The sequence below is a fragment of the Bos indicus genome, chromosome 20 (genome assembly GCF_029378745.1).
Source record: "Bos indicus isolate NIAB-ARS_2022 breed Sahiwal x Tharparkar chromosome 20, NIAB-ARS_B.indTharparkar_mat_pri_1.0, whole genome shotgun sequence".
Classification (NCBI taxonomy): domain Eukaryota; kingdom Metazoa; phylum Chordata; class Mammalia; order Artiodactyla; family Bovidae; genus Bos; species Bos indicus.
Window position 1 is genome coordinate 70,802,830 of NC_091779.1, and position 68,028 is coordinate 70,870,857.

Here is a 68,028-nt window from a genome sequence, read left to right on the forward strand (position 1 = left end):
ACCAGAGGCGTCCCGGGTCCCACGCGCCCCAGGCCCCAGGAGCGCTGGCACAACGCGCTGCGGGCGGGGGACTGGCGCCGCAGCCCCGACTCTGCAGGGGTTCCCGGGGGCGGGGTGCCGGGGCGCGGGGCGCGGCCCCGCTCACCCTCCGCCCACCCGGGGCGGCCCGGAGGCGGAGCCAGGGTGGGCGGGCGCCCCCGTCGGCCGGCGGGGCGGGTCCCGGCGACAAGATAAGAGCCCTGAGCGCCGCGGGCCCGGAGCTGGAGCTTTGGCGGACGCCGGGTGGCGGGTCTCCAGCGGCGCAGAGGCCGGGCGCGCAGGTGAGTCCGGGCCACCCCTGTGGCCCGCGCCGCGCACCGGCGTCCCCTGAAGTCTGAGGCCGAGGGCGCGGGGCCCGGGCAGGAACTGTCGGGGCGGGGTGCGGGGGAGGCCACAGGTAACAGTAGCCGACAGTTGGGATGCATAGCGCTCTGCAACAGGGCAGCTGCCCATCTGAAGGTGAGGTGGCCGAGAGGTGTGAGCCTGAGACGGGGCGCGGGGATTGTGTGTGCGTCCCGGTGTCCCCTGCCCCTGCCCTGCCCCAGGCTAGGAGAGGGCGCTGGGCAGGGGGCGGCTGGCCCTGGCTTCCCTGCCCAGCTGGCCCTGTGAGACTGGGGGCTGCTTGCTCCCTGTTGAACTAGACCTGTGCCTGGTGGGGACCACTTGGGCAAGCGGCCCCCAGATCCAACCCGGGTGATTTTCTGTGTGGCTTCTCGCAGGGCTTAGTCTTTGCTGTCTAAGATGGGGCAGGATGCCCGGGAAGGTGGGGGTGTGTGCAGGCTCTGGGCATCCAGGCTGGCTGTAGGGCAGACTGCAGCTCTGCTTCTGTCCTGGGCTCAGAACCACGCTGCCCAAGCAGCACGTTTTGCTTTCTGTACCCAAAGCTGGCCTGTGAGGCCGTGGCTTCAGGCATGAGGTGGGCTCACCCCACATGCTGAGCCGGGAGTCCCCAGCAGGTGGTCTCCGGCCCGCCCTCGAGGGCTGCCGTCAGAGCAGTCCGCTGGGGTCTGCGCGAGCCCTGCCCGCGCCCCTGGACGGTGCTGCAGGCCAGTTCCTCTGCTCCTCCCCCAAGTCCCTTCTGTGCTTTTCATTCGTCTCAGGAACGTGCTGTGATGAGTCGTGTTGTGAGTTTCTGTTCAAACTCGGATGCAGAGGAAAGTCACCCCGTTTCCGCTGCCTCCTGCTGCCTTCTGCTTCAGAGAGTGTGTGTGTGTGTGTGTGTGTGTGTGTGCGTGCGCGCGCACACCTGCGAGCGTGTGCAGTTGAAACACCCAGACGCCAGAAGTCATGTTTGAAGCTGCCCACAGCCTTGAGGGCCCACCTCGCCCTCCGGCGTGACTGTGTGATTTCTTCCGTCTTCCCTGATTGCACTGCCCAGAGTGTCGTGAAGGTGACTAGGAGGTGATTTCCCAGATGAAGCGCTCCATGCGGAAACTAGTCCTGTGAGCTCCCATCCCTGCCTGGGCCGTCCAGGGCCCGCAGTGGATGTGGACATGCAGCCGTTCCTTGAAGGAGGCTTTTGTAATCACTACTTTGAAACTCTGAATTCCTGTGGGTGACCCTGGTTTTAAAATTTTGCCTCTGACTTTGGTTGCTGAGTGTAAAGAACGCGTGTGCACTGTTGTGGGAAGCCATTTGAAGATCGTCACATTACGACGGCAGAGGGGAGAGCGTGGAGGTAGCCTCTTGCGTTATGACTGAAACCACATTAGAGGCGATGTCACCCTGCAGGTTACGGAATGGACTAGGGGAGGGGGAGCAGGGCTGGGGCCTGAGGTCCCCATGGCCTGTCTCCCAGCCCCACGAGGAGCGCAGGTCATCTGCTCATCCCAGCTCTGTCTCCTTAGGTGCTGGGACAGCTTGTGTTCTGCCCCCACAGAAACGTCTGGAAAGCCACCCCTCCCTGCCCACGCTGCCCGGTGCACCACACTTCTGGCTGCTAAACCTGTGCATCCCTGTGTGTGTTTATCTTTCATGCTGGCTGAAGACCCAGAGGGCGGAAGTACAGGTTCCTGAGTCCAGGAGGCCATGAGTGAGGGCAGGTGCTCTGTGGCCCACATGTCTTCCGTGGTGGCTCCGGCCAAGGAGGCCAATGCCATGGGCCCGAAGGCGGTGGAACTCGTCCTGGTCAAGGAGCAAAACGGGGTGCAGCTCACGAACTCCACCCTCCTCAACCCCCCGCAGAGCCCCACGGAGGCCCAGGATCGGGAGACCTGGAGCAAGAAGGCCGACTTCCTCCTCTCCGTGATCGGCTTCGCCGTGGACCTGGCCAACGTCTGGCGGTTCCCATACCTGTGCTACAAAAACGGCGGGGGTGAGTCTGTCCACCTGCCTTCTGCCCTCCTGCCTGGGGCCCCGAGGGCGCTGGAGGCCGGGCTCCGGGGGGACGCGGCGGAGCGGAGCGCATGGACGTCCCGGAACCTTGCGTGGTAGCACTCAGAATGGTCTCCTCCCCTGCTGGTTCTGTCCGGGAGGACGCCGAGGCCAGGAAAGCAGGGGCGTGGCTGGAGGCACCGTGACTCTGCCTTCTGCTTCCCAAAGTGGCCATCACTTTGGAAAAGAAAATTCTCCAAGGCCTGGAGAACGGCTTCTTTGACCAGCCTGCCCAGTGCTCACAAAGTGTGCGGCAGCCCCTGTGCTTGGAGCCCCAGGATGTCCAGGGAATGTGTCTCCGCCCCTCCCCGGCCCCGCCTCCCCTGCACAGCCAGCCCTAGAACTGCTCCATCTGCATTCAAGGCAGAAAACTAAGAAATGGGCCCAGGTCACCCCCCCAGAGTCCAAGTTGAGAAGCCAGTTAGATTGGTGCTCGTTTCCTGTGAGTCTCCTAGACGGTGCCACCCCATCGGGGTCACTCCATGCCCCGCATTCGGGGCTTCGGGAAACTTCCTTGGGGAGGGCCTGCCCATGAGCAGCTGGGCATTTCTGAGCAGGTACAGAAGTCGACCCAAGACAGGCAGCCCTGTGGGGTCTCCCTGCCTCCCCCGCCGGCAAAACACCGGAAGAGCCATGGCAGAACCAACCTCCCATGAGGCAGAGCGAATCGGCTGAAGACGGCTGAGCTGGTGGGGCCCCGATCTCTGTGCTCAGTGCCGTAGCCTGGAGAGACCCCAGCCGGGGGCGGCACCTGCCAGCAGAGAGCTCTGCTGCAGCCCCGACGGAGGCAGGCTGGCGTCCTGGGGGCCAGGCTGCGTTGGACCCCAAGGATGCACGGCTCACGAGGACAGACATCCCCATGGAGGAGAGAGAGGGGACCCAGGGCTGGGCAGGCGGAGAGCAGACAGCAGTGAGGAGCAGAGCCGCCCCGGGCTGGGCTGGTCCGCTCTGCTCTCGGGGCCTGCGGGTACCTGCGGACAGGGGGTGACCGCGGTCCCCAGAGGGGTGTGTCAGGGTGCGGTGACAGCGGGAGCCAGGCACAGACGCAGGAGGCCCAGCCCCCAGCCTGCGCGGAGCTTCGAAGAAGGGTTACAGCGGTCGTGCCGGGACGCGCGCGGACGGCGGCGCGCTTGCTGGGATGACGCCGGGCTGGCGCGTCCTCGGGTCCAGGCTGAGTGTGCTGTCGCGTCCCCAGGCGCCTTCCTGGTCCCCTACCTGTTCTTCATGGTCGTCGCCGGCGTGCCGCTGTTCTACATGGAGCTGGCCCTCGGGCAGTTCAACAGAGAGGGGGCTGCAGGCGTCTGGAAGATCTGCCCCATCCTGAGAGGTAACGGGCGGGGACGCCCCACGTGCCTGGCAGAGTGTGGGCCAGGGTCCGGGGTTGGCTGGCATGGGGAGGGGTGGGGCGTGGGCCGGGGCGGAGGGCAGGGGCGTGGGCTAGGGCGGGGCGGGGTGTGGGCCAGGGTGTGGACCGGGGCGGGGCGTGGGGCGGGGTGGGATGTGGACCAGGGCGGGGTGTGGGCCGGCGTGGGGCGTGGAGCAGGGGCGGGACATGGGGTAGGGACGGGGCTGGGGCGGGGCGGGGCGGGGCGGGGGCATGGTGTGGCCAGGGAGGGGGGCGAGGCGGGGGCGTGGCGGGGGCTGGGGGCCGGACATGGGGTAGGGGCGTGACGGGGGCGGGGCGTGGGGTAGGGGCGTGGACTAGGGCAGAGCGTGGACCAGGGCGGGGCGTAGGCCGCGGGGGCGGGGGCAGGATATGGGGTAGGGGCGTGACGGGGGCGGGGCGTGGGGTAGGGGTGTGGACTAGGGCAGAGTGTGGACCAGGGCGGGGCATGGGGTAGGGGCGTGGGCCGGGGCCGTGGCGGGGGCGGGCCACGGCTGGGGTGATTGCACAGCAGGTCAGCCCCAGCGGTGTGTATCCTGTGCTGCTTTGCTGGGTGTCTGGGCCCTTGAACACACCCTTTTAATGCCGGTCCTGCTCTAAAGACCTGTCATGACCGAGGGTTTGCGAGTGTGTGTCCTTGCTCGCAGCCTGCAGTTCCTGGGTGGTGGTGTTTCGTCAAAGTGCTAACACGGTAGAAAAGATAACAGCCTCCTGTCCCTAGTTCTGTGGTCTACTGTCTGTCATCTAGGTTAGTTTGCTGGGGCTGTCATACAGAGCGCCACAAACAGAGTGGCTTAAATAACAGATGTTTGTTGTGTCGAAGTTCCAAGGTCTGAACTCAAGGGTGCTGGTTGGTTCCTTCTGAGGCCGGGGGGAGGGGCGGGCCTGCTCCCAGCCTCGCTCCTGGGGTCGTGGGGGGCCGTCTTCTCCCTGCGTCTTCATGGGTATCTCTTCATCCAGGCTTCCCTTTTTATGGGGACATCAGTCGCAGTGAACTAGGGCCCACCCTGACTTGATTTTCCTCTGTAAAGACTCTGCCTTCAGTAAGATCACATTCTGAAATACTGGGGATTACTAAAACTTCGACAAATGGGTTTTGGAGGCCACAGTCCAACCCATAGCGCTGTCTGTCTCCCACCTGTGTGCCCATCCATCACTCTATCCACGGGTCTGCCTGTCATCTGTCTGTCACCTGTCTGGCTGTCACGTATCAGCCGTCTATCATCCGCCTGCCTACCTGACTTACCGCGTCTATCGATCTGCCTTCTGTTTCCCTATCTGCCGCCCTTCTGCCTCCGGGCAGCTGTGCTGCTGCTGGGGGCAAAGCCCACGTCTCCTGCGAGCCGCGTCAGCCCCAGGAGCCCTCGTCACTCTGCTGTGACCGTGAGCAACCTGGCCCGCCTGGGGGCTGGCTGTGCACGCAGCCCTGGGGTCAGAAGGACTAGAGGCTCAGGCCTCTCTCCCTGGGACACGGGGCTGGATCTGCTCTGGCGTTTGGTCAAAGGCGGCTCTGAGTTCCCCAAGCCACAAGCGGAGGATTTGGTGTACAGAGTTGTCACCTTCCAGAGATTTCCAGCAGCCACCCACAGCCAGTTCATGGCCAGGAAGCTTATGAGAGGCACTCGGAAGCCACGGCTGCCCGACTCTGCGGCTGCCGGACGAGTCCACCGTGAGCCAGCTTCTCCCGAGGAGCGCAGGGGACAGACGTGCAGTGAGGAGTTATTCCCCAAGGACGGGGTCCACCCCAGAGGAGGCCTTCCTGCTGCTGAGCATGTCTTCCAAGAAGGGCCGTGTTCCAGGACCTGTCTGTGCCATGTGCTGAGTCACTCCAGTCGTGTCTGACTCTGTGCCCCCAAGGACTGTATATAGCCCGCCAGGCTCCCCTGTCCGCGGGATTTTCCCGTCAAGAACACTGGAGTGGGCTTCCATTTCCTTCTCCAGGAGATCTTCCTGACCCAGGGACGAAACCCAAGTCTCCTGTGGCTCCTGCATTGCAGGCAGATTCTTTACCGCTGAGCCACCAGGGGAATCATTCCTGATACTAGAGCTGTTTAATGTCTGCGCGTAAGTAACCTGGAGTCACTCTCTATCTGCTTTCAGGGTAGGAAGAGAGTTTTAATGAAGTGTCCTGAGCAGGAAAATAGCTTCTCCTAAGGGTCAGAAAACCTATGACAAACCAAGACAGCTTATTGAAAAGCAACGAGATCACTTTGCCTAAAAAGTCCCTATAGTCAAAGCTATGGCTTTCCCAGTAGTCATGTACGGATGTAAGAGTTGGACCATAAGGAAGGCTGAGCACCAAAGAATTGATGCTTGAGAGACCCTTGGACAGGAAGGAGATCAAACCAGTCCATCCTAAAGGAAATCAGTCCTGAATATTCACTGGAAGGACTAATGCTAAAGCTGAAGCTCCGGTACTTTGGCCACCTGATGTGAAGGGCCAACTCATTGGAAAATACCCTGATGCTGGGAAAGATTGAGGACAGGAGGAGAAGGGGGAAGCAGAGATGGTTGGATGGCATCACCGACTCCATGGACATGAACCTGAGCAAACTCTGGGAGATGGTGAAGGACAGAGGAGCCGGGCGTGCTCAACCGTGGGGTCTGAGAGAGTCAGACATGACTTAATAATTGAACAACAACAAACAAGGAGGGCCAGACCCACAAAAAACAAGCCAACGCGCTCCCTGCAAAAGTCACCGTGAAGACAAGCTCCTCCTGGCCACAGGCGGGCAGGACCGGGCCGGTGCCCACGAGCTTCCAGCATATTGATGCCCAAGCCAGTCCCAGCAGCAAAGCCAGGAAAGGATGTGGAAATGAGGGAAGTCTGTGTGGAGCTGGGTAAACTTAACCACAGTAGCGGAACGCAGCAGTGCTTGTCCAGCACCGAACAGGACAGAGGCCTTACTGCACACCAGCCGTCCACCATGGTCAGGGTGGCATGGCGCCAAAGACTGCGTGGCTCTCCGTTCTGCCCCAGCGGTCAGGAGCCCCTCAGTGGCTCTCCCAAATTCCAGGTCCTGTGACCCTGCACAGGGCACTCTGACAGGCCCAGGGGGCTCTGCGTGGTCAAGCATGGTCCTGGGTGATGTTGGGTGGACCCAGATGCCTCTGTCTGCCCTGGCTGGGCTGGGGGAGGGATGGTTAGTGAGGTGGCCATGAGTGGCCTTAGGTGGCTGTAGGCAGCCCAGCTAGGTGGGGCTTGTCTTGGAGGCCTGGCTGGTCCTGGATGAGCCCGGGAGGCTGGGGGCGACCATGGAGATCCTGGCCATCCTTTCATGACTGTTAGTGGTCCTGTTTGGCTCTGGGAGACACGGAGTATTCCTGGGTGACCCTGGACAGCCTTCAGGGCCCTATTGGCAGGGTGGCCTGGGATGTCCTTGGGTGACCCTGAGTGGCTTTGGGTGGCCTTCGTTGACTTGGTGTTTTGTATCCTTGGGTCTTCCTAGATGGCCCTGGGTGGTGGTGAATTTTTCTGATGGTTTTATTTGGCTGGTGGCCCTGGATACCCCTGGGTCAAATTGCCCTGGTGACCCAGGGTGGTCCTAGGTGACTTTTTGCGAGCCTGGGCGACCCTGACTGGCTGTGAGTGGTGGTGGGCAGCCAAGGTGGCCCTCGGTTCCTCCACGTGTCTGCACGTGACCTGGTTGTATTGGGGTGTCCCTGACTGGCCGTGCAGGTCTGGTAGGCTTTGGATGGTGCTGGGAGGGGGTGGCCCCTCCTCAGTGACGGCGGGACCCACCCTCTCCCTCGTCTCCTGACGTGCTTAGAGGCGCTGCCTGGTTTCAGGAAGCCCCGGGGCAGCTGCATCCCGTGGGGGGCGGGGCGGGGCGACACTGACGGGCACGCTCTCCCCAGGCGTGGGCTACACGGCCATCCTCATCTCGCTGTACATCGGCTTCTTCTACAACGTCATCATCGCCTGGGCGCTGCACTACCTGCTGTCCTCCTTCACCACCGAACTGCCCTGGACGCACTGCAACCACTCCTGGAACAGCCCCCGCTGCTCGGACGCCCGCGCCCCCAACGCCAGCTCGGGCCCCAACGGCACCTCGAGGACCACGCCCGCCGCTGAGTACTTCGAGTGAGTGGGGTCTCCTCGGGGCCAACGTCCGTGTGAGGGGAGGGCGCCGGCCCGGGTCACCCGCCGGCCTGTGCTGCCCCTGGGCTGTGTCTCGTCCCGCTTCCCAGGGCTCTCGAGGGGCCTTTTTCTGACCCCACCTCCAGCAGCTCAGCTCTGCTCCTGGGGGGAGACCTCGCAGGAAGGGGAACTGGACAGGCCCCCCCAACCCCGGGTCAGCTGCCCTTCCCCACGTCCTGACAGAGGCCACTTCTCTTGAGAAGCGCATTCGCAGCGCCTGCCGCGGACTCCTGGAGTTCCCGGTGGCTGCGATCTTCCTTTGGGAAAATCCTGGTTGGGCACAGTCTGCTGTGTTTCTGGGTGGAAATGAGTCCACCGACAATGTAGAAGACTGAACCTCAGCCCAAAATATAATTCCGGTTTTAATCGCAGGTGGGCACAGTTTCAACACTTGCTTTGAGGTAGGAAACCATGAGCATAAACACGAAGGCCATCGCACTGTGAAAGTCACAAAGTCGGTCCCGGAGGAGGTGATCACACGTCCGGGGGTGTGAGCAGAGCCGCTGCCCGGCTGGCAGAGGGGCTTCCAGAGGACGCCTTTTATCAGCAGCCGGCGGCCCGGGGTGGTCCTTGAGGGGTGGGCCCTGTCCCACAGAGTCAGCGGAGCTGGGTGAGACCCCAGGTGTGCAGGGTGGGACCGAGCCCTCGGGAGCCGTGAGCATCTGTCGTGTGGGTGTCGCAACGACCCCGCCCAGGGGACAGCGAGTCCACAGAACCTGCGGGCGTCTAGGGTCTGAGGTTGTGTGTCCAGATAGTTGGGGTCTCGTGCTCAGCTCTGGGGGCCCCACGTAGGGAACGTGTCTCTAGGACCGGCCGCTGCAGAAGGCCACAGCGATGGGCAGGGACACAGTGCCAAGGGTTTAGGTGGGGGGCGATGTGGGGCTGCCAGAGGGGACCAGGGCCTTCCTCAGGAGTTTCCAGGAACAGCGTGGCTAGCACGCAGCTGGTGTGCGGTGGGACCTGTTTAGTTTTTCATAAGAGACTCCTTTTGGTAGTTTGGAATTAGCGGGTGAAGGCGTCTGGAAGGAGGGGAGGGGTGTCTGTGATGGGGAGGTCAAAGGGCTACTGAATGCCTGCCTGCTTGGAGGAGGGGGCTCCAAAACAGGGAGGTGAGGGCCTGGTCTCGGGAGCTCTCAGCAGCGGCCAGTGGGTTTCAGAGCAGGGCTGGAAACGGCAGTCCACTTGGGGTCGGCCCCATCAGATCCGCCTGAGAGACGCCAGGGCGGGCATCCCCGTGGGAAACGCAGACCCAGTACCCTGTCACCTGAGTGTGTGGTCAGGACTCAGAGCTACAAGCAAGCAAGAGGCGGTAGATTCATCCAGGAAAGGATGGCAGAGCTTTCGTCAGTCGCTCCGCCCCCTGAGCAGCTTGCCCTTGGCCGGCTCATTGCCGCGGGTCCCAAACTTAGGAGCTTCTCACCCACAGGGCAAGGCCTGGGCTCCACGCGTGCTCCCCCGCGGTCCCGCTGAGCCCTGACCCGGTCCAGCCTTGACCTCAGTGTTAGCCTGTGATGGGAGAGAAGGGACCAGAAGGAGAGAGGGAGGGGGCCCTGCACCAGGAAGGGGAGAGCAGACGTGGCGACAGGCAAGTCCCTGGGGCGCCCCCAGCCCCCCCCATCCCACCACTCACAGGTGTCTGGAGACGGCTCTCCCTAGACCTGGGTTTGTCATTTCACCAACAAAACCGCGGCTAAGTTTCCAAGCCGGGTTGTTTTCTACAGTTCTAAGGTGGATTTTGGTGCCATTTAGAACGTTCAGAAAGCTGTCAGAGATGTGGAATGTGCCAGGTGAGGCCATCTGGGGACACGGAGCAGAAGGGCATGGCTACCCACTCTAGTATTCTTGCTGGAGAACTCCACGGACAGAGGAGCCCAGAGGGCTATGTCCATGGTGTTGCAAAGAGTCGGACATGACTGAGTGACTAACACTTTCTTCACTTTCACATTTTGTTTGGGAGGTCTGGAAAAACTTGATTTATCTTAAGGATTTTCAGATAAGAAAAATAGAGGGGGAAAAACTGACCAGTCAGTGATTTATTATTAAGAATGCTAAAAGGAAAGAATATATGTGATAAATGGATTTTTAAAAAAAGAGCTGACCAGGGCAGTCTGCTTGGAACTCCCATCTGGAAGAGAAGGCTTGAGATGGAAGGCTGCCCGCCCCTCCCTGGGAAGGACTGTCAGCAGGAGCAGATGTCCAACCGTATCTGGAGGTGACCCCAGGACAGAGGCGCGGCCTTTGAAGGTTTACAACGCAGTCAAAGATCGTTAACGACACAATCAATTATTAAACTGTGCCAAGAACACCCCCAGGTGATTCCACTGGCAGTGAAGACTGAGTTTCCCTGAGACAAGCTCCAGTGACTGTCAGGTCTGAAAAGGTTTTCTGGAATGTAAACTCACTGTATAAAGCCAGATGGGCTCCCATTAAGGCCAAGATAGCTATTAATACAATCACGAAGTTGTAAAGCTGTAAGTCCTACGAAGTGCAAGCAGACTTCAGAAACCCCAAAATAAGCCCATGTAACTCCAACTCCATAAACGCTTAAATTTAAAACCAACTTCACCTACTTTCTAATATACATTTGTTGCTGTTCAGTAGCTCAGTCGTGTCCAACACTTTGCAACCCCATGGACTGCAGTGCGCCAGGCTTCCCTGTCCTTCATCTCCCAGAGCTTGCTCAAACTCACGTCAGTTGGGTCGGTGATGCCATCCAACCAGCTCATCCTCTGTCGCCCCCTTCGCCTCCCGCCTTCAGTCTTTCCCAGCATCAGGGTCTTTTCCAGCGAGTCAGCTCTTCACATCAGGTGGCCAAATTATTGGAGCTTCAGCTTCAGCATCAGTCCTTCCAGTGAATATTCAGGACTGATATCCTTTAGGATTGAATGGTTAGAAAGCTATATATTTAAAGCTACAAACTAGCCTCTAAGAGACCACTTTAACTGCCTCCCTCATGTTTGATACATTATGTTTTCATTTTCACTAAAGTATCCCCTTGTCTGCCTTGTGATTTCTTCTTTGACTCACAGGAGATGCTTAGAAGTTTGTTCTTTGGTTTTGAAATATTGGGAGATTTTCTAGATGTATTTCTGTTACTGACGTGTAACTTAAGTCTGACTTGCTGAACTAACATATTTTAAAACTTCGTTATTTCTAAATACACTGACGTTTGTCTTATCGCCCAGTGTACGGTTTATCCCTGTGTGTTCCACGTACACTTAAAAAGAATGTGTATCCTGCCGTTGATGGGTTGGAGAAAGAAATGGCAACCCACTCCAGTATTTTTGCCTAGAGAATCCCATGGACAGAGGAGCCTAGTGGGCTGCTGTCCATGGGGTCACACAGAGTTGGACACGACTGAAGCGACTTAGCATGCATGCATGCGTGCCGTTGATGGGTGGACGTGTCAGCTAGGTTGTGTCTGCTCCTGCATCCTTATCCTCACCTTGTTCTGTCCGCCGCTATGAAAGGCATGTTGAATTCTAAACTGTAGCTGTGGATTTCCCTGTTTCTCTTCACAGAGAGGGTAGGCCTGTGTCTCCACTAGGGCTGGGGGCCTGGCCTTCCTGGAGCGGGGGACAGGGGTCCCCAGGCCATCAGGCCAGGTGCTGCTGAGCCTAGCAGGGGAGGGCAGGTCTCTGGGCCAGCCAGCCGCCGGGTGGAGAGGCAGCCCCCGGGACCCACCCCCTCCCTCTGCAGGCGCGGCGTGCTGCACCTCCACGAGAGCCAGGGCATCGATGACCTGGGCCCTCCCCGCTGGCAGCTCACCTCCTGCCTGGTGCTGGTCATCGTCCTGCTCTACTTCAGCCTGTGGAAGGGGGTGAAGACGTCCGGGAAGGTGAGGGGCAGGGCTCGCCATCTGGGGAGTGGACGGGGCCGTGGTGGGTTGGGGAATGGTGTCAGGAGGGTGGCTTCAGCACAAGGGGAATCACAGCAAAATATGTGCTGATGAGGGTGTTTCGGTCACTGTCTGGGTGCCCGAAGCAACGATGGCCCAGACGCACCCCCGCTCGGGCCGGCACTCGCAGCCACGCCCCAGCGCCCGGAGGCCCCCAGCGGCTCTGCCCTTGCCTGTGACCCGGGGCCCGTCTGTCACACCTGACCCCCAGTGCACATCCGCACAGTCAGTGAGACGCAGATCGCTCGACTCTCACGCACCGGAAGTCCCGCCACTGGAGCCTACAGCCATGGCCCAAATGCAGACAGAGGGCCCCTGCCCTGCCAGACTGCCCTGCTTCAATCCCTGGGGAGACGTACAGGAAAGAGGGTGCTGGGCGGGCCCACTCCGGGGGGCATTTGCCGAGCTGACGTCGGGACACTGGGCTTACCAATCCAAGGCCCTCTGTCTGAGCACAAGCCATCAGGGGGCCCTGAGCCCAGCCCTGCCCACAGCGGCTGGTGCGGTCGGGCGACGCGTGCTCTCCCCAGGTCGTGTGGATCACGGCCACCATGCCGTACGTGGTCCTCTTTGCGCTGCTCCTGCGAGGCATCACTCTCCCGGGGGCCGTGGACGGCATCAGAGCGTACCTGAGCGTGGACTTCCATCGGCTCTGCGAGGCCTCGGTGAGTGCGCCCTCCGCTCTCGGCCCATCCTCCGGGGCTGGCAGGTCGGGCCGTTGTTCTCTCTGCATCTTGGGCAGGAAACGCTTCACGTGGGGTCACCTGCCCTGCCCAGCAGAGTTCACTGTCCAGGTGAGAAGGGACCATGTGGGCACAGCATGGGGCTGAAGGGACCAGGGTAAGAGGATTAGGAGAAGGAGTCGCCCTGGCCTCTGCAGGGAGAAGCCAGGGCAGCTGCCCCTCGACCTCCTCACCTGGGCCGTCCACTCCCTGGAGGAGTCCTCCTGGGTCCTCAGACAAGCACCTGAGGGTGGGGGTGGGGGCGCCAGAGTGTGCCCAAGGGTGTTGGCGCCCAGCTGGACCGAAGCCCAAGCTCTGGCCACAGCGTATCCTCAGAGCTGGGCTGAGGTGCTGGCTTGCATGAACCAGGCCTACCTCAGGGAGCCAGACTTTTTATTCAGACACCCCGGTGCCCACACAGGTGGTGATGTGACCATCTCGTGGACAGACGAAGTCCACTGCCCGGCTGCAGGTTCCTCAGCAAAGGGAGACGTCACCTGGGTTGAAAGAGCAGGACTTGGCAGGGCAATGGAAGAGGGGTGGGCGGGAGGAAGAGAGAGAGGAAAAGGAGGCAGAGCGGGGGTGAGGGTGGTCACTGGAGGGAGCAGGGGCCATTGGAAATCCAGGCGGACCACACTGGAGCAGCCTAGACATGGGGCCCCAACAGCCGCCCAGGGAGGCTGGGTCACTGGGCGGAGCAGTCCCGGCCGGGGTGTGGGGGCCCCGACGCTGCCAGCCTGTGAGTCGGGGGCAGCACTCATGGGGAAGGAGGAGGTTCCACAGTGGGGAGAGGGGTGGGCGATGGGAGCAAAGTGGAAGAAGGGGAGGTTGGCAAGGCTGTGAGCCCCCAGGAGCCCCAGGGGAGGGGGAGTTGCAGAGCAGAGGCCGGACACTGAGCAGCAGAGAGAGGAAGGCGCCATGGCCACGGGCCCACAGCGCACAGGGGAGGGCAGCCGTAGAGCCCGCCAGGCAGCTCACGGAGGACTCGTGAGACCATGAGAGCCACACACGTGTCTCTACGGAGCCAAGGGAGATGGACACGGATGGCTAGGGGAGCTGAGGTCAGTGGGGATCCCGGGGCCCCACCGCAGAGCCAGGCCCCGGGCGCCGGTGGGTCAGCGGAGTGTCGTCCTCAGGAAAGCCCGTGGCGGGCGAGGTGTGCTGGTGGGAGGAGGTGGCTGTGGCATCAAAGGCCAGGTGGGTCATGACCCGGAAATCAGAGAAGAGTCAGGTGTCAGGGGGAAGAATGTGCAGAACAGCTATCAACCGTGTGAACAGATGTGTCTGTGAAGCAGAAGGAAGTGGAGACCAGAGGTTGGCACAGGAGAGGTTGCTAGGCAGACGGATGAGACAGCAGAGTTCAGGTGGATGGATGGCAGGTAGCAGACAGGCAGACTGTGGACGGTGGATGACAAGCGTCGGTGGCAGGCAGTGAGGCGTGCCCTGGGTGTCCCCTCCTCTAACGTCCCATCGGCTTGGGCAGGAAGGGACAAAGTCAGGAACCGCTGGGTTCCTGGGAGCCTTTGGGCCCAGAGGCTGGGCCCCTGTGCCCCCAGCTCAGAGGGCAGAGCCGCTCCTGTCCCTCCCATCACCGGCAGGGTACTCCATCCTGAGGGCCATTTGGGCCGTTTGTAGGTCTTCGTGGGGACGAAGGGACCCTCTTTGAGGTCAGCATCCCTGCCCTCGGTGGGGTCCAGTCTCTTGGCCATTCATCTGCGGCTCTTGAGCCGCCTTGCCGGGCAAGTGGGGTCTGGGCTGTGACAGATACTGTGCTGTCCTGGGATGGGGGGCCGGTCTAGGTCGGCCCCAAGAGGCTGCCCAGCGGGTCTCAGGGTGGGCTGTGGGCAGGACCCGGGCTGGGGCCTGGGGCAGCGGTGAGCAGAGGCCTGGACAGATGGCGGGGAGGTGCCTCTGGGTGAGTGACCCACACATGCAAAGGCTCTGGGGTGACCACTGGCCACTGAGAGGACCTGGGACTGCAAGGAGGCAGGAGCGCCCTCCCCCCACGCCACCAGCCCCTGCCTTCAGAAGCCTGCTGGCCAACGACCAGCACCTGGACCCCCTGCCCACCCAGCCACTCCAGGCCTCGAGCTAACGCCTGCTCGTCCTGTCCTCAGTGCTGGGGTGACCCAGAGCCTCTGGAAGTGCTGCCCAAAGGACTGAGCCCCCCTGGTCCTGGTGTAAGGGCTCCGTGTCCAGCCCCCTCACTGGCTCATGGTCAGGTCAGCTGCCCTGTGCCCCCAGCTGGGGACTCTGGAGTCACGGCTGGGGAACCTGGCCCACAGGCCTCATCTCAGGCTGGGGGACTTTGGGAACAGCCCCCAGGACCCTCCCGTCCCCACTTTTCGCACAGCGGGCCTGGCTGCTCCCCCAGGGTGGGTGTCCGCTGTCCTCATCGCCGCCCTAGGCTGTGCAGGGCCCAGGGGCGCCCACGTCATCATCACCGGGTCGTAGGGCGGTCTCTGCACCACCTGACCTGAGCAGGTCGTGTCCGAAGTCTGAAATAGCGCCTTGGTCCAGTGTCGACCGCACGGCCCATTCGTCATGTGTCAGCCGCCCGGGATGCGCCTGTGCCACCTCCAGCGAGTGCAGAGCTTTGGAGCCACCGCTGGCTCCATGGGCCTTTCTGCGTGTGCCGCGGTGGGCTCCCCGTGCGCTCGCCGTACGCTGCCGCAGGAGGGGTGGGAGGTGGGTGTGGAACGGAGGCACCATGTCCTGTAGCACCGTCACGGTGCCTGCTCTCCCCGGGGCACGGGCCCATGAAGTAACCTCAGGTCCTGCACCAGGACGCAGCCCCCTTCTCCTCAGGCCCCTCAGGTTTACTCCCTGAGGTGACGTTCGCTCACTGACAGTGATGCCAAGTTTAAGTGTGACTCTGTTCCTCAGAGCCTGTGGCACTGAGGGCCCAATCCACGACCCTGCCTCTCCCCAGGCTGGCCATGCCCCCACAGGGACCTCTCCCCACGGGGACCACTCACCCCCTCTGTCTCCCCACGGGGGCCGCTTACCCTGCTCTGTCTCCCCTCGGGGGCCGCTTACCCCTCTGTCTCTCCCCTCGGGGGCCGCTCACCCCCTCTGTCTCCCCTCGGGGGCCACTCATCCCCTCTGTCTCTTCCCTCAGGGGCTGCTCACCCCGCTCTGTCTCCCCTCAGGGATGTCTCCCCTTGGGGGCCGCTCACCCCCTCTGTCTCCCCTCGGGAGCCGCTCACCCCGCTCTGTCTCCTCTCAGGGATGTCTCCCCTTGGGGGCCGCTCACCCCCCTCTGTCTCCCCTCGGGGGCCGCTCACCCCCTCTGTCTCCCCTCAGGTACCTCTCCTTGTGGGGAGCGCTCACTCTGTCTCTGCTCCTGCAGGTCTGGATAGATGCGGCCATCCAGATATGCTTCTCGCTGGGCGTGGGCCTTGGGGTGCTCATCGCCTTCTCCAGTTATAATAAGTTCACCAACAACTGCTACCGGTGAGTCCCGGCCGAGAGAGGCCTGTGGCGTCAGGCGGGCGGGTGTGCCCCTGGGTGAGGGGAGGGGACAGGAGCCGTGCTTACAGCCCCTTAACCGCACGTGAAAATGAGACAGGGAAGCGACAGGCCAACGCGCATTCCTGCTTAAGGGAGGCTTTGAGGCAGGAAGACGCTGCCCCCTCCCTGGGAGGAGGCCCCTCCTCTGCCTGGCTTGGCCACCCCATCCTCCCAGCATCCGGGGTCAGGCTCCTCACACCTGTCTCCCACGAGGAAGGACCTGTGCGTGTCCCCACCTGGCCTTCACTGAGGGAGCGGGGGCCCCAGGCGCGCCCTGGCCCCACGGAGCCCCCCGCAGACTCAGCGCCAGGACAGGTGGGAGCACGGCCGTGCCACGTGCCCAGAGCCCCAGCAGCCTGCCCGCCGGCGCTGCCCGGCCCAGGAGGACCTGAGTGACCTGCAGCCCCCTGCCGGCCCGAAATGTCGTTCTAAAGACAGAGAAAGGGGTTTCCTCCGGGACTGCTTCCTTGACCTTTGAGCCAGTGTTTGTTTTCTTTCATATCATGAGGATAAAAATGCGGTTAAAAATACAAAGGCGGTGTGCGCAGCAGAATGGCCCGACCGACCCTACCCAGGGGTCCACACAGAGCTGGCGTCTGGATGGCAGGCCAGACAGCGGCTCCCGAGCCCACCCTGTGCCCATCTGAGTCTGTGAGGGTCCTGCACTCAGGCACCCCAGAGGGCTGGCCCCGCAGCCCCTCCTCCCTGCTCTGAATTCTCGGCCCTCAGAGCGGGGTCCCCGGGCCAGCAGCCCTGGGCCCCCAGGCACGTAGGGGAAACACAGCATCTGGGCCCCACCAGACCCACCCCGTCAGCACCTGCATCTTAATAAGTTCCCCGGGAGGCATCTCCAAGCCCTGCCTGGCAGCCCTGTGGGTCAGGGTGGGGACCCCGTGGTCAGTGGGCTGCCCACCCGAGCCTAGCTTTGCCTGTGGGATCATCTCGCCATCAGTGCTGAGTCGAGAGTCCCAGGAGAGAGTCCCTTGGTCCCCAGGCAAGCGCAGATGGCTGGTCACCGGAGGCCTGACCTGGCCAGGGCGTGGCCAGTGCCCAGAGCTGCTCAGCGGGGGGTGCAGGTGGGACACTCACCACTGTCAGCGGGTGCCAGCCTCCCTCCCGCAGGGCAGCCTGGGACAGGCTCTGGGGTCACAGGAGGGGCCGGCCTGCCTGTCTGGGGAGCGCCCCCAGCCGCCCGCACCAGACACAGCCAATTACGAATAATGACGGGAAATTGCAGTGGCGCCCAGCCGGGCTGGGACAGCGTGTCTTGTTCCTGCAGAGACGCCATCATCACCACCTCCGTCAACTCGCTGACGAGCTTCTCCTCCGGCTTCGTGGTCTTCTCCTTCCTGGGGTACATGGCCCAGAAGCACAGTGTCCCCATCGGGGACGTGGCCAAGGATGGTGAGTGGTAAGGTCCCCACGCGCCCGCTCCCGGGCCGCCCAGTTCTAGAAGTGTTTCCCTGCAAGCTGAGAGGGAAGTGCACGGGCACCCAGGGCCCTTCCCAGGAGCAGCTGACACGGCAGAGAGCAGGGTACCTGGGCACAATGCACCCACCGCCTCCATGCACTCCCAGCTCCTGCCCCTCGGGCCCTCCTGCTGGACGCCAAGGCCAGGTTGAGGTTGGCCCTCGGCCCAGGGCTCCTCATGGAAGCCACTCGGGCTGCAGGACAAGGGTCCGGTCCCCCTCACCTGGTGGGGAACGTGCAGCTGAGGGCTCAGAGTCGTTCCAAGTGGCACAGATGGCCGGACCTCAATGTGGTCAGCCAGAAAGAGGCTGGGCTGGCTTGGACGCCAGCAGTTACTCTGTTCCGAAGCTTTTCCCCCAGCCCTCCAAGGGCCGTGGCGCATACACGTGGGAGTGGGGTAATAGCGGATAAACCCCCGGAGTCTCTGGCACACGGTGGCAACAGAGACCCATGCTCCCAACCTGCTCACCAAGCCAACGCAGACAGGAGTGTCTGCAGATGAGGACTCAGAGGCCGGGAGCAGGCAGCAGAAGAGTGGGCACTGGTGACGTAGAGGAGCAACCTGGGCCAGCAGGAGAGGACTAGGGGCCCTGGCCCAGAACAGGGTGCTGGGGAGCCCTGATTGCTGCACCCCTGGGCATTCCGTGCAGGGGGAGGGTCTGTTGGTGCTAGATCCCGGCTGGAAGGCGTGGCTGAGGCAGTCTGGAGCTGGGTCAGTCCAGGGCCTGGGCCCCAAATCGCTGCTGGCCCCACCGGCCTGAGGGTTGTCCTGCGCCTGCGCCTGGAGGAGCCCCTTCATCTGAGACCATCCCACTCAGGGGCGGCCCCTCCTTCCCCCTCACCCAAGTTCCTCTCTTCCTGGGTTTTCTTACTCTCGAGCGGGAGGATGACGTTAGCAGAGCAACTGAGGAGCACAGAGGGCTGACCCCACTGGCGCCCTGAGCTCTCAGCGGGTCAGCCCATCAGTCCACCCGTTGAGGGTTGGAAGCCCTGCTTGGAAAGCAGGGAGCTGAGTTTGGAGCCGGCAGGACAAGCCCCTCCAAGTCTGGCAGGAAAGCTGGGGACCCAGATGAATCTCCACGTGCTTTCAGATCCACTCTTTCCTCCAGGAAAAAAAAATCCAATAAAGGCAGGAAAGGGAACCTAATGCAAATAAGGACGGAGCAGTGGAATTTACTCACTGTTGCATTTATGCATTTTCACTGGGTTTTGCCCTTTATTATGATAAATAGCAATAGTTTGCAAGAATCCCCATTAACCCCAGAAAGTTACTGACCCTCTTCATTGCATTTCCCAGAAAAGCAAAGTAAATGTCATTTATGGCTCTAATTCTCAAGAAAACGGTGGGGGGAAATATTAACCCAGGAGCAAAAATGAAAAGTGAGGATACTGACTTTAGTTCAGCCAAACTGATGGGCATCTTCCAGGTCCTGGCGCTTAGATTTCAGGGCTTTTCAAACCATCTGCCCCTCCTGCCCGCATCAGAAACCGTGCTCCTTCTTGGAGTGTTGGGAGTCCCAGAGCCCAGGTCAACACTAGGGCCCCTGACAGATCCTGGAGGTGGAGGCTGGCTCCGGCCTTTAATTCTCTAGAAGCATCAGTAACTGCCCCGTTCCTGTCCCTACCGGCTGGTGCCTGACCCAGGCCCCGCTGAGGACGGGGAACCAGGAAAGTGCTAAGTTGTACATCCATGAGCAAGCTCTCAGAGGCCGTGCCAGCGAGCTGCCTGGCACTTCTTGTAAAAGTAACCCTGAAAGTGATCAGCTAGCAGCTTCCTGTGGGGATATTCTTTACTTTGGGGTCATTTGCAGTCAAAGTGCCTGACCACTCCCACCCCTCCCCACCTCCACCCAGATCCCACCTGCTGGGGTGAGGGAGCTGGCGTGGCCCCCTGTATCCCCACCCCCAGGAGTATGTCTGGGAGACAGTCAGAGGGGACAGAAACACGCGAGTTGCAGGGAGCACGTGGAGAACGCACGCTAAGTTGTGGCGTCTCTGTAACAGCACGTGGCTTTTAAAGCTCACACTTAAAGAGTCGTACGCTGGCACAGAAAAGCATCTACCATGTAGGCTGCCTGACCACAGCAGCGTGCGTGAGTGTGAGTGTGAGTGTGTGAGCGACAGGCACAGGAAACCAACCAGGAGGCCCCCAGGGTCTGGAGGCAGGAAGCACAGGGTGTCCCCCGGGAAGCCTGTCCTGCTCTCTCCCTGCTGGTGTGCCCCCTCCTCTCCTGGGCCCCCTCCTCTGGGGGCACGGGGTGTGGGAATGGCCGAGGGCTGGGGGACAGAGCAGAGCCCTCGCTCCAGGACCTGGCTTCCCTTCTCCCAAGTCCTGGGCCCTGAACTCAAGGATGGAGGGCTGTGCAAGGAGAGCAGTTTTTGCACCGCCTTAGGGCCAGGTTGTGGGGGTGGGGAGTACCTGGAAGGTCTGCCCGGGGTAACCGGAGGGTCTGCTCTCAGGGCCGGGGCTGATCTTCATCATCTACCCCGAGGCGCTGGCCACGCTCCCACTGTCGTCCGTCTGGGCTGTGGTCTTCTTCGTCATGCTGCTGACCCTGGGCATCGACAGTGCCGTGAGTGATCTTTGCATGCTCTGGGCCCCTGCCAGGGACAGCCAGCTCACCCACCGCCCTCGGAGGCTGGCTAGCCTGGAGACACCCGGGGCCCACACGTACATGTGCCTGCGCAGAGCCCCCGAGTGGGAGGGCGGCGGGGCCCCACAGTTCCTGGGGAGGGCTCTTCAGACCAGCTCTGCCCTGCCGCCCCTGAGGGGCATGGCGAGTCCCGGGCGAGGGAGGCGGGAGTAGGGTGCTGCAGGAAATGGGGTCCACACAGCACCCAGCGAGGCCGGGCCTGACTCCAGCTTTCCCTGCCCCACAGCTGCCGGCGGGAGTGGGTGCCCTTTCGAGGTAGCAGGGGGCAAAGCCTCCCGCCTGGCCCACTAGACATCCATTCTGTGGTGGCCCTGTGGGCCCCTGGGAGGCAGACTTCCTCACGCTCCTCCTCCACGCGGCCTGCTGGAGACCAGCACCTGAGATCTCAGGTCCCGTGTCTGCGCCCCCTGAGCCTCCTGGAAGAGGAAGGAGCCCCCAGTCCCTCCCCTGTGAAAGCTGGCCACTCCACCTGCTTCTCCCAGTCCGCCTTCCCACCCACCCCCTGGGTGGACCGCACCCGTGGTAGATGAGTCCCGCCAGCAGCACTTCCCAGAGGACGTGGTCCCAACTGAACAGGGCAGAGGCTCCTTGGAGGCCAGGCTTCCTGGAGACACCCTCTCTGGACAGTGCTGAGAGCCAGGAAGGCCACGTCAGTGGGGACACGGCCAGTGGCCAAGCCAGGCCTCCTGGGAACAGAGCTCAGCTGTGCGGTGGGGCAGACACTTGCTTAGAGAAGCCGGGCGGAGCTGAGCCTTTGTGGTGACACAGGAGACAGCGCGACTCTGGCCATGCAGCTCCCCACCAGAGGGCAGGACGCCCACCCAGGTCCTCCGTCTCCAGTGGCCATGCCGGGGGAGCAGCCCTTGCTGGGGGTGTCCTCTGCCCCCCGGGACCCCGTGCGGCTCCCGACTGAGCACGTGGGTGGAGACGCCACACGCGGGCCCCCGGGGGGGCAGAGGGCCGCCCCACAGCACCCCTTCTGTCCCGGCTGCAGATGGGCGGCATGGAGTCCGTGATCACCGGGCTCGCGGATGAGTTCCAGCTGCTGCACCGGCACCGGGAGCTCTTCACGCTGCTCGTCGTCCTGGCCACCTTCCTCCTGTCCCTCTTCTGCGTCACCAACGTGAGTGCCCACATTGCCCCGGACACTGTCTCGTTAGCACCTGCTGCCATCAGGGCAGACGGAGCAGGGGCGCCCCCCACCCCCACAAACAACCCGTGACCTGTAACGACACACAGGTGGTCACACACATGGTGGCCTTGAATCAGGCAGGATGGCACCAACGGTCACTCAAAGTCCCCGCGGTCACACGCAGCACCTGGGCACGTGAGGGCTCGGTCTCCAGTGTTTCAGCACCTGGATAGCTCCCTGCGAGGTGCCCTTGGGTTTGTGGGGCAAGAGGGTTGGGGGGCTTCCCTGGTGGCTCAGCTGGTAAAGAATCTGCCTGCAATGCAGGAGACCCTGGTTCAATTCCTGAGTCGGGAAGATCTGCTGGAGAAGGGATAGGCTACCCACTCCAGTATTCTTGGGCTTCCCGGGGGGCTCAGCTGGTAAAGAATCCGCCTTCAACGCAGGAAACCCCGGTTCGATTCCTAAGTCAGGAAGATCCCCTGGAGGAGGGCAAGGCTACCCACTCCAGTATTCTTGGGCTTCCCCGGGGGCTCAGACAGTAAAAAATCCACCTCCAATGTGGGAGACCTGGGTTTGATCCCTGGTTGGGAAGATCTCCTGGAGAAGGGAACAGCTACCTATTCCAGTATTCTGGCCTGGAGAATCCATGGACTGTATAGTCCATGGGGTGGCAAAGAGTCAGACACAACAGAGCGACTTTCACTTTCACTCAGGTTTCGGGGAGGTCTGTCCGGGGTTGGGGTGGGGGTACAGGGCTCAGGGCCCCCTCCTCACAGAGGTTCTGCCATGGTCGGCATTTCCTGGCTTTCATTCCTAACTGTATCAGGAGCCCTGGAAAGGCGGGGAGAGGTTGGTTTTTTTGTAATAGCCGGGTTCCCAAGTGGCTGCTCGTGGACTGAACTTTAGTTTCTTTCCTGAGTGACGCTCCATAGAGAGTAAAATAGAAGGTGTCTGTAAGCTGGTGCCTCAGGCCAGGCTGATATTTGGGAATAGCAGTTCTGTGGGCAGGCATGAGAGCCAGGCACCCCGAGCTCAGCGGGTGTGCCCTCCTTCCCCCCAGGGCGGCATCTATGTCTTCACGCTGCTGGATCACTTCGCGGCCGGCACGTCCATCCTCTTCGGGGTGCTCATGGAGGTCATCGGGGTGGCCTGGTTCTATGGTAAGAACGAGTCCTCCTTGGGATGGCGCGCTCCCACCGGCAGGACAGAGCTGCTGTGCTGGCATCGTGTCCGATCAGGCCAGCATCCTCGGGGTTGGTCACTGTGGCACCCAGTGGCCCTGCATTGTGAGCACTGTGGCACCACAGAGCGGGGCTTGGCCACCGCTGCTCGGTTGGATCTGTGAAGGCAGTTAGCCTGGACAGCACCCTGAAGTCACCCCTGTGGTCAGGGCACTCAGTGTGGCCACGTGACCCTGGGCTGGCCTTGGAGGAGGAGGGTGTGCTTCGCTCTGGGTGCCGCCAGCTGGTGGAGGCGGTCTCTGCGTCCCGCTGAACAGAGTCCCGGCACCAGGGAGGCAGGGGAACTGGCCGAGGGGGCATGTCTCTAGGGCCCTCAGCTGATGGGAGGGAAGAGACAGGAACGTTTGGTGAGCGCACCACGGCTCAGTCTCAGGCCAGAGCTCCCGACTCCGCACGACGGCCCCACCAGACTCCGGACCCCCCTCAACCAGGTCCAGCACTCGGGCGCTGGGACTGGGAGCCCCTCAGGGTGGGGGGCCAGCTGGTTGGCAGGTGGTCCCCAGAAGAGGCTGGGCCCAGCCTGCGGCTGTGTGCCCCTGCCCCTCCTGCGTGTCCACGTTTCCCGGCATGTCCTGATTCAGGTCTGACAGCAGCGGAAGGCCGCCCTGCAGAATTCTGCCGTCCTTCCCGCCACCATACCCCCCCCCCCCCCCCCCCCCCCCGCCGTGCTAGCTCTCCGTGTCTCTCCTGGGGCTTGGGTCCTGGTGTTGCTTGGCTCACCTGACCAGGCGTCCTTGACGACGCTCGCCGTGAGGGCCCGATATAACAGGCACACTTCTTGCACATGTGTGTGCTCCGGCCAAAGCCAGAGGTCTGTGCTGTTCGAGAACCGCAATCTGGAGACAGCCCTGGTGCCACATGAGGGGTCACGGCCTCTGCTTCAGCCCTGAAGTTATAACCTGAAAAGCACTCTAGCTTTGAGAGGCTTAACCGACAAATAGCTCGTATTCCAAAAACATTTTTCCAGTTACATTTCCTTTTCTACAGAAAAGGGAAGTATCAAAAAAAAAAGAAAAGGGAAGTATCAGCCTGTCTGTACTTTCATTGGCATCTGGAATCAATACCTAGTCTACGGTTTTAGATTGTAATCTCCCCAAATCAACCCTGAATATTCATTGGAAGGACTGATGCTGATGCTGAAGCTGAAGCTCCAATACTTTGGCCATCTGAAGCAAGGAGCTGACTCACTGGAAAAGACCCTGGAAAGATTGGAAAGATTGAGGGCAGGAGGAGAAGGGGGCAACAGAGGATGAGATGGTTGGATGGCATCACTGACTCAATGGACCTGAGTTTGAGCAAGCTCCGGGAGATGGTGAAGGACAGGGAGACCTGGTGTTCTACAGTCCATGGGGTCACAAAGAGTCGGACATGACTGAGCGACTGAACAACAACAATGTCGGAAAATAAAACCTCAGAGAAAGAGAGAAAGTGCCTCAAATGTATCCAGCAGCCATGAACATCGCAGAGCTGGTGGAGGCCCAGGGGAGCTGGCCTTGCGGCGACCACACGCTCCCCAAAGCCTCTGAATGCAGAGACCGCACTTCCTGCAGACAGCAGTTCACACCAGAGCACGCCTGGCCTCTCAGTGCCCTGAGGCCCCTGGTCTCCGGATGGGCCAGTGTGGGAGGGGCTGCCTGCCCCAGAGCTGCCCAAGGGGCCCCGGGGACACCCCGTCTCTGCGGGCTTTTAGGTTCAGCCTCCACCCCGCTTCCTCAGTCTCTCTCCGATCTGAGGTCTGGTGATGGGGCTGAGTGTGAAGAGGGAATCCTGCGTGGAGTTGTCTCTCTGATGTCCCCACATGTGACATGAGACTCAGGCGGCCAGCCATCACCCGGCCTCAGGGTGGGAGAAATGAGCGTGAGACCTGGAGAAACTGGCTCATCCAGCTTCTAGCAGGAGCTTTCCCTACAATATAATGACTGTATGCATGTGGGCATAGTTTAGCCCTAAAAAGTGGGACACTCGGACACCTGCTCCTGCCTGGATGAGCACAGAGGACGCTGTGCTTGGGGACATGAGCCAGGCACAGACAGACAGATCCCGCGGGAGTCCCTCAGGTCCCTGGACAGCCAGGGTCACAGAGGCTGGAAGCAGGATGGGGAGGGCCGGGGCCTCCGCTGGGGAAGGCGAGGAAGGCCTGGGGAGGGTGGCGGGCATGGCTGCACAGCAGTGCGACCCTGCTTCAAGCCGCTGGGCTGTGTGCTTGCAGCGGTCAAACGGAAAGCTTCACGTGATGTATGTTTCACCATGATTTTTGCAAAGAAGAATAATGTTCATTACAGAGGGGAGGCAGGGGTGGCCGTGGGCCTCGCGGAGGAGGGTGGGAGCCCCACAGGCCCTCCCTTACGGTCGTCAGTGATGCCAGGGTCACCCTGGGGACGTGCACGGGCTCCAGTCGGCATGACCCCCCGCTGTGGCCTGGGCAGCACCGTGCACCCTGGGCTCCAGGGGGAGCCGGGGGCGGGGGGCAGGGGGTGGGGTGGGGGCCGCATCTCCAGGCGGGCCGCACTGACGCCCTGCCTGGCCCTCTGCTGCAGGTGTGTGGCAGTTCAGCGACGACATCAAGCAGATGACCGGGCGGCGGCCCAGCCTCTACTGGCGGCTGTGCTGGAAGTTCGTCAGCCCCTGCTTCCTCCTGGTGAAGCCCCCCGCCCCCTCCGCCCCGCCCTCTACCCCGCCCCGCCCCAGCCGTTACCTGACCGGGTCCCTAGGGGCGGGAGTCAGCAGGTCACGGGCTCAGCCGGGAGGGCAGGCTGGCCCCCCAAATCCTCGGGTCTCCTGGAAGCATGGCTCCCACTCTGGGCCCACCGAGACACCCACGTGGGTGGCAGGGTGGTCCTCACCCGACAGTGCCTCTGCCTGGAGGCCGCGGAGGGAAGTCAGCCTCGGGGTCAGCGGGTGCTCGGCCGTGAGGCGGGACGGAAGTAGACAGGGTTCACCCACAGCACGGGCCCGGGGCTCCCCGGCACGTCCAGTGGCTGCTCGTGGTCTGGGCTGGGCAAGCTCTGGCCGGTGGGCAAGTCCACCTGCGGCCTGCTGTGTTGGAACCCGGCCGTAAGTCCACTCCACGGCTGCAGGGCCGCGTGGCCGTGGCCGAGTCCCAGTGGCTCAGGACCCCTGACTGTCCCCCCTATCCAACGGCCCCGGCTGGCTGTTTGGGGCCCTCAGCACCCGCCTCCACCCAGCCAGCCCAGCCCCCCGGGTGCGAGTAGGCGCGGGCAGCCCCGACCCCCAAGGGCCAGCAGAAGAGGAAGTGGAGCCGGGGTGAGGCTTCTGGTCCAATCCCGCTCAGGGGCTTCTGGTCACCCCTCCTGCCTCCAGTCAGTGAGGTGCCCTGCTTCTCCTCACGTGGTAACCTGGGGGTTTGGAGGACAGCGAGAGAGCCCCTCCCATCAGCCCTGAGACTCGGGGGCATGTGCCCCCACCGCGGGGCCCGCAGCCTCAGGCCATTGTGTGGGGGGCCCTCCCCCAGAGTCGCCGCTCGGGAGCCCCTGGCCCCAGCTGCCCCTGACCCTGCCGCTCGGTTTCAGTTTGTGGTCGTGGTCAGCATCGCGACCTTCAGGCCCCCGCACTACGGAGCCTACGTCTTCCCCGAGTGGGCCACCGCGCTGGGCTGGGCCATCGCTGCGTCCTCCATGTCTGTGGTCCCCGTCTACGCCGCCTACAAGCTGTGCAGGCTGCCCGGCTCCTCGCGGGAGGTGCGTGTCTGCACGGGCCCCCTCCTGCCCTTCTGCCCAATGCGAGGCCGCCGGCGAGGTGGGTGGGAGGCCCAGGCCTGCTCCCACCGGCTCGTCTCGGACCAGCAGGACAGTCTGGATGGGCGGTGACTGTGCCAGGCACGAGGGCTGCGTGTGTGTCTACACGTGTGTGTCTGGGCGTGTTGTGTGTGTGAGCCTGTGTGTTCTCACGTGGGCATGCACGTGTGTGCTTGCCAGCGGGTATCTGGGTGTGAGCTCGCCTGCTGTGCACCGTGTGGACGCCGTGGTCTGAGGGTGGGGGTGGACTCGGGGGACCAGGCCCACCCGGGGCTGAGCCGGGGCAGCGGGGCCGCCAGGCAGGACCCCCGTGAGGGCGGAGGTGGCTCCGGGCCTCCGAGTCAGGCCCACTGCTGAGTCCCCTGTGAAGCAGGCGGTGGGGGGGTGACCTGTGACCTGAGCACAGGGGCTCCCCCCTGCCCCCATTGCGGTGCTGGGATTCCCGGAAAAAGAGATGGAGGTCGTAGCCCCGCACGCTCTCCCGGAGCCCTCAGACATTGCTTGATGCCCGATTCCAGTCTCTCAGGGGAGCGAAGCCCCTGGCTGTACCCCAGCAGGTCCAAGCATCCCCCGAGGGCCACGTGGTGTCTCTCTGGCTTGGACGCAAAGGCGGGGTCCCCTCGCAGGCTGGCCCCCAGCCCGTCCCTCAGCATCAAGCAGGCCCAGCCCAGGCCAGGCCCTCGCGGCCCCCAGCAGAGCTGGACGGTGTCAGGCAGTGTAGGCGCCGCTCACAGCCCCCGTGCTCACAGCCTCCGGGGGACAGCCCTGCAGACAGCAGGCGACTGCTGGCCCTGGGAGAGACCCCTCTGTGTGGGCTGGGGAGGGGGCCTGCAGGGCCTGGACCTCCCGCCAGCCAGACTCACTCCCTAGAATCTCAGTGCTCAGATGGGGGTCAGTGACACCTGGGGGGGACGCCTGGCCCCAGACAGTCCATGGGCCAGCTGCTGAGAGGCCGGGGGGGAGCTGTCCGAGGGGTAGGGGGAGGTGGTGGGAGGGAACCAGCCTCCCCTCTGGCTGTGAGAGACAGCAGGACCTCCCGGACCCCCACCCCGAGGGACCCGCAGGCCCTGCTGGAGCGTGTGGGCTCCCCTGCCTGCAGGGCCCGCCACCGAGACTCCACACCCAATCCTGTTCCCTCCGGTCGGCCTGGACTTTGCTCCAGGGTCTAAGGAGACCTGGCCATCAGCCCCCACCTGTGTGGTGGTCACCCTGGGCCCGCCCACCACGCTGGGCCGGCACCCATGGCGGCCCCTTCTCTTCTAGAAACTGGCCTACGCCATCACGCCCGAGACGGAGCACGGACGGGTGGACAGCGGGGAGGTGCGCCAGTTCACGGTGAGTGCCGCGGGGGCTCCTCCCGCCCTAGGACGCTAGCCGTGGCCACAGGCGCTGCCTGGCGAGTCCCCCAGCAAGTGGGCACTGACTCAGACATCTTGTAAGGGGCATGGCTGGGCGGGGCTAACGGACAGAGAACTTCCGCTCTGGAGACTGAAGGGCCACTGACTTGGTGCAGAACACGCCGTTCGAGCTTTGCCTTCTGTCTCCTTCCTTCCAGCTCTGATGTCTTTATTTCTTCTACTTTCATTGGTCTACTCTGTCACACCTTAACTAACTTCTTAATTTAGACCCTGGATTGTTAATTTTCAACCTTTCTTCTTTTCTCACATGAGCATTCAAGGCTAAGAATTTCCCACAGAATACCCTGGTGGCTGCATTCCATAGCTTTTAACATAGCGTTTTGTTTATTATTTAGTTTTAAACGTGTTTTAATTTTCGTTGTGACTTCTTCCACCCACGAGTTGCTTGTAACTCTGAAATCCCTAAATACATGGGGATGTTCTATTTTTTGTTATTCGTTTCTAAATTAATGGTATTGTGTTCAGACACCTTTTTACCCTTCTTTGAAGTCTCTTGATGCTCCTTTGTGGCCAAGTACCTACCCAGCTTTTATAAGTGTCGCTTCTGTCCTTAGATGAGATGTCTTCCCTAATCGTTGACACACAGTTCTCCTTCTGTCCATTAGATCCGGCTGGTAACTATGCTGTTCAAATCTTCCACGACTTCGCCCGTTTCCACTCTATTCAGCCATCAGCAATCAGGAGACGTGTGCGGGATAGCCTACCGCGCAGGAGGCGTGTGCGGGATAGCCTACCGCGCAGGAGGCGTGTGCGGGATAGCCTACCGTGAAAGCATATTTGTCCGTTTTCCCTGTAGCTCGACTGGATTCCGCTTTATCTGACCTGCGCGTTTTCTGGGACTCGTACGAGCTCAGGATGGTCAGTCTTCCTCGTAACCCAGCCTGTCCTCTTGCCTTGAGATGCTTTTGCTCTTAAAGTCCTTTTCATCTAGAGGGCTACAGCTGCACAAGCTCTCTTCAGAGTTTACCTGAAACGTCTTTTGTCATCTTTTAACTTCCCACTTGGCAGCCATCCTAAAGTTTAGGCGCCCTTTGCAGTCCTCGAATACACTGAAGCGTTTTAGTCTGGCAATCGGGCAGACTAATCTGCTTTACGTTTGTTGGGATCACTGATACAGCTGGGCCTGACTCTGCGACCTTTTTAACTCTGCTCCACTTTGCGATGCTTACTCTTCCCCTCTGTTGCCTTTCATGACTCTGCTCCACTTTGCGATGCTTACTCTTCCCCTCTGTTGCCTTTCATGACAGATTTTGGAGGGTTTGTTTTCTTATTCTACTCTGTCTGTTTGGAACTTATGTGCTTTATTGGTTTTATTCTTGTTTTTAAAATTGTACTGTGTGTATTTCTTTTAAGGTTTTTTGATGCTGACCATTTTTAAAGTATTTTTAAGTTTTTAAATATGTATTTGGCTGTGTGTGGCCTTTAGTTGCTGACGCAGCTCTGTCACGTGGGGTCTTTGACTGCAGAGCATGGACTCTCTGGTTGTGGCAGGTGGGCTCCAGAGTGCACAGGCTCAGCAGCTGTGGCCCCCAGGTCAGTTGCTCCACAGCCTGTGGGATCTCAGTTCCCTGACCAGGGATTGAACCACGTCCCTTGCATTACAAGGCAGATTCTTAACCACTGGGTCGCCAGGGAAGTCCCTGTACCAAGCATATGGGGACTTCAAGTATAAAGTTAACTTCAACTATGAAGTTAAGCTTTATGTGAACCCCCATCCTGAATATCACAAGGACTTAATTTTCCTGCTATTGATTAATGATACTAATAATTAATAATTTTGTTCTTTAGTCGCTAAGTGGTGTCTGACTCTTTGTGACCCCATGGACTGCAGCTCACCAGGCTTCCCTGTCCTTCACCATCCCCTGGAGCTTGCTCAAACTCATGTCCGTTGAGTCGGTGATGCCATCCAACCATCTCGTCCTCTGCTGCCCTCTCCTGCTTTTACCTTCAACCTTTCCCAGCATCAGGGTCTTTTCCAGCGAGTCAGCTCTTAAATAATAATGAGCTATTATTAGCCAGTGTTGCATTTATGTCTTTTTTAACCCACGAATTAGGCTCCATTACTATTGTTGTTACGCTGTTTTCTCCAGAAACTCCCTGGACGAGCTCGCGTCCAGTGTTCACTTGTTCACTGCACTTTTTGGCATCTGCATCTTTCCTGGAAAGATCACTTTCTTGACTCTCAAAAAGTATCCTTCAGACATTGCTCTAAGGGAGTGTTTTTTTAATCTGTTTATTTTTAATTGAAGCATAATTGCTTTACAGTATTGTGCTGGTTTCTACCAACTTTGTGTATCTGTGAGTGTCTTTGCCCTCATTTATGACCGAGTTTCTGCAGGCACGAGGTTCTCTGTTGTCACCGTCTCTCAGCATTTTGACGACAGGGCTTCTCCACCTGCTGCCCCACAGTCCTGCTGGGACGGGAGGTCCTGTGGGGCAGGGTCTCCTGTGAGCAGGGTCTCCATGTCCTGTGGGGCGGGGTCTCTATGTTCCTGGGACCCGTCCAGCTTCCTTTACCTTTGGGGCTGGCTGCAGTCTCCCTGTGTCTGAGCACAGACTTCTGTTATTTGTATTATTAGAAAACTGTTATAAGTAGTTTTATTTACTTATCCCTCTCAGAATATTTTGTGTGTCCGGGGTCTGTAAATTCTTGTTTTTAGTGAGTTCTGGGAGTTGTGCAGCTGAGAGTTAAACCTCGCCCCTCGCCTCTGCGGCCGTCCTGGGCTCTGTGTGTGCTCGTCGCCCTCCAGGTCTCACCCTCTGTCAGGGGTCTTTTCAGGCTCTGCGTCCGGGTTCTCCGTTGTGCATTGGCCCACGCGTGGCTGTTTCTCACTTATTTAACCACGTGACAAAGTACACCCTTGTGAACGACCGTACAAGCTCCGCCTTGACAGCGGTCACATCCGCCTCCCCGTCCGCCTTCCTCCTGTCCCCAGAGTCAGCACCGTCTCGATCCAGCATCTATGCAGCCTTCTCTGCTGGGCAGTTTTGTGGCATCTATGCTGCTGCTGCTGCTAAGTCACGTCAATCGTATCTGACTCTTTGCAACCCCATGGACTGTAGCCTGCCAGGCTCCCCCGTCCCTGGGATTCTCCAGGCAAGAACACTGGGGTGGGTTGCCATTTCCTTCTCCAGTGCATGAAAGTGAAAAGTAAAGGGAAGTCACTCAGTCGTGTCCAACTCCCAGCGACCCCATGGACAGCAGCCCACCAGGTTCCTCTGTCCATGGGGTTTTCCAGGCAAGAGTACTGGAGTGGGGTGCCATTGCCTTCTCCTGTGGCATCTGTAGGTACCGCTAAATTCCTGAGAAGGACTGTTTGGTTTCCGTCGTTTTGAACTTTATGGAAAGGGCTTCACGCTGAGTCCTTGAGCTCGTCTCTCCACTGTGTGTGGTTACGCACCAGGATTCGTGCTTCTTATATCCACAGTCCCCCGAGCCTCTTGAAACTGAGTTTACAGTTCTCAGTGTATTTGGAAATACTTGCTGTTGTTCCTTCCATTTTTCCTGCCTCATCACCTTCAGGGGTTCCGGTCACACAGTTTAGGCTCTTTAATGCTCTTCTTCTGTGTTTTATTTTTGTGTGCTTTCTGCTGCTTTGTTTAGTTCATTAATTTTTCACCTCAGCAAAGCCTAATCTACAGATAAGCCCACCCAGCGGATCTGTCATTTCACACACTGCAGTTTTCACCTCTAGAAGTCCACGCGGGACATTCTGTCAGTCATGCCTCAGCTTACCTGTCTGGACGTGCAGTGCAGTAATGATCCCTGTGCAAGGCCCCCATCTGCCAGTGTCAACATCTCTCTCTCTTCTGGGTCAGCGTCAGTTGACTTTTCTCATAAGATGCTGACTTTTGCTGATGCCTTGCGTGTCTAGTCATTTTTAACTGAATTCTAGACATTGTGAGTTTTACCATGCTAAAGCCTAGATATATTTGTGTTACCTTAAATATTCTGGGGGCTTCCCTTGTGACTCGGTGGGTAAAGAATCTGCCTACAATGCAGGAGACTTGGGTTCAGTCCCCAGGTCGGGAAGATCCCCTGGAGAAAGAAATGGCAACTCACTCCATTATTCTTGCCTGGAGAATCCCATGGACAGAGGAGCCTGGAGGGCTACAGTCCCTGGGGTCACAAGAGTCAGACACAACTTAGTGACTAAACCACCACCAGATATTCTGGAGCTCTCTTCTGGGTCATCATTGAATTACTTGGAGACAGTTTGATTTCTGGGGGACTTGCTTGTGAAGACTTGTTAAGTTGGGACCACAGCAGCATTGGGTGTGGGGCTCACCGCGCTCCTGATGCTGGAGCAAGACCTTGGGGAACACTCTAGTCAGCTCCCCGAGACCCAAGAGATGCTCCTGCCTGGCTGTGGGGCAGCCTCAGCTCCCAGTCTCTAGGTTTGGAGAATGTTCCTTGAATCCTGCTGGGAGGGTCTCTCTGGACTCGAGTGCCTGACCGCTCAGCTGGACCCTGGGTCCCCATGTACATACTCAGAGCTCTGGGTGCTGCGCCCGCCCCTCTGGAGCTCCGTCCTGTGAATTGCCACACCCTGGGGCTCTCCCACGCTCACCCCATCTCGCCAGCCCCAGGCTTCACCACCTGACCTGGGCTCTGCGCCCCACGCTGCTGCTGGAAAGTGGGTGCGAGTGGGGCAGCTGGATGCCTCATCCTCCTGGTCTCTCTCAGGGTCTCTGTCCTTTGTCATCCAATCTCCTGCTGTCTGAAAATGCATTATCATATACTTATTGTTCATTTTAAGTGGTTTTGAATGGTAGAGTCTATTAGGTCCCCATTACTCCATCTGGACCAGAAATATCATTGTTTTTCCTTGTTTTCTGCTGCAGTGTGCAGCTTACCGGATCTTACTTCCCCAACCAGGGACTGAACCCAGGCTCTCGGCAGTGAAAGCCCCGGTCCTAACTGCTGGACCGCCGGGGAGTCCCTGGCCCAGAAATCTCTTTGTCTGTCTCTCTGGCACTGCCCTGCCCATGACCCGTAGCCCCCCATTATGAAAGCTCTTATCACCCACCCCCTTCCTGTGCCCCCTTCACTGACAGGGACCTTGTTCGCTTCTTCTCAGGAAGCAGCCTTTGACCTTTGAACTGTGCATCTCTGTGGCCCGTGTCCCCTTCTAAGCCATTTCTTACACAGCTGCCCAGTAACCTGAAGGTCTCCACCTCTCTGGTCCAGGGGCCTGGACTGGAGTTTCAGGTTCCTGCTGACCACCGCTGTTTCTGGTCTCCTGGTCGCCAGCTCATGGCTTGAGCTCCCCTTGTGGGACCTCTGAGAGAGGCCTCCTCTTCCTCCCGAGAAGGTTGCCTTGGGCTCGTCCATGGCTGGGACAGAGGGCCGCTTCACGCCTGAGCTGGGTCCTAGCTGGGGTCCCCGGTATGCCCCCCGCCCCAGCCTCAGCACTGGCCTGAAGTCACCACGCAGCCACCACCCCGGGCCCCAGCCCCTGCTGCTCCGGCCCCGCCAGGCCCTGCCCTCCAGCTGCCCTTGGGGGCCGTGGAGTGTGTCCTAGGCAGGTCCTCGGAGGGCAGGGAGAGGGAGAGCCTGCAGGGGAGCCACCCCACCTCCCCCCCACCCCCCCGAGGGGGCGGCCCCCCCCCCACCCTCCTGGGGGGGCCGCCTTCCCCCCCATCCCCCCAACCCCAGGACGGCCGCCTCCCCCCCACCCCCACCGGGGGGGCCGCCTCCCCCCCCCCCCCCCCGGGGGGGCCGCCTCCCCCCCCACCCCCCTAGGGGGGCCACCTTCCCCCCATCCCCCCAACCCCTGGACGGCCGTATCAAAAACAAGCCCTGCACATCTTGCTTTGGAAATGTTTACAAACACTCGGTTCTTGCCATTTAGTGCGATCGAATGGCTTGTGCTCAAAACAGGCTGAGCTAACAGCTGGGTAATCACAGGCGATGACACCTGTGGACAGCTAAATAGGGGCCTGTCCACCTCGCCCGTCCCCCAAGCCGGGAACGAGGCCACATCCGCACCTGCGGGGTCGCACAGAGCAGCTGGTGCCGCGGGGCGCGGGGCTGCCCCAGGACAGGATCAGAGGCCCCAGGAGTGAGGCCCCAGGAGTGAGGCCCCAGGAGTGAGGCTGTGGGGTGTGGGGCTGCCCCGGGGCAGGATCGGAGGCCCCAGGAGTGAGGCCGCCAGGGACCGGGGGCACTGCGGGTTGCGGGCAGGCTGGCGGCGTGCGCTCTGGGACCCTCCCAGGCCTGCGGCGTCCAGTGTCTGCCCAGAGCAGAGGCCACAGCACCCGGGTCCGCGGGGGCCGCTGGGCTGCATTCTGGCCCCTCGAGGCCGCCGTGCTCTGACTCTGTGAAGCGATGACTTGCCTCCAGGAAGCGACTGGGGCATCAGCTCTGTGGTGCCCAGGAGCCACGCTGGTCCCCACCTCCGCCTGCCCCCGGCTTCGGCAGGGCCCCAGCCCGGGAGCCGCCTGTATCCAAGGGGCACCTCACTTCGTGTCTCAGCAAAGCCTGTTTCCTTTGCAGCTCCACCACTGGCTCGTGGTGTAGGCAGATGGAGGAGGAGGAAGAGCTGCTGGGTGCCGTCGAGAGGACCAGGGCGAGGAGGGCCCCCCACCCCCAGCCCCCGCCTCGCCGGACACACACGCGCCTTTCCCTGGACGGGAGCGCCCCCTGTGCCCCGGGAGCTGACCCCACTGTCCACGTGTCGCTGTGTACCTCCCCTAGTCTGTGCTCATCCCGCAGGTAGAATCAACTGGGCTGTGTTCCGTGTATTAGAGCCGCTGCCTGCCCTCCACCCGCATCGGCCCACCAGGGCCCCTGGAGCTCGGGGAGGCCGCCGGCCCGCGTGTGGAGGAGAGAGAACAGTAATTACAGGTCACAGGTTCTCTGCCGAGAGCCCCGGCGCTCACAACAGCTTCCTACACCCTTTGTTTTGCCCCCATTAAAAAGCCAAGTGTCGCGTTTGGCCTTCTTGTACAGCCGTGAAATGGAGGAGGCCACACCGAAGGTGAAAACGCATCCCCACGTCAAATGGGCCAGTGGAGCCCCCGGGGCGGGCGGCCTGGGGGCAGAGTGCTGCCTGTTTCCTTGTCGCTGAGGGAAAACGGTAAAATCTGTGTGGGCTGCCACTGGTCCCGCCCGACGCGGGTCCCTGTCAGCTCACGGTCCCCTCACCGCGGACCCCCAGCCACAGAGAAGGCGAGCTTGCCAGGAGCAGGGGTGCCCCTGTGGCTTAGCCTGGACCCCCCAACCTTAGGAGGGAGGCCCCGCCGGAATCTCGGTTCTCGGAGGCGCCCGTCTCAGCAGCCGCAGCTCTGGTTTCCTTAGGAAATGGCTTTCAGAGCCGCGTTGACCCGGGAGTCAAACCCGTGCTCGGAAGGCGGGGCCGGTTTCTGAAGCCCGTTGGCCAATGTTACTGAGGTTGCTGCAGAGGATATTAGCCTCTGGCGCTGCCGTCCGCAGGGCTCGTGGCCATGGTCCGGGGACGCCCTGCTGGCCGTGTGCCCAGGGCCACCGGGAGGCTGCCGGCCAGGCCCGTGCAGCCCTCGCAGCCGCACTGGGAGCGGCCCTCAGCCCGGCCCGTGGAACCGGCTGCTCAGGGGAGCCACGGGTGGACTGGTGCTCGGGCGCGGGTGTGGCTGAGAGGAGTCGGGCCCCCGTCCTTCCCGGGAGCGCTGAGCGCTCGTGAACAACGCCGGTGGTGTCCGTGTCCGTCTGCATTCACAGTGGTCTCTCGTGTGCTTGTCCCCAACAATAAAGAAACCCGCGGGGCGACGGCCGGGGCTGTGTGGCCACGTTCCTCCCCGACGGTGTCTCGTCCAGGCGATGCCTCGGGCACCCAGACCCCTCCCTCCAGACCCCCCTTCACTCACCCCCGCCCGCCACGAGCACACGCAGCCCCGGCCGCCCAGGTCTGCCAGGCTCAGCCCGACCCACCCGTGGCCCCGTGGGTGTCCCCCCCAGTCCTCCCGTCTGTCTTTCCTCTCTCTCAAGCCCTCCTCTGCCCAGCCAGCTCCCCTGCAGGCTCCCCGGGGGCCCGGACCCCGGCCAGGCGGGCTGACCGCAGCTCCCGCCCAGCCCAAGCACCTCTTCTGGGGACACGACACCAGAGTCCTGAGTGGCTCCCTGCCTTTGCTCCCTAAGGGTCTCTTGTCCACTCTGGAGAAAGAGGTCCTTCTAGACACCCATCAGCTCTGGCCACAGCCCAGAGAAGAGCCCTGTGGTTTATCCTTCTGCTTGGATGCCACCTCTGGGAGTCTGCTCTGACCTCTGCCTCTGGGCTCCACCCCTGCTCAGTGCTCAGGAACCCCCACTCTCCCCAGCAGGTTCCCATGGAAGGGAGAGTGCTCACTGCTCCCCAGTTTGAGCAGGAGCTCCCCCGGGAGCAGGGGCTGAGCTCGTCTCGTGTGTTTCTGCCAGCGTCTTAGAGCTGGCACGCAGTGGGCAGTGGCACTCAAGTTACATTTACAGATGAGTGAGCCAACAGGGAGGGGCATGGATGGGTGGATGGAGGAGGAAGTGGAGAAAGGAGGAAGGAAGAGAGGAAATGGATGGGTGGATGGATGGATGACAGATGAGGGAGAGATGGAGGAATGGATGGATGGAGGGCTGATGGGCACGTGGTTAGATTGATAGATGAATGTTGGATGGATAAATGATGGGTGGGTGGATGGATGGATGGGTGGGTGGATGGAAAGGTGGATGGGTGGGTGAATGGAAGGATGGATGGATGAGTGGGTGGATGGATGGCTGGGTGGATTGGTGGATGGGTGGGTGGATGGGTGAATGGAAGGATGATGGATGGGTGGATGGATGAGTGGGTGGATGGGTGGGTGGCTGGATGGATGGAAAGGTGGATGGGTGGTGGATAGGTGAGTAGATGGATGGATGGGTGGGTGGGTGGATGGATGGAAAGGTGGATGGGTGGATAATGTGTGTGCACGTGAGTGGATGGACAGGTAGGTGGACGGGTGGCAATAGGTGGTGGGAGGTCTTGTGTCGCATCTCAAGGCTGTGACTCCGGCCCAGGCTCACACACCCGGTGCGGCCACCGGAATGCTGTGTCTGATGTCTCTTCTCCAAGGGGAGGCCACACTCTTTAATACAAGTGAAACGTGTTGATTTTGAAACACCTGAGTGCATGTTTTCTTCCCGCTCTGACCGGGTGCGGAAACCAGCTCCTGGGGGGGAAGAGGCCGCCTGCGCCCCAGGTCTGTCAATGGGGGCCTCGGCTCCTCCATCCACACTGCACGTTGCCCTCGGACAGATGCTCTTTGCCCAGTGACCTTTAGAAACAGTCTAGGTGTTACAGCCCAGGAAAGCCATGTGATTTTTCCTTTGAGAGGAGCATTTCAATAAAGGCTTGGCAACAGTGAAATAAGTGATTTAAAGGGTAAACAGACTGCTCCGTGTTTGGCTCTCCTTGGTTTCGCTCCACAATCCCCACTTAATCTCTGTAGACGCACCCGGCCAGCATCTTTACCCGTCTCCTGGTCATGGACAGCAGGAGAGGTCACCTTTTCTGAGACGGTCCGTGGTCCCCCCCGGAAGATGCTGCCACGTCCTGACCTTGGGAGACCTGCCTGCTTCCCATCTCCCTCATCCCTGAGGACCTCCAGGGCCCCAGCACCACCAGCAGAGCCTGAGGCACCGGAACCTCCCAGCTGCCCGGGTCCAGCAAACCCACCCCTGCCCGCGCACGGGCACCAGCTGGCCACACCGAAGGTCCATTCACATCTGGAAAACAAAACAAGAGCTGCCGGTCACCCGGCCACCTCCCCACCCTCTGACCTTGGGTGACGGACAGGGCCAGGCAACTGGGCTGCCCCGCACGGGGCCGCAGCCACTCCACAGGGTGGGGACATCGAACCACTCCAATTTAGTGGCTCTGGCTTCACTGTTTTTTTTTTCATTTTAACAAAATAGAAAATACCAGAGTCAGTGCCCCTGAGGGGCGAGTCCTCTTTGTGAAACGTGTTCAGGCGTGCACCGTATCTCCCCGATGGAGCATCAAAGACAGAGGTGGGACGGGGAGAGAGGCAGGCCCCGCAGGCCAGAGTCGAAAGTCGGGGTCCCGCCCTGGGCCGGGGTAGCGACCCCCGCAGTCACCTGCCCCTCCAGGAGGGCCCTGTCTGCAGCCCCCTGCGGCCCCTCTGCGGCCCTCCTCGAGGGATGGCGGGCAGCTTCCATGTACACAACAGAGCTAAAGAATCGAGTCCGTATCGACTCGACGCTGAACACATTTACCTAGAATTTGAATAATTTTACTTATTCCAGGAGCTAAGTTCCTCTTGTATGTACTAAGGCATTTCAGTCATCCTAACTCTTTGTGACCTCACGGACTGCAGCCCTCCAGGCTCCTCTGTCCACGGGACTCTCCAGGCAAGAACACTGGAGTGGGCTGCCATGCCCTCCTCCAGGGGACCTTCCCGACCCAAGGATCAAACTCCTGTCTCAGTGTTTCCTGCTTTGGAAGGCAGGTTCTTTACCACGAGTACCACCTGGGAAGCCCAAGTTCCTCTTCTCTCCAAGTCATTTGTGTAGGTGAGAGTCCTGTCAGAGGGGACATTTCTCTGGGTTAAAAGCCACCTGCTTCTGTATTTACACAGCAGTGCGCTTGACTGGCTTGATCCTGCTGGATCAAAGGTTAATATCTGGAGCAGTCTTTCAAGAAGCATATTCAGAGATGGTATTACGATTCCTCAGCTACTGAATGCTCTGATATCCTTTGTTCACACAGACAGACTAAATGTAAAGTTCTAAACCGTTCTATAACACAGAGAAACCTTGGAGACGGAGGTCTCCTGCAGGTCCAGCTCCCCGCGGAGCCAACGAAACCCCCAGGAGGATGACCCTGTTGGCCTGGGTGCTCCAGGCTCCAGCTCCGGGGATGGGACCAGGCCAGCTCACCCTTCACCTCCCAGGCAGGGACCGTGGCTGTTTGAGGAGGAAGCTGGAGATGAAGGTGAGGGTAGGGCTGCCCCACCACGCAGCCCAGGTGAGGGTCCTGACCTCCTGGGCCTCGGTCTGCCCACTTGCTGCAGGGGCTCCCCCTGCCTGGCTGGGTGGCCGCCAAAAGGATTAAAGTGTTAGGATGAGGGAGGAGCTGAGGAGCTCGGCCTGAGCGTGGCTGGTGGGCAGCATTGTTTTCGGCAGCTCTCAGTACCCCAGACGGTGAGGCGACGCTTTCTAACTGCTTCCCGGTTATGGCAGGCACAGAGAAAAGTTGTTTTCCATCCAGTCAGTAGCTCGCTTTTATGGTTCTGTCTGATGCCGGAAATTCTAATGGATCCAACCCGTATCTGCCGGTTCCCCCCCCTCTGAACACAGCACCGCTCCCTGTGGGTGTGTGGGGACGCCGGGCACTCTGGCGGCATCTGTGGTGCCCATGTGGACGCAAGGGCTGGGGCCTTGGGGGCGAGGGCACAGCCTTGGACAGGAGGGCCCTGCCCATGCGTGGATCGTCCCCAGCGACTTCCAGGACTGAGGAGGAGGGAGCAGGTGAGGCCAGGTGCTCGCGGGTCCAAGGCACGGCCCCCACTCTGCCCTGTGCTGAGAACGCGGACACTCAGCAGACTGACCACTCACCGCCTTGCCTCCAAGAGAGCACCCCTCACACCGTGACCGGCACTAGGAAAGGCCCGGAGGTGACGCCGGGGGCAGGAAGCAGCGAGCCCAGCCTGGGTCTCCAGCCCCGAGGCACCCTGCAAGGCCTCTGGGCCCAGGTCTGAAGTCGGGTTTAAACACCCGCTCTCTGTGCTGAGACTCTTCAGCTGGGAAAAACCTGAGACCTCCTGGTTCTCTGATGGAAGAAAATATCCCTGTGTTTGGACTCAAGTCAGGAAACCTCCTTGCTTTAGCAAAACAAGAGACTTTTACCGGCGGGGGGTGGGGGGGAGGCTTTCAAATTAAAACTGCACAAAATGAGATTCATGTGAAAGCAAAACTAGAAAATTCCAGGCGACTCTGGCCTGGAAACAGGCTTTACATTAGAGCCTCGGACGAGGCCCCCAGCCTGCACAGGCCTCCCACCCAGGCCCAGGAGCAAACAGGGTGGAGAGCCGGAGCTCCCCCGGAAAGGCCCTGGTTGTCTCTGAGCCGCCGACCACCGTCCAGCCGCTGGGGTCCCTGTGTGGCTTCTCCTCACATCACCAGACTCGACACGCACCTACCTGGCCTGCCAGGGGCCTCATCACTGTCCCCCCAGGAGGGAGTGGCTCCCACTGCCCAGGCTCCCCCACCAAGCCCCCGCCCCAGCCCTGCAGAGGCCTTCACCCTCCCAGGCCAGGCAGGCCAGGCCCGGCCTCCCCACACCGCAGGCCTACTCTGTTCCCAGGGGTCCCACCACCCCAGGAGGATCCACAGACTGACGGTTTGGCTTGCAGAGACATCCCGCCACACAGACGCCCCGGCCAGAGCCGTCCTGGGCAGGGCGGGCGGCGGGGACCGCGAGGTCCACGGCGGGACCCAGACATTGGCCCAGCGCTCAGGAGCCTCTCCCAGACACCCCCCAGAGGCAGGGCTGCCCACCGGCCCTCCACCCCGTGGGGTCAGCTGCCCCCAGATGCAGCCCGACCCCAGGACGGGGACACGTCACCCACCCCCTGGGACCAGCGGGCTGCCCCAGGCTCAAGGTCGAAGGCCAGAGGTGCCCGTGAGACCTGCTCCCTGCAAGATGCCCACACCCCACCTCCCGGAGCTCATGCCCTTGAGCGACCCCTCTACCCGTACCCCCGTAAGATCGGTCGTTGTTTGTTCAGTCGCTAAGTCACGCCTGCCTCTTTTGGGGCCCCACGGACTGTAGCCCGCTGACCCAGGGCTTGAACCCGTGTCTCCTGTATCGGCAGGACACAGCCAAAATGAAGGGACAGACCACTGAGGCCACGACGCCCGTTTTCCTGGAATCTCCTCCACGGTGAGAATGGAGCTGGCCCAGGGTCACAGGCTGGTGGGCAGCCAGCGCCAGCAACCAGCAAACCGAGTCCTGAGCCCCCTGCTCCGAGGGCAGCCAGGGGGCTTGGACACGGTCCTTCCCCAGCAAGCCTTGGCCTGAGGCCCTCTCCTGCCCCAGCCCCCAGCCCTCCTGAACAGCAGCAGACAAGCCACAGACCAGCAGCTGAGCTGGCCCCCAGAGCTCTGGGGAGGCTAGCTGGGGTGCTCCGAGTCCAGCAGGGGAAGGACTCCCGGGGCAGGAGGGTCGTGCCTTTGAGGGGACCCAGGGGGGGCCCGCGACCCTTCCTGCACGTGGGCTCAGGGACAGGCTGGATCCTGAGAGCACGTGAGCCCCTGGCCCAGGGACTCAGCACGCAGTGGGTGTATGGAGCTGGGGCTGAAGAAAGACAAGGGGCCTTGTGGAAAGGTGGGGCCTGGACACTGGCTTCCCGGGATTTCTAAGACCCCGTCCCCACCTCTAGTCCTCCCCCTGGGGCTGCGCTTGTTCCCCCAAACTCGTCTTGAGGACCGAACCCCCGGCACCCGGGCGTGTGGCCTGTTTGGAAACGGGGCGTCTGTGGCTGGACCTGGTGAAGCTGAGGCTGCCCTGCAGGGGCCGGGCCCCCGTCCAGTAGGATTGGTGTCCTGTGAAGCCGACGACTGGAGACACACTCACAGGGAGACGCCATGGGGAGGGCTCAGAGATGGCGATGCTTCCCCGAGTCCAGGCACCACCAACGCCGGCCAAGCTGAGAGGCTGGAGGGGTCCTGGGCTGGAGCCCCCCCTCGGCCGCAGAAGGAAGCCGCTGCACAGACACTGTGGCCTAGGACTTCCAGCCACTGGGACGGGACACCCACCCCTCATCCTTCTGTCCTGGGAACATACACGACCTCCTGCCAGGCGCCAGGCACCTGCGAGGAGCTGCAGAGACGTCGGGGCCGCAGACAGGCCCGGCCAGGCCCCGGGGCTCAGCAGGAAGACCCTCAGCCCAACAGTCATGGCACACGTACTCACGCTGGTGTGCAAAGAGGCCGATGGACTTGCAGGGTGGCAGGGGGCTCCAAGGACAGCAGGCGGGCCCAGGACGGGATGCTGGAGTGACCTGCTGAACTGAGAGGGACACCGGAGTGCAGAGGCCGCGCTGGCGCCGACACGGGGCAGGTGTGGCCGGCACATCCCCTCCTGCCCGCCCTGGGAGCCCCGCCGGGAACACACAGGCTGCGAAGCAGGGGTCGAGGGCTGTGTGCCCCGGCCTGCAGGCGTGGCCATCAGTGGGTGCGGGAACCAACAGGAGGGCAGCGACTCTTTGAGTAAATTAGAAAACGCCACGTGTGCTCGTGCACGAGGTAAGGTCGTTTCAGGAGACTTCGTTCAATTACCCACACGCGGGTCCTGCGCGCACCAGGCTAAGAACTAACCTGCTTCCTGGCAGGTGCCACCAGGCCCTGGCCCTGCCAGGAACCAGGTCAGCGTGACTCACGCACACATCCGTGTCCTTCCTGGGACAGTGGCTGCACCTGGGCCCAAGACGGTCCCAAAGCCTTTCACAGCCGGTGGGGCCAGAGCTCTGGAGCCACACGGCCATCGTCCTCCTGAGCAACGGCACAGGGCTGACCTCAGTGTGCAGGGTGTGTGTACCCGTATGTGGATGTGTGCTCACATGTGAGTGAGGGTGCGCACGTGAGCGTGTGCAGGTGTGCGGGGCGCGTGTCTGCACCGCTGTGGTGCCGACTAGGGGGCAGAGGTGCTGGATCTCCTCCCCGTGGGCCTCGGAACAGCAGCCAGAGAGGGGCCACGAGGCTGCACAGCACTCACTGGGCGTGAACTCCGGGGGGGAGCGGGGCCGGCCCCTGAGGTCCCAGCATGCAGGGCTCCTGGCGGCAGGCGTGCGCAGGGGGCCGCGTCTGAAGCTCCAAAGCGCTGGCCTCCGCTCCCACACCGTCTCCGCGGGGGCCAGACCCAGAAGGTCCTCCGACCACCTGGTGCTCACCCAAGGCTGAGTCTGGACTATGCTCTCGGCTCCCTTTCTGCCGCCCCCCAGGGGCTCCCCTCCATGCCCTGAGCCCCATGGGGAACCCCAGGCTCAGTCGCACATCCATGTGCCCCCCCCAACAAGGAGCGTGCAGACAGCACAGACCACCCAGGCCTGAGTCTGCACAGGACGTGCCCACGAGGAGGGAGGACCTGAATCTTCCACAGATCCCGCCCGCGGCAATGGGCTGGACACAGGGCCACACGGGCCAAGGGAGCCTCCACAGAGCCGCCCAGCGGGGCAGGTGTCCAGGCAGTCACGTCTGAGCCTGACCAGGCTGCCAGCCGCTGGTCCGGTGTGGGAGGGCCGCACTGCTGTCTGCCCTCAGTCCACTGAGCTGCTGCCACTCGGCGAGGTCGGTTCAGTTAAAGCTGAACGGCCTGGCTGACCGGGTACAGGTGAAGCACAGTGTACGCAGCCCAGCCATCAGCCCGGAGCCCAGCACCTGCTCCCGCCCCAGCAGGTGGGGGCCAGCACCCCCCGACCCCGGCCTGAGCCCCGCTCCGCGCCCCTCCCTGCAGGGCTGGCTGACCGTCCACCGGGCTGAGGGCATGTCGGGCAGCCCACGGGGTGGGTGGGTGGATGGACACCGGACTCCAGCCAGCCCGAGTCTCTGCAAGACGGGGTTTTGACCGAGAACCAGAAGACGTAGAACTGCGCCCTAGTTAGGCTGTTTGTTTTGCACAGAGATGAGTTAGCAACCCTGAAATTGCCTGGCGTTTATTCTAGACTTGGGAGAGCAGGGGTAATCAGAATGGCTGCATAATTTGCAGGTTCTGTACAAAATGAGAACACGGGGCCCGTGTTCAAAACTTGTTAAGAATTTCAGGATGGTATCAGCAGAGCTGTGAACAGGTCCCTCCGAATGCGGCCCTGGACAATCCCTGGATAATGAGAATCTGGGGATGGGGCCACAAGTCAGGCCTGGGGAGGCATGGGGACAGGCTGCGGCCCCGCCTGGGGTCCCCATGTGCTCCGGGTTGTAACACAGACTCGTGTGTCCACACACGTGTAGGCGGGACGGACCTGGGCCCCTGTGTGGGGGGACGCGTGTCTGAGCTCTGGTCTGAAAGGCTTGGCACCCAGTTGGGCCCTGAGCCTTCCCAGAGCTCAGGCTGCAGATCCAAAGGCGCTGGTCCTGTGAGAGGCCTCAGGGCTCCCTGGAGAAACTGCCGGTTCCGGAGTCCAGACTCAGGAGGCGTCAGCGAGTGGGAGTGTCTCGTGGGGCTGCAAAGGGAGGCGGGCTGGGGGAGGGACAGAGCCCCCCAGAGAGCTCCTGAAGGCCAGACATGGGACAGATGACCGAAGAACCACAGTAATGACCATGGGAACGATGACCCTCTGACTCAGCCCAGGCTGCCCCAACAGGCCTGCCCAGGCCCATGTCCCCTACAGCCCCTGGGGGTCAGAGCCTCACCTCGTGGGGTCAGGACTCACACCCGCGTCCCCTACAGCCCCCAGGGGTCAGAGCCTCACCCCACAGGTGCGGGGCTCACACCCACATCCCCTACAGCCCCCAGGGTCAGGCCTCACCCCACTGGGTCAGGACTTAACGCCGTCATTCCCTACAGCCCCCGGGGTCAGGGCCTCACCCCACAGGTGCGGGGCTCACAGATACCAGCTGGGAAAACATGCCAGACAAGGAGAAGCGCAGCCCACATCCCGGCAGCAGAACTGTGGCTCACAGAGAGGGGCCAAAGGACGCAGAGCAACCGCTTGGCAAACACTACAGCAATTTGCCTGGGGGAAAATGACACTGAAAAGTGAGATGGGCGTCGGCCTGGCCTACCCACGTGCCCGTCAACCGGGAGGGAGGAGATTCGACGGGAGGGAGGGGCTTCGAGGGAGGGAGGGGCTTCGAGGGAGGGAGGGGCTTCGAGGGGAGGGAGGGGCTTCGAGGGGAGCAGAACAACCCGGAGAACAGGCTGTGCCCCTCGCCCGTGCCCGCACAGAAGGGAGGCCCAGGAAGGCCCCGCAGCACCCACGGGTTCCTGCGTGACGGGCGCGTCCTCCGTGTGGCTGCGGGGCGGCAGCGACGAGCCCCGGCTGAGAGGCTCGGTGTCCCCGAGACGTGAGGAGAATGAGGAGCCGTCCCGAGGTTAAGGAGCCGTCCCCTGGGAGGAGGCCCGGGAGACGTGAGAGCTGAGCACCACCGGTGTCCCGCAGCGGGCCCTGCTCAGGGAAAGTCCATCAGACGTGGCCGCGTCGCACGGCGCCTCCCCTGTGTTCCCGGGGCCGGGTCTTCCTCCCTGGGGCGCGCCGCCGGCCCCAGGACTCGCCAGCACCAGTCTCCTGCTCCTTCAGGGGTGAGAACACACCCTCCAATCATCAACAGCGGGAGGACGCAACCCTTGCCAGGGCCATGGCCCCCTCCGAGGGACAGAGAGGGCCTCCCCAGGGACCCCTGGGGCCACCCCCCTCCGTCTCAACACCGCTCCCTGCAGCGGAGCCGTGAGCGGTGGGGCCTCTGATGGCCACCAGCCTGGCCCTCAGCTGCCCAGCCTGGCCCCTGGGTCACGTGATACCCTCCCTGTGGGGAGGGGGGAGCCGGCCTGGCCCCAGGCACCTGGGGACAGGGGTCCCGGTGACGCCCTGAAGCTGTTGGCTCTGCAGCATGAGGGTTCCAGCACCCCTCAGGTGCAGTAGCTCAGGGGCTCAGCTCAGCAAAGCTGGCCTGTGACAACCTGCAGTGCAGGGGAGACAGATCCAGGGCCTGAGGCCAGGAGGAGTCCTGCACAGGGAGGACACGCCTGGGCGCCCAGGCCCAGCCCCGGACACCAGGGTTTTTCTGTGTGTAAGCACGTGGCCCCAGAAGCACAAATTGCTCTCATCAGGGGCACATTCCAGGGCTTGGAGTCAAGGGCGGAGGGCCAGACCTCACTGGGGCCAGACAGGCCGTGCCGTGGACGTCGGCTGACCGCCTCGGTGTCCACTACGTGCTAGACCCGGAGACGCTGCCCCACAGAGACTGCGGTGTGGACAGTCCTGTCAGATTCTCCGTTAATTCAAGTGAGGGCGAGGGACTGGCCCCTGGGGCTTCTGACCTTCTGGAGGAAAGACAGTAAAATCTGAGACATTTGGCTCCACACAAGGAGGGGCCTTGAGTCAGCTTCCAGGGAAGCAAAACTTGAGGTCAGATTAAGAGAGAGGTGAAAATGGGGGGCCACCAGGGAAGAACTGTACAAGCTCAGCCCTCAACTCAGCCTGGAAAGAGAGACTTAGAGAAAGCTAACCATTCAGAACGAGAGGACTGCGTGGCCAGCGGAGGGGACTAGAGATGCCTGGGTGCAGGGGCGGGGGTGGGGTGGTGGAGCATCTGGTTAGGAGTGGCTGCACAGAGCAGCCTCGAAAGTCCAGCAGGAGGAGCACGGCTGCGGACAGCAGGAAGGCTGCCTGGAGGAGGTGGTGAGAGGCTCCCCAGGTCGCCGGGCCTCTCTTTGCTTGCAGGCCCAGCACGGAACGAGGTGCTTCTGGAGGCCCCACCTGAGGCGTGTGGTTGAGCACAAGCTCGGATGGAGGTGTGGCTGGGTGACGTGTCTGGGGACAGTGCCACACAGATGCAGTTTATTCAGAGAGAATTGTGTTTATTTCGTGAGCAGATTGTCTCCGGCTCCAAGTTCTGAATGTTGTATGAAAGGATTGAAGTAATGTTTATGTCCCGTCCCCTGCACGCACACACACACACACACACACACGGTGAACCCCGACGTCCCTGGAGACTCAAAATCCGTCGAGTGAGGGCTGCATCCTCTCTGTGATAAGATGTGGACATGGACCCGGCCTGACTGGCCTGGGGGAGAGCCCTGCTCACGGCTCTAACGGGCTCAGAGCCGGCCCGGCCTGGGGCAGCACAGAGGCCAGGAAGGGATGTGTGCAGGACCACGCCCACCCCGCTCCAGGAGCCCTGCTCCAGCTGCCAGGCAGGCCTCGCTGTGCCCCCCACCCTGTCCTCTACTGGCAGGCCCCCACCCCCCGCCCGGCATAGCTCCCTCTTCCGTTGGGGGTCTCACGTGGGGATGCCACTGCCCCAGCCGTGCTCGCCGGGGCCGCTGCCCTCCACTGACGCCCCGTGTGCAGGGCCTCTTGTGCCCAGGGACCTGGGACCTGTTGCTTCACCCCCTGGGGCGCAGTGCGTGCAGCCCCTCCTGTGCCCTGCAGGGCTGTGGGCAGATGGGAAACCCATAGGCCCATAGCCTGCGCCTGCCAGCTCTGAGGGGCCCACTGCTTCAGCAAGTCCTCAGATGCCTCCTTCCCACCTTCGCCTTCCTCGCAGGCCTGCCTGGCCTCCGCCACCCAGCCCTTCACACACTGGGCGGGGAGGGGGGCGGCGGGCGGCACGAGAGCCACGTGGGCGGCTCGGGGTGGGCAAGCGCCCGGCCTGCCGCCCCAGGCACCTCTGGCTTCCATTTCCTGGTCAGCATGTTGCTTCTCTCTGGGGCAGTTGTGGGTGTTGAGCTCGTTTATGTACACCCACGTCCCGGGGACGGCGTCGCTGGACACACTTATACCGTTTCAGCCAGGGCCGTGCCTGTTCGGGCCCCCAGCCTCTCTGCACCCAAGCCCGGCTCCCCACGCACCGGGCTGGTGTCTCTGCCCCTGCAGCCCGCTGCGGGGCCACCCTGTCCTCTCCCGGGCGGGCTCTGCACCCCTGCGGCAGACTTTCCCCAAGGAAGGTCGGGGCTGCGATGTCAGCCTCGGTCAGTCAGGGGGGTGATCAAACAGCAGCCAGGCACAGGCCTGGAGCTCGGACAGAACGCTGGAACTCGGGGAGGCAGGCAGGGCACCAGACTCGCTACCTCCGAGCGGCCTCTTCCTGCTTCCCCCTCAAACTTCTCGGCCTTCAAAAGCTGCTGGGGTCCCCTTGCATTCCAGGGAAGAGAATCTATTATTTGCTCAAAAATAGGTTTCCAGTACTGACCCGGGGCGTGTGAGCCGCTCACCACGGGGGGCCCGCCTGGCTTTTTGTGTGATAATAACAGAGCTGAGTGCACCCGGGCTGAAGCCTGTCATCGCATCGGTTTTCCAGCTTCCTGGGAAGCTGGTCCCTCGATGAGGGTTCAGCCAGAGTGGACTGCCAGCCAGCGCCTCCCTGGGGGCAGAGGGGTCAACCAGCCCAGCCCCCGAGCCCCTAAGGACACGCATTGTCCTCCCCAGCTCCCCACCCGGCCAGGACGCTCCCTGCTGCCCTCAGGTGGGGACAGCCCCCCGGGGCCAGGGCCAAGGCAGCGGTCAGAGGAACAGAGGGCAAGAGCGGCCGCTCCGCTGGTCCACACCCTTCCTTGACCCCAGGCCCCTCGTGCCGGCTCCTCTAAGCCCCAAAGCAGCAGAGTTTGGCCGAGGATGCACAATGGAGTTGGAGGAGGGCTGCACGGGATGAAATGCTTCCCTCCACACTCCCACGTGGATGCCCCAGCCCCCAGACTCAGGATGGTTTTTGAGAAGGTGATCAAGCTGAACAGGTCATCAGGGAGGGCCCTAATCCAGCTTGCATGCTGTCACCATAAGGGGAAGGGGGCAGGACACCGCCAGGGACAGAAGCTGGGCGGGTGTGCTCACAGTGACAGACGGCCTCCAGGACTCAGCCCAGGAGCGTCTGATGTTGGAGCTGCCACAGGGACCCAAGGCCCTCCTGACGCCGCCTCCCCGGGCAGCCGTCCAACAAACCGTGGTCCGACACCCGCTCTCCCTGACAGCTCCCCAGGCAGGTGAATGACCCCGATCCCACCAAGGGCACCATGAGGAGGGGTCCCATGTCTCCCCTGGTGCCCAGCATCCGGGACTGACTGGGCACGGCTGCCCGCTGACCCTGCTCACTGCGCCAGCTGTCTCGCTGTGTCTCACTGTGCTCACTGTCCGCTGCACCCAGGCAGGCAGGGCGCGCGGGGAAGCTGGAAGAAACCGCGAGGAGCTGTGGGAACCAGACACGTTTGTTCTCTCTGGGCTGGCACGTCAGCCCAGGAGACACGCTGTATTCTCTCCTCTCGTGGTTGACCCAGCGGACACAGCTGTAACAGCCTCAGTACCACAATGCAGCCACGACATAGCCTCAAGGGCTTTTTCAGGTGGAGCTTATACACATTCCCAGAACAAAGGTAGCCCATGGCCAAGCGAGTACCTTGTGACCTGCACTCACAGTGCTCCAAGCAATCTTGGCGGTTACATAACTGTGTATTTGCAAAAACGTGGGGCCAGAGCGAGAGGCCACGGGGCAAGAGAGCCTGAGCACTGCCATCCTGGTTAATCTGCTCTCTCCCGACAACAGCCAGCCTCACCCTTCTGGAGGTCACCGCACCCAGTAACAGGAGCCGACCTACTGCCAGGGCAGGAGGAGCCCAGAGGCCATCGCCGCCCTGTCACCCAGAACTGCTGGGTGCCTGCTACTCCCACGTTTGCCCGTTGCGGCGCCTCAACCGCACTTCTGGGAGTTTCTCTTCATTTTTCCTGCAGGGGCCTTGCACAGTTGTCTCTGAATTGCTGAGCTGAGTGGGTGCAGGGCGGGGCATTCCCTGAGCTCAGGAAACACCCGAAGGTCAGCATAGAATGGGGCTCAAAACAGCCACGGCTCTGCTCTAGCGAGCGCATCATCCTTCCTCTTCAGAGAAACAGCCACAAAAACTCCCATTGCACGACCACACCTCGCCCACCCCACGGGGACCCCGGACCCTGAAGGCGGAGCTCCAGAAGAGCAGGCAGGCTCACCCAGGTGCTGGGGGTCTGAGCAGGGAGCTGCCAGGAGGGGATGAGGCTGCGCCTGGTGAGAACACTGGGCATTAAGCATCTGAATCCACGCCACCAGCTCCTACAACCCACCTCAGACACAGTCAGGAAACATGAGAAAATGCGGGCTCACGGGTGCACATTACAGCCCTTGTTTCAGTAACTGAGGGCTGGAGACAGCCCAACTGTCTGTCAACACGTGGAGACCATTGGGCAAACTGTGGTGTATTCAGAACCACAGAACAGAGACGTGTGTGGCTGTGAAGAGATAGAAGGGCTATCACTATTTGCTGTAGGGCGTTTTCTCCAGATGCAGGAAAAAACAACTCACTGGCGTGGATGGAGAGGAAGACTCAAGAGGGAGAGGACATGTGTATACCCCTGGCTGATTCATGTTGATGTACAGCAGAAGCCAACACAGCACTGTGACGCCACTACCCTTCAATTTAAAGAAAGTTTTAAAAAAATCAATGGGACCTCTAGAGGTAAAAAATATAACATTTAAAATGAAAATTCACAAGATAAGCTTAACAGCGGTTTGGAAACATCAGAAATTTATCAAGAAGCTTAAACACATAGCTTTCAGTTCAGCTCAGATGCTCAGTCATGTCTGACTCTTTGTAACCCCATGGACTGCAGCACGCCAGGCCTCCCTGTCCATCACCAACTCCCAGAGCTTGCTCAGACTCATGTCCATCTAGTCGGTGATGCCATCCCACCATCTCATCCTCTGCTATCCCCTTCTCCTCTTTCCTTCAATCTTTCCCAGCATCAGGGTCTTTTCCAGTGAGTCAGTTCTTCGCATCAGGATTGGAGCTTCAGCATCAGTTCTTCCAGTGAATATTCTTCATTGGACTGATTGCTTAGGATTGACTTGTTTGATCTCCTTGCAGTCCAATGGACTCTCAAGAGTCCTCTCCAACACCACAGTTCAGAAGCATCAATTCTTCACCACTCGGCTTCCTTTATGGTCCAACTCCCATATCCACACATGACCACTGGAGAAAACAGAGCTTGGATTAGATGAAACTTTGTCGACAAAGTAATGTCTCTGCTTTTTAATATGCTGCCTAGGTTGGTCATAGTTTTTCTTTCAAGAAGCAAGCATCTTTTAATTTCATGGCTGCAGTCAACATCTGCAGTGATTTTGGAGCCCAGGAAAACAAAGTCTGTCACTGTTTCCATTGTTTCCCCATCTATTTGCCATGAAGTGATTCCAATCCCAAAGAAAGGCAATGCCAAAGAATGCTCAAACTACCACACAATTGCACTCATCTGACACGCTAGTAAAGTAATGCTCAAAATTCTCCAAACCAGGCTTCAACAATACGTGAACTGTGAACTTACAGATGTTCAAGCTGGTTTTAGGAAAGGCAGAGGAACCAGAGATCAAATTGCCAACATCTGCTGGATCATGGAAAAAGCAAGAGAGTTCCAGAAAAACATCTATTTCTGTTTTATTGACTATGCCAAGCCTTTGACTGTGTGGATCACAATAAACTGTGGAAAATTCTGAAAGAGATGGGAATACCAGACCACCTGACCTGCCTCTTGAGAAACCTATATGCAGGTCAGGAAGCAACAGTTACAACTGGACATGGAACAACAGACTGGTTCCAAATAGGAAAAGGAGTACGTCAAGGCTGTATATTGTCACCCTGCTTATTTAACTTCTATGCAGAGTACATCATGAGAAACGCTGTGCTGGAAGAAGCACAAGCTGGAATCAAGATTGCCGGGAGAAATATCAATAAGGTCAGATATGCAGATGACACCACCCTTAAGGCAGAAAGTGAAGAGGAATTAAAAAGCCTCTTGATGAAAGTGAAAGAGGAGAGTGAAAAAGTTGGCTTAAAGCTCAACATTCAGAAACTAAGATCATGGCATCTGGTCCCATAACTTCATGGCAAATAGATGGGGAAACAGTGGAAACAGTGTCAGGGGTTGCAAAGAGTCGGACATGACTGAGCGACTGAACTGAACTGAACTGAACTGATGGGACCAGATGCCATGATCTTCGTTTTCTGAATGTTGAGCTTTAAGCCAGATTTTTCACTCTCCTCTTTCACTTTCATCAAGAGGCTCTTTAGTTCCTCTTCACTTTCTGCCATAAGGGTGGTGTCATCTGCATATCTGAGGTTATTGATATTTCTCCCGGCCATCTTGATTCCAGCCTGTGCTTCATCCAGCCTGGCATTTCACATGATATACCCTGCATACAAGTTAAATAAGCAGGGTGACAATATACAGCCTTGATGTACTCCTTTCCCAATCTGGAGCCACATGGACTTTCCAGGTGGAGCTTACATATGCTTATGGAAGATTGCCCGTGACCAAGCGGGAACATCATGACGCACACGTGCAGTGCTGTAAGTGATCTTGGCTGTTACATAATCATTATTTACAGAACATGGGGCAAGAGGAAGAGGATGTGGGGCGGGAGAGCCTGACCGTGCCATCTTGGCTAATTTGCTCTACCCTTACAAGAACAGACAAGGGAAACTACTACAGCAAATTGCTGAAAATCAGCGACTTGTTATATACATTCTAAAAGCAGCCAGAAAAAATAGACTATGCACAGTTAAACAAACATAGTGATAACCGCCAATTTCTCATCAGTAACAGTGCAAACTGGAAGATAATAAAACAATATTCTTCAACTCACTGGAAGAATGCCCATCGACCTAGAATTTGATACGTAGTGAAAATCTTTCAAAAAGGTGAAGGCAGATTAAATTCAGTCTCATTCAAGCAGTGGTTGACAGAATTCACCACCAGCTGATCTGCCGAACAAGAAAACCCTAAGAAGTTACTGGGGCTGAAGGAGTAACCAGCAGCGAGAAGACAGGCTTTCCGCAAAAGAGCGAAGAGAGCAGAAGTAAATTTACTTCAACAATAATGGACTGTTGAAAGCAAAAACGATGGTGGACTGATGGGGTGCCGAGAAGCAAGTGAGGACCGAGGTGGCTTCTCTCCTTGAAGGGGGCGCCCGCTGCAGGGAGCCCGGGTCCACAGCCTCCACCCTGAGCTGCCCATGGTATTCATCCTCATGGGTGGTGGTGAGTAGTTCTTGGGGCCAAAAAATACGGTAAAAACTTGGGATCACACCAAGAGTCCTCTCTGCTTGGGGCTGACCGCGAATGAAGTATAGAGAGGCCCCTGGGGAAGCGGGGCGCTCCCTGCGGCCCTGGATGGCTGCAGCCTCCCCCTTTTCCCTGGTGACCCCACCCCCATGAGAAGCCAGTGCAGAGCGCCAGCCCCTGATGGTCTGCGTGGCCGGCACACGCGCAGAGGAGTTCTGATCTCACACAGCACCCGGAGCCAACATTTGAGGGGCCCTGAGAATGAGCCTCACTCTGGAGAACGGTTTGCATTCGAAGGACCCACCCAAACGTCCAGGCTCACCAAGTTCCTTCTCCAAATATCACCAGCTTCATTCTCCAAATATCACCTACGAACCAGCACCAGGAGATGCTTAGATACATAAGCGCTGTTATGAATGATTTTCCAACAGTGGGCATTTTTCTTGGATGGGAAAGAGAACCCTGTGGGAACCACATCCTCACCAGAAGGGCCGGGCATCAACACAGGGCATGACCTGGAGTCTGGAAGCTGAGTGGCTCCCAAGCTCCCACAGGCCATAGCTGACGCACAGACATCAGGACACCTAGCTGTGCAGGACAGCTCTTCTCCCTGCGTGCCAATAACTAGCTCCACCTCGGATGAGACTCGGAGAGGGCTCTGAAGCTGCACCCAGAGCCCATCCCCAAGGGCCGCCTGCATCCCGGGCTTTGGGGGCCATGAGCCCTGCCCCGCTCTCCCACCCACCCCACCTTGGGCTTCCACGGCTGGTCTGTGTTCCCCACAGATCACAGGTCTACAGTGTACCTCCTCCTACTGCAGAGCAGTGTGGGGGCAAAGCTTCGGGGTGGGGAGCAGCCTGGCTCTGCAGGGGCTCCCCCAAGTGTAGCAGAAGCTCAGGGCATGACGGCTGGGGCACAACTCGCTGCTAAGGAGGATGGATTTTATACTCGGCAACAGGGGTCAGCAAAGGGTTTCCAATAGGCGGGTGGGTGTGCTGAACAGAGAGCAGGCTGGAGGGGAAGACAGAGAACAGGGTCCGGCTACATGCTATTCCAATGGCTGAGGCCAGCAAGGCCACCAGCAGATGCTACATGAGTATATAAGAGAAAGGGAAAAGTCTCTGACGTCCTCAGGGTCCCTGGCCCGTATCCCAGGGGCATGGCTCAGAGCCACTGCTGTGCTCTGCCCTGATGCCTTGTTCCTGGGAGGCCTCCAGCCCTCCACTGCCCCTGATTCAGCAAATAGCTCTCCCATCCACCTGCTTCTCTGAAACCCTGAGCAATTCACCCAGGCTTTAACAGCATCTACCACTTCTGTAGGACATGGAACAACAGACTGGTTCCAAATAGGAAAAAGAGTACGTCAAGGCTATATACTGTCACCCTGCTTATTTAACTTCTATGCAGAGTACATCATGAGAAATTCTGGGCTGGATGAAGCACAAGCTGGACTCAAGATTGCCGGGAGAAATATCAATAGCCTCAGATATGCAGATGACACCACCCTTAAGGCAGAAAGTGAAGAGGAACTAAAAAGCCTCTTGATGAAAGTGAAAGAGGAGAGTGAAAAAGCTGGCTTAAAGCTCAACATTCAGAAAACGAAGATCATGGCATCTGGTCCCATTACTTCATGGGAAATAGATGGGGAAACAGTGGAAACAGTGTCAGACTTTATTTTGGGGGGCTCCAAAATTTGGAAACAGTGTCAGACTTTGTTTTGGGGGGGCTCCAAAATCACTGCAGATGGTGACTGCAGCCATGAAATTAAAAGACGCTTACTCCTTGGAAGGAAAGTTATGACCAACCTAGATAGCATATTCAAAAGCAGAGACATTACTTTGCCAACAAAGGTCCATCTAGTCAAGGCTATGGTTTTTCCAGTGGTCATGTATGGATGTGAGATTTGGACTGTGAAGAAAGCTGAGCACTGAAGAATTGATGCTTTTGAACTGTGGTGTTGGAGAAGACTCTTGAGAGTCCCTTGGACTGCAAGGAGATCCAACCAGTCCATCCTAAAGGGGATCTGCTGAGGCTGAAACTCCAATTCTTTGTCCACCTCATGTGAAGAGTTGACTCATTGGAAAAGACTCTCATGCTGGGAGGGATTGGGGTTAGGAGGAGAAGGGGACGACAGAAGATGAGATGGCTGGATGGCATCACCGACTGAATGGACATGAGTTTGAGTGAACTCTGGGAGTTGGTGATGGACAGGGAGGCCTGTCGTGCTGCGATTCATGGGGTCGGAGAGTCGGACACGACTGAGCAACTGAACTGAATTGAACCGAACCACTTCTGTAAATGGTTAGCAATGTTTTTGATCGTCTGAGACAGAAGGAAAAGAGAGAGAGTAGATGTGAACAGGAACGCAGATGGTACGCTGTCACAGGGAACTGGGCATGGGCAGCTCCAGCGAACCAAGGGTCCTGACTCCACAGGCTCTCAGATGGAAACAGCAAGAACACATGCCCTTCCAGAGGCCATCAGGGCAGCTCTCAACAGGAAAACGTGAGCACCATCAAGCGTGGACACCAGACAAGTTCCCTCCCTCCCTGGAGCCCCAGCTAGACTGTCCCTCCGGCAGGCGGTGGGTTCTAATGGGAGCTCTTGAGGATCAGGTTCAGCCCTTGACGACGGCGGCTCCCAGGACGCAGTGGAGAATGATTTTTTAAAATTTCTTCAATGCTCACATATTGAGATAAAAGAGGTCACTCTGGCTTATACATCAATTCACTTGAATTTGATCCTAACTAAATAAAATGCCCTATTTGTGGTCTATCAAACATACATTGTACACTTGCTTTAATTATTAGAGAGGGACACACTGACCAGAAGGAACGCCCGTGTTAAAAGTAAAGATTAAAAGCCGCTGCTCCTGGGACCCGGATGGGGACCTTCTGTGGTAAGACTCCCTTCCCGGATGCAAGGCCAGGTTGACGCCGTCTGCGTGCTGCCTGTTTTTGTTTGTTTAAACCTGAAAGAAATGTATCCCTGACTTGTTTAACGTTCTTTGCTTTGACAAGATGTAAAACTGTGCTGAAACCACGCTTCTCCGGAGCGGTTTCTCAGAGAAACCTGGGAAGTGGGCCTCCGGCCTGGTTCTCAGTTTGGCTCAAACCAAACCCCTTTCTGATTGTAGACTGTTGTTGGTTCTGACGGGGGCCCCCGCCTCTCTGGAAAGGCTGCGTTCTTCACACGACGCCCATCTGGGGGCTCATGTCTAAAGACAGCGAAAAGAAACACGAAACGGTCGCTGCCTTTCGCGCGCCTATTTTTTTCCGCCTCCGCCTCTCACGTCGTCCACCCAACCCCAGACTCAGGCTGAGGGACCGCGCGCTCTCTCGCGGCTCCACGCCACTCGGCGCCAGCCCTGGGCCAGGTGTCTCGCCCGCTCCTCGGGAGGAGGCGGCGCGCGGCCCGGCCCCCAGCCCCGCAGCCTCCCCTCTGCGAGACAGCCCCCGACCCGCCGGAACCGCGGGGCACGCCGGGAGGACGGCGCGGTGGGTGACGTCACACCGCGCCCCCGACGCAGGCGCGTGCGCGAGGCCGGTGGAACTACCCTTCCCAGGGGGCCACGCGGCGCGCCCACTTCCGGCGGACGGTGCGGGGCCCGGAAGCGGCGCGGCGGCGAATCCAGCGGCGACAGGTCGGCGGCGGCGGCAGCGGCGGCGGCGAGCATGCGGGGCAGCCGGCTGCCCGCGGCGCGCGGTGCGTTCGTTCCTCGGCGGTGGCGGCGGCGCGCGGCGGCTCTCGCGTGAGCGGCGGCGGCCGGAGCGTCCGGCAGGGCGCCGGGCGGGCGGAGTGCCCGCGTCTGCGAGGCGGCCCGCCGGGCCCGGCGGCGGCGCCATGTGGAGCGGCCGGAGCTCCTTCACCAGCCTGGTCGTGGGCGTGTTCGTGGTGTACGTGGTGCACACCTGCTGGGTCATGTACGGCATCGTCTACACCCGCCCGTGCTCCGGCCACGGCCGCTGCATCCAGCCCTACCTGGCTCAGAGGCCCAAGCTGCAGGTGAGCGCCTGCCCCCCGCCCGACCTCCACCCTCGGGCCGGGCGGGCCGAGCCGGGCGCCAGACTCTGACCCAGGTGAGGCCGCCTCCCAGCCCCGAGCCCCGACGACCCTCGGCCCGCAGCTGGCCCCTGTGCCCCGCCCCGTCCAGCGGCCAGCCTCAGGCTCCAGCAGGTGTCCCTCTGTGGCAGGCCTGGCCCTCACAGCCATCGTGTCACCGCCGAGTCCTGTCCCCTGAGGAACGGCAGGCACCTTCCCTGCAGCGGCCGCTCAGGTCTTCCTCTGTCAGCGCCCTGCGCTTTCTGCCAGGGCCCTCGCAGGCTTGATTTTCTTGACGGTCCTTTTTCCAGCTCAGTGTGTATACCACCACGCGGTCTAACCTGGGCTCTGAGAACAACGTGGATCTGGTCTTGAACGTGGAGGACTTTGACGTGGAGTCCAAATTTGAAAGGTACGGATGTGGGCAAGGTGACAGGCAAGCCCCGTGGCCATTGAGATTGTTGAAGAGTCAGTGTGTGTGTGTGTGAGAGAGAGAGAGAGAGAGTGAGTGTCAGAGAAGTGCACCGCAGAGAAGTGGCGTTACCGACCCTCTCGTGCACGGTGGAGTGTTTCAGCTGCAAACGTGTGAAACGTAGGCAGCAAACTTCGTTTCAGTTGAAAGGACCAGCTTTGTCACTTAGGAAGTAGCTCACCCAGCTTCTAACAGTTGTGGGATGCAGCTCGGCCGTGGGGAGTTTCCGGAGGCGTGGGGATGGGTGCAGACGACCTGCTGAACAGAGCTTACGCAGTTCCGACAGAAAAACTTGTGTTTTCCCAACAGAAGGGATTCAGTTCTGTTATCTAGAAGGGAAAAGAGAAGGATGGACGGAAGAATTTAGCAGAAGATCAAAATTAAGTGAAGTGTAGCTACAGAAAAGAGCAAGCAGTGTAAATATGGAAGTATGTAGTGCGGCTTTTTAAAGCTGCATGTAACTGATGATTCTAGGTTTTTAAGTTTGAAGAAATGTAATTTTAAAAGTGATGTGCTCATCACGAGCCCTCCTCTTCCGTCTTTGTTGTCTGGGAGGCGTCAAGATGAGTACTGGGGTGTGTGACTCGGCAGAGCCCGAGTCCTGTGGGAGAGCTGCTGTGGGGATGGGGTGGGTCACGCGTGCCTGGGGCTGGCCTGCGACCTTAGCGGAGGGGATGCAGGCTTTGCAGCAGCTGCCCGTGCCCTCAGAGTGCGTTGCGTAAACGTACATTCGGGACTCCAGTGACATCTAGGCAGGTGGGTTTCACTCTTAGTACTTCTCAGCCGACAGTAATCGGTTTGGGTTCAAAACGGCATTTTCTGTGGACGTGCTCGCGTGGGCTCCACTTCCCCAGAACAAAACGCTTACGGCGTTGTCGTCGGTTATGTGGTTTCAGGACAGTCAACGTCTCTGTCCCCAAGAAAACGAGGAACAATGGCACGCTGTACGCCTACGTCTTCCTCCACCACGCCGGCGTCCTGCCCTGGAATGATGCGAAGCAGGTGCACCTGGTGAGCCCGCTAACCACCTACATGGTCCCCAGGCCGGAGGAGGTCAGCCTGCTCGCCGGGGGACCCGCGGCACAGGTGAGCGGGCCAGCGGGAGGCAGCCTGCTGGCCCCTGGGGTCCACACGCGTCTGCACGTGCCGTTATCTGTGTTGAGTTAGTGGTGCGCAGTCTGAGTGTTCGGTGACTTCCTTCACCTGGATTCCTTCTCAGGTCACCGGGCCTCTGAGCCCTGGGAGTGTGTGTGCAGGGCAGAGAGTTGGTGCGGGGTGGCCCACCTCAGCTACGGTCAGACTTGGAGCTGGTGACGCTGTGCTGGGGCAGGACAAGGCAGTGCTGGGGCGTTGATTCTAAGGATGTGACCTAAATTAGGAGAAAGGCAGGAGTACAAAGTGTGGCTCGTACGCCTAGAAAACCACACGTTCAGGGAAGGCTGGTGGGCACACTCTTGGCCGTGACCGCAGGGGAGGACAGAACAGAGGTAGCCTGGTGTTCGGGGCCGTGTGCCCTGGAAGGAGAGCCCTTCACGGCCAGGGGCGGCAGCTCTCCGGGAGGTGTGCACGTCGTCTTCTCTGTGTCCTTGGAAAGGCCCTGGGTTCCCGTCCCGTGCAGACCGCACAGCACTGCCTCAGGGCCTTCCTGGGGGCCTGCGGAGGGTGGAGGGTGGAGGGCGGCTCTGGATCGTGCGGGTGCTGAGTCAGCGTCAGCTGTTGCTGCTTCTGGGAAGACGGCTCTGGTGTCACCGCTAGAGCTGAACTGGAGCTGGAGGGCGGAGATAAATAGAGCGTCGCTGTCTGTTCACGGGGCTGCTCAGGTCCAACGTTAAGGTCTTCCCGTCAGGAAGGGTTTGTTCTGAATTTAGTGGATTTAGGCTTGTTGCCCAGGCGCGGACAGACCCCTTCCAGAAGGCTGGGCAGAGCTGCTTTAGAAGCGTCTCAGTTCAGGCTCCTTGCAGGCTGCAGGGCTCTTACCTCCAGACTGCCCCCGCTTCCTGTGACTGTTCAGGGCTCGGCCTTCCTGGGGCAGGAGTCCGTGAGACCCAGGATCACGAGCTCTGGAACAGCAGGCCTTCGGCTTCTGCCATGAGCAGGCTGTGGGGAGTGAGGGTCTGGGCGAGGGCCGCCAGGGTCCCTCTCGGGCCGGCTCGGGGCTGCATTCTCTCCCAGGTAAGGGTTCCGCACCCCGCCCCCGAGACCCACTGGGCCTGCCCCTCCCGGCCTCTCCTTGCTGAGTCAGCGCTCATGTTCAGCAGCAGATCGAGGCCGAGAAGAGGCCGACGAGTGCCCTGGATGAGCCCGTTTCTCACTGGAGGCCCAGGCTGACCCTAAACGTGATGGTGGACAACTTCGTCTTTGACGGGGCCTCCTTGCCTGCGGACGTGCAGCGCTACATGAAGATGTAGGTGCCGCTGAGGCCCCGGGGCAGGCCCGCTGCAGGTCCCGCGCCCAGCTTGAGCACCACTCGTGCACTCCCTGAGCGGACAGCAGAGGGTGGATCTGGTGGGTGGGGGAGCCCCCGGGATCGTGGCCAGCCACAGTCCAGGAGCAGATGGGCTGCACCTGCACCCCTGAGACCTCCGTAGTAGGGAGCCGGGGGCTGCCTGGAGTGCCCCGGCCATCCTGCCTCTTGGAGGTCTCGCTGATCACAGCTGCCACCACGACCAGGAGGGAAGAAGGGAACAGCGGGTGTTTTCTCAGAGGGACAGTGGGGAACCTGGTTGGGCCGAGTCACCCTGCACCCTCGAGGCAATCCCCTGTCTGTGTCCCGCGACCTCACACGCCACTCCCTCAGCTTAAATGCTGGTTGTTAGGTCACCCTCTCTCCATCACTTGCCATCAGAAGCATAACCGTTGAAGCCGGCTTAGGGCACCCTGCCCTAACCCCGACTCTGGCCCAGTCCCAGGTCGACACGTAGCTCCCGGAAACGCGGATGAGAATTGTCGCCTCCCACACTTCTCAGCGGCCCCTCTGGTGCGCTCACGGCACTCTGCCTTCTGTCAAGTTCTCATTTTTTAATGCTGGGTGCGTTCGTAGTTGGGAGCGTGAGGGCCGCGGGGCGCGAGGCCCCTGCCCGCCCCCTCCCAAGCCTGTGGCCCTCACGTCTCGCTGCACCCCGGACACTCATGTGGGCGCACGCACAGCCCCTCGTTCTGTGTCCTGAATGGCGTCCCGCTGAGCGCCCGGTGCCCAGCCTCACTGCGTTTTCCAGTGGCAGCTGTGAGGGGGGAACGTGGCGCACGGGCCCCTCCGCTCCCCGTGGGAATGCGCGTCCTGGGCCTGCTGGCACCCAGAAGCGCTGGGGTCGCGGTTGGGGGAGCGGTCTGTGAGGTAGACCCAGCATCTTGGGGTTTCTGTCCTCCTGGGTGCGGGAGCCCCCCAGTGACCTGGAGACGGCTCTGCCCCCAGGATCCAGCTGGGGAAGACGGTGCAGTACCTGCCCATCCTGTTCATTGACCAGCTGAGCAACCGTGTCAAGGACCTCATGGTGAGTTGGCTGCTGCCGCCGACCCCAGCATAGCCTGCATACTGTGGGCAGCGGGTCCCACCCGTGATGAGCACGGAGCCCTGGGAGGGCTGCTTATCCCTCAAGTGGCTGTGGCCATGGCTCCACGGGGGCCCGGGATTCTGGTGGGGAGGCATCTGGAGCAGAGCCTGCCTCTTCCAGGCTGGCGCCCGGTCACCTGCGCCCCCGGGGTGGGCTGGGCTGGCAGCAGCACTAACAGCTGACGCCTGAGGTTGCTTACCGCCGCAGGCACCGTGCTGGGCACCTCGCAGCACCCAAACCGCTGTGTCACCGTGTCTCCGACCTGCAGGGCCTCACTTAGGGTCAGGGAGGTGCTCTCTCCACGGAGGCCTGCTGCTTAGCGTCTCTGGGCAGAGCTCAGCTATGGGGGCCGCAGGGTCGGGTGTCATGGGACACCTCCCCTCCACACACAGTCACACGTCAATTCCAAGTGTCCTCGAGGGTCCTATTGAGGGGCCACCCCTCCCTGCAGCTCCCGCCGCCCCCGTGAGTGTGGCTGCCCCGCCGTGTTCTTCTCAGGGCAGCCTTGGCATCTGGTCCCCGGGCAGGGGCTCAGACTCCCGTGGGCCTCTGCTCGACTCAGCTGCCAACGTGGGTCCCCGCGCCTGCCCAGGAGGCGCCAGCGCCGGGGCTGTGGTCACAAGAGACACATAGGGTTCATTTGATGGAGAGGAGCTTGAGGAATGAGGACTTCCTGGAGGAGGTGCCTGCAGGTCACCAGAGGACGGTGTGGTGCCGGGCCCACGGGGTCCCAGCCTGGCGCAGGGACGGACCGCCACCGCTCCCCCGCAGGTCATCAACCGCTCCAGCACTGAGCTGCCGCTCACCGTGTCCTACGACAAGATCTCGCTGGGGCGGCTGCGCTTCTGGATCCACATGCAGGACGCCGTGTACTCACTGCAGCAGTTCGGTGAGGCCGCCGGGCGTGCCCCGGGAGTGGGGAGTCGGGGGAGCCCGGCACTCGGCGCCCGTCCGCCCGTGAGGCTGTCCCTCTTGGGCCCTGTGGGGTCCGAGGAGCTCCTTTGCAGACGAGGTGACCCCTCGGGGCTCTGTAGCATGGGTCCATGTCGCCCCTCACTCGGGTCCTCGGTCCCCTTCAGGATTCTCAGAAAAAGATGCTGACGAAGTAAAGGGGATCTTTGTCGACACCAACTTGTATTTCTTGGCGCTGACCTTCTTCGTGGCTGCATTTCACGTGAGTGCTCCTGGTTTTCCAGTGCAGCCTCCTCTCTCCCCGCCCCGCAGGAGAGGGGTCTACACTCAGGCTTAACTAGCTGAAGGGCTAGGTTTCGTCTGTTTGGAGCCGTTTTGAAAACAAATCAAAATGAGGTTAGCAAAATAGGTGTTGCCTTGTGTGAGGTCTGGCACGGTGATTCCAAGAGTTACGGTCGGGTCCTGCCGGGAGGGTCCCCGTTAGACGCAGTGGCTGGCGACTGCCAGAAAAGCCTGCATGGAGCTGTGCTCAGGGCAGAGGGCGGGGGTGAGGCCCGGCTCCCGGCTGTAACAGTGGGTCCACAGGCCAGGGCACCGGCCACCAGAGAAGCTAGAACTTGGCAGGGCCGCGCTGGGGCTGGGGTCTCCCTGAGTGGACAGTGTCTCCAGTCGAGCCCGTGCTCGCCCACACAGCATGGGGGCTCATTGCTGTCCTGTCCTCTTCCAGCTACTTTTTGATTTCCTGGCGTTTAAAAACGACATCAGCTTCTGGAAGAAGAAGAAGAGCATGATCGGCATGTCCACCAAAGCAGGTAGTGGCTCGGGACTCGCTCGTGTCCTCCCGCTGGGCCACGTGGGCGGGTGATGAGCTCACTTTGACGCCCACAGGGGTCTTCGCCCGGGACCCACGCGGCTCTTGCTTGGGACGGGCTTTTAGGTCCCCGTGAGAGCAGCCTGGGAGGGTGAGGGCAGCCTCCTGGCCGTGGGGAGCACCCCGTACACCTGGGGCAGGGGGCTCGGGGGCCGGTTCTCGGCACTCGTCTGCATGGGCTCGTGGTCCCGCGGGCCGCCAGGCTGGCTTCCCAGCAGGAGGTGGCTCTTCAGCTCCCGTGGAGTCACTCTGAGGGCGGGGCCTGGGGTGCTTGGGTGGCCCCTGCGTCCAGGTCCCAGGTCTCGGGGTCTTCTGTCCTCGCTTCTGACTTACTCGGAGGGGAGGACCCCTCTGAGGCCCTCCGCTGGCCTCTGCTGTTGTGGTGTGAGCAGCGTTTGTGGGGCCTGGGGCCTGCGTTCCTGGCAGGCATTGCCCTGCAGGGGACATTCCCACAGCCATGGTGGCTCCTGAGTCTCCGCTGGGAAGACAGGCCCAGCTCCGGCGCAGGGTCCCCATCAGGAACCGTGTCCCCCGCATCCCGTCCGTGCGTCATGTCAGTGCGTGTGGCTCACACACGTCCTGGCTGACGTGGCTTTCTGTTGGGTCCCAGCCTTTCATGGCTCCACGGCTCCCTTTCAGTGGGCAGAGGGGAGACGCGCTTGAAGGTGCTGGTACCCCGGGGCTGAGTGCCTGTGTGCACGTGTGTGCACCTGTGTGGGTGTGCGTGGGGTGCAGCTGGCTGGCCCCACCCTGCACTCAGCCCCGCCCGCCCGTCCCCAGTGCTCTGGCGCTGCTTCAGCACCGTGGTCATCTTCCTGTTCCTGCTGGACGAGCAGACGAGCCTCCTGGTGCTGGTGCCCGCGGGCATTGGAGCCGCCATCGAGGTGAGTGGCCCACCTGGGCGTTGATCTGCGTGTTGCCTCAGAGGTCGTGGGGCCCAGGTGCTCATCGTGGGTCGGGACTGGCGTCTGCCTGGGGACTGGCCGGCCTGGCTAGGGCAAGGGCGCCGCTGCCTGGCTCCAGTGGAGCTTCACACAGCCCTGTGTGTCTCCACCTGGACGCTTCCTTGTCCTGTCCGCCCGCGAGATGTGGTAGCTCGGTGGGTGGACCCCGTGGCTGTCGCTGAACTGATGCTGTGTGGAGCAGGATGGGTAATGGGCGATGTGGGAATGATGGGCCAGGATGCCCTCTCTCTGGAGTCCAGGGCCCCTTGGGCCTCCGGCACCACCCTCACCAGGACCCTCAGAGTGGTTTTGTTCAGGCCTTTGCCTGTGGGCACCCCTTGGGAAGTGCTGTCTGGGCCCTCCCGCAGCCACAAGTCATGTGGACACCGACTTCACTGTTGTGCTGGCCCCACCTCAGTGGGACGACCACCTGGAGACACCCAGCCGTGGCAGGACACGGGACTCTGTGCTGCCTGGGGGGCTGGAAGAAGGTGCCAGGGCAAGTCTGGAGGTGGTGGGGGTGGCCAGGCACAGGTGAACTAGGTGGGGATTGGTGGTCCCCAAGGGCGGACAGGCTGGGTCTGTGCTGGAGACGGGCGTTGGTCAGGGGCCCGCCGAGTGGTCAGGCTGAGCTGGGGTGCAGCGGGGCATGAGTGGCCCGTGTCCTGATCGGTCACCGTCCAAGCAGCAGGCCGTGGCTTCTTCTGGGTCCTGGAACCTCAGGTGTGGTTTTCCTTTCTCAGCTGTGGAAAGTGAAAAAGGCCTTGAAGATGACCGTCATCTGGAGAGGCCTGTGGCCCACATTTCAGGTAGGGGATGCCCCCCCATGTCCTCTCGGGGACCTGTCACTTCGTCCTGTCGCAGCCCACCTGTGGGACAGGCCAGCCGCTGCATGCGTCCCTTGGCTGCACCCCACCACGTACAGTCCTGAGGGCGGGTGACCGTCTCATGGTCACCTGTAGGCCCGCGGGGACACGCAGGGGTGTCTTGGTGTGGGCGGGGCAGCTCACCCCTCTGCAGCTCTGCCCTCAAGCCCCCTGGGCTCTGATTCCCCTGGGATCCCCCGTCCCCAGCCGTAGGAGCAGCAACCCCCCACCCCACGACCAGGCGGGACGCTGGTTGTCCCATCTCAAGTGCAGCCTCCCGCAGGGTGGGGTCCTGCCCTGACCACACCCTGAGGGGCTCTCCGGTGTCGAGCTTCCTGGGGCGGCAGTGGGAGGTGACGGCCGGGCGGCTGCTCCGCTTCGTGTGGCGGGCCTCACGTGCAGACCCCTGGGACTGAGGGTGCAGGCGTGCAGGTCAAGGGCGGGTCACACGGCGTGGTGCAGCTCGTGGTCCGCGTCACCCCACGCGTCTGCCCTGGCTGAGGGGGAGCAGGGCGTTTACTGAAAGCCTAGCGGGACGGGGGCAGGAAGCGGCCGTGCCGCATGACGTCTGGGTTGACGGGCCTGCCACGGCCTCGCGTCCCGGGCGGTGCGCTCAGGGCTGCCGTGCCTGGCCGGGGGTTCCTCCCGCTCAGCCCGCAGCCAGGCTGAGCCCGGGCGCCAACCTGGCCCCTGGGGTGACGTGCTTGTGTGGACTCCTTTGCAGTTTGGCACTTACAGTGAGTCTGAGCGGAGGACAGAGGAGTACGACGCCCAGGTGAGCGGCGGCGCAGCGTGCTCACCCGCAGGCACGGGCCGGGCTGTGGCTGCCCGGGAGGAGGCCCATCCTGGGTGTGGGACCCGCCCGCCTTAACCGCGACCCTGGGAAGCTGCCTGCTGGTCTTCTGACCCAGGAGGGGGCGCTGGGGGCTCCCGGGTCCCAGTCCTGTGGGTGCCTGCTCCACGTGCTGTCCTGTTGGGAGGCGTCTTCCTGCTCGTGGGCGCCCGTGGGGCTGTGAGCCGGGCCTGTGGGCGCCCGTGGGGCTGTGAGCCAGGCCCGCTCCGCGCCGTGGGGCGCCCCCTCCCGCGTGGTTCTCGGGTTGGTTCACACGTTCCTCGTGCAGGGATTTTGTGTTCTGGTTTCACGGGCGTCGGCCGCATCCCAGTCTTCATCGGGTTTTGGTAAAGCCCAGATGGGAATCGAGGACCCCTTTTTTCAGAGTCCTTTGCTGGACGTCTGGTCCCCCGCCTGCCCCCAGTCACGCTGAGTCTGGCTGTGTGTCAGGGCCGGCGTGGATCCATCACGCGTTCGTGGCGGATGTCCTGTGGGCAGATGCTTGCCAGCTTGTATCCTCCACGCAGCCCAGCTTTGCTGCCCTGGACGTCCTGCCACTGTGCCCTCTGGTCTGTGGGTCTAGGCGGCTCGGAGGACGGGCCCTGACTGGGCACCTTCTGTCCCCCAGGCCATGAAGTACCTGTCTTACCTGCTCTACCCTCTCTGCATCGGGGGTGCCATCTACTCACTGCTCAACATCAAGTACAAGAGGTGAGAGCACCCTGCTGACGGCCGCGGGTCCAGCGCAGCTTCGCCCTCAGCCTGGGTCCTGGCTGCCCGTTGCTGGCCCCTCGCGGCCATCTGGTCCCAGCAGGCTGGGGAGCACTTGTGGGAGCAGACTCACTGCTGGCCACACAGCCCGCGTCCAGAGGGGCAGGGGCCTCTGCACTGTCGTGGCCCCATCCTCCCAGCACGGGCGACCCCCAGCGGCACCGGTGTGCGGGCCAGGCTCAGGGCCGCCCCCAGGCTGCGTGGTTCTGTCCCACTGGAGGTCGTCAGGGGAAGTGTGTCAGTGCCCAGTCTCTGCCGTCCCCTCGGTGGGGGCTCCAGGTGCCGGGTCTCTGCTGTCCCCTCGGTGGGGGCTCTAAGGAGCCCACCGTCCACGCAGGTGGCCCGGGCTAGCCCGCCAAGAGCAGCCCCTGCTGCGGCCCCGGCACTGGAGGGGCCAGGGGGGCCTCGGTCACGACAGGCCGAGCGGCGCCCCCGTCACTGCCCTTGCCTTCCAGCTGGTATTCCTGGTTGATCAACAGCTTTGTCAACGGTGAGTCTCCCATCCTGGCAGCAGCGTTTGTAGCGGGTCACATCGTCCACCTGCCGCCTGGCCTAGTGCGGCGAGAGGTGCCCTGTCCGGCCCTGCCTGCCACTCCCTGCGTCCCCCTTGCTGGGCCTCTGGGGTCAGCTGTGGCACCATGTTCTCGTGGGTAGTCGGTGCGGCACCGCAGCCCCCGCCCCATGTCCGGGGCAGCTCGGCCCTCGGCTTGTCCAGACGGTGAGCTGCTGCTTGCCGGCCGCCGGGCCCAGCTCGGCGCGTTCACCGGGCGTGGGAGGGGCCCGTCTCGGCCCCGGGCAGGAGGCGGTGGGTAACGGCAGGCAGAGCTCCCAGGCGTCCGGAGTCGGTAGCTCCGATGCCCGGCGGCAGGGGCAGCATCCCGGCCCGTGCCTCCACACCCGTGTCTCCCCAGGGGTCTATGCGTTCGGCTTCCTGTTCATGCTGCCCCAGCTCTTCGTGAACTACAAGGTAAGAGGCGCGCCCCCTGACCCGTGGGCCCCGCGCCCCTGGGCCGCCCAGCCCTGACGCGCCCCGTCTCCTTGTCCCCAGATGAAGTCAGTGGCCCACCTGCCCTGGAAGGCCTTCACCTACAAGGTCAGTGTGTCGCCTGCACGGGGCCCTTGGGCACTGTCCCTCGTGGCCGGGTCGTGTCAGCCGTGCTTCTGTGCAGGGGCACTGGGGGTCCAGGCTGGGGGTTCTCCTTCAAGCACAGAGCCCCGCGGTGGCCCTGGAAGCCCGGGGTCCCTGCCCCAGCCCCACAGACGGTCTCCCGAGGGACAGCCCTGCTGTTTCCTGGCACCACACGTCCTACAGCAGGCGGATGCTCTTGACCCGCTGGCTGGCGTCGGGTGCTGGGTCCCTGCCCACCAGACAGCGGCTCCAGTGGTCCCAGGCCCAAGCTGGCCATGGGCTCTTGGGCATGTCGTGGCCCGGCCACGTGCAGAGGCTGGCGCCGCGTGACCCTCCAGTGACCGTGAACTAGAGCGTGCCAGGTCGGGCGTGGGGATGGTCAGAGCTGCCTTCTGCTTTGGATCTGCACGGGGATTCTATGCAGACGGCTCCGTAATCCCACCACCACTCCTGGGCGGTGCTTCTCCATCCTGTTTGCGGAGGGCTGGCGGGACGCCCGGCCGTGGGGTCTGTGCCAGGGTCACCCTGGGCCCAGGACCCCTGCTGCTCCCCGTTGTGGTGGCGCTCAGGTCACTGGGTGGTGAGTGCCCACGGGTGACCGCGTGCCCGGGGGGCTCTGGTCTCACGGCCCCGCCCGCCTGCAGGCCTTTAACACCTTCATCGACGACGTGTTCGCCTTTATCATCACCATGCCCACCTCGCACCGGCTGGCCTGCTTCCGGGATGACGTGGTGTTCCTCGTGTACCTGTACCAGCGGTGGTGAGTGTGGCCCCGTCCTGCTCCTGTAGGGGAGGCGCTGGCAGGTGGGGCCTCGGGGCCTGGCGCCCTGTGCAGGAGCACTGCTGTCTGTCTGACTGCCCCACGAGCACGTCGCTCCCCTGCTCAGCAGAGCGTGAGGCGGGCCACGGCCCTGCTCTGCATGCATGCACCCAGGCTCTGGCCCCCACCTCGGCATGGGTGCAGCTGTCAGCGGCGGCCTCAGGAGCAGAGGTCTGGCCTGACCGTCCTAAGAACGTCGAGAGGGCACAAGGCAAACCCGCGCCGGTCTCTCCCACGGGGACTGACTATCCGAGTCCTGGCTCTCATTCACCCAGGACATGCGTGTTCGCGCTTGTGTGCCAGCCAGCCTGACTCACACGTGGTCTCGTTGCAGGCTTT

General features: G+C 61.1%; 2 protein-coding genes across 3 annotated transcripts in view; both read left to right on the forward strand.

The window, feature by feature from the left end:
• The first annotated feature begins 246 nt into the window (after nt 1-246).
• Nucleotides 247-34,682, forward strand: SLC6A3 (solute carrier family 6 member 3). The gene is made up of 15 exons (XM_070774889.1): nt 247-320; nt 2,027-2,353; nt 3,608-3,739; nt 7,655-7,880; nt 11,637-11,775; nt 12,366-12,500; nt 15,910-16,013; nt 17,350-17,474; nt 20,001-20,113; nt 21,189-21,317; nt 22,387-22,486; nt 25,105-25,205; nt 26,098-26,265; nt 27,586-27,657; nt 34,240-34,682. The coding sequence occupies exons 2-15, from the start codon at nt 2,068-2,070 to the stop codon at nt 34,261-34,263; spliced, it is 1,854 nt and encodes a 617-aa protein (XP_070630990.1). The 5' UTR covers nt 247-320; nt 2,027-2,067; the 3' UTR covers nt 34,264-34,682.
• Nucleotides 34,683-56,100: 21,418 nt separating this feature from the next.
• The window catches only part of CLPTM1L (CLPTM1 like), a 12,414-nt gene continuing 486 nt past the window's right edge, over nt 56,101-68,028 (forward strand). Inside the window, exons 1-17 of one of the 2 annotated variants that reach the window (XM_070774890.1) lie at nt 56,101-56,485; nt 56,833-56,933; nt 57,890-58,079; nt 59,249-59,397; nt 60,406-60,484; nt 61,316-61,433; nt 61,624-61,718; nt 62,184-62,268; nt 63,108-63,211; nt 64,015-64,080; nt 64,862-64,912; nt 65,598-65,680; nt 66,196-66,230; nt 66,652-66,707; nt 66,789-66,833; nt 67,514-67,629; nt 68,024-68,028. The exon at nt 68,024-68,028 is cut by the window's right edge and continues 486 nt beyond it. In XM_070774890.1, the coding sequence (XP_070630991.1) occupies nt 56,324-56,485; nt 56,833-56,933; nt 57,890-58,079; nt 59,249-59,397; nt 60,406-60,484; nt 61,316-61,433; nt 61,624-61,718; nt 62,184-62,268; nt 63,108-63,211; nt 64,015-64,080; nt 64,862-64,912; nt 65,598-65,680; nt 66,196-66,230; nt 66,652-66,707; nt 66,789-66,833; nt 67,514-67,629; nt 68,024-68,028 (1,540 nt within the window). In that variant the 5' untranslated portion in view covers nt 56,101-56,323. The remainder of the gene's footprint in view (nt 56,486-56,832; nt 56,934-57,889; nt 58,080-59,248; nt 59,398-60,405; nt 60,485-61,315; nt 61,434-61,623; nt 61,719-62,183; nt 62,269-63,107; nt 63,212-64,014; nt 64,081-64,861; nt 64,913-65,597; nt 65,681-66,195; nt 66,231-66,651; nt 66,708-66,788; nt 66,834-67,513; nt 67,630-68,023) is intronic. The other variant, XM_070774891.1, reaches the window with a different exon arrangement.

Excerpts from the sequence above, each read along its gene's own strand:
- SLC6A3 (XM_070774889.1), top strand. The coding sequence starts at position 2,068 with ATGAGTGAGGGCAGGTGCTCTGTGGCCCACATGTCTTCCGTGGTGGCT. Across the intron at positions 2,354-3,607 it reads GTGCTACAAAAACGGCGGGG|GCGCCTTCCTGGTCCCCTAC; the intron begins GTGAGTCTGTCC and ends TCGCGTCCCCAG. Across the intron at positions 21,318-22,386 it reads CCCTCTTCTGCGTCACCAAC|GGCGGCATCTATGTCTTCAC; the intron begins GTGAGTGCCCAC and ends CCTTCCCCCCAG.